This window comes from Zonotrichia leucophrys, chromosome 3 (assembly GCF_028769735.1).
Source record: "Zonotrichia leucophrys gambelii isolate GWCS_2022_RI chromosome 3, RI_Zleu_2.0, whole genome shotgun sequence".
Lineage (NCBI taxonomy): Eukaryota > Metazoa > Chordata > Aves > Passeriformes > Passerellidae > Zonotrichia > Zonotrichia leucophrys.
The window spans coordinates 64281639-64352899 of record NC_088172.1 but is presented as its reverse complement, the minus strand read 5'-3'; the positions used below and the strand labels follow the sequence as shown (position 1 = coordinate 64352899).

General features: G+C 44.0%; 2 protein-coding genes across 3 annotated transcripts; one reads left to right on the top strand and one right to left on the bottom strand.

Annotated features, from left to right (window-relative positions):
* Positions 1–29845: 29845 nt before the first annotated feature.
* URB2 (URB2 ribosome biogenesis homolog) lies at positions 29846–47090 on the bottom strand. Its single transcript, XM_064708543.1, has 10 exons — positions 46976–47090; positions 46628–46793; positions 45206–45382; positions 40595–43967; positions 39045–39205; positions 37727–37837; positions 36578–36820; positions 36106–36196; positions 34364–34503; positions 29846–30780 (listed from the first exon to the last, which is right to left on the bottom strand). The coding sequence occupies exons 2-10, from the start codon at positions 46751–46753 to the stop codon at positions 30583–30585; spliced, it is 4620 nt and encodes a 1539-aa protein (XP_064564613.1). The 5' UTR covers positions 46754–46793; positions 46976–47090; the 3' UTR covers positions 29846–30582.
* Positions 47091–47191: 101 nt separating this feature from the next.
* TAF5L (TATA-box binding protein associated factor 5 like) lies at positions 47192–66644 on the top strand. 2 transcript variants are annotated; one of them, XM_064708541.1, is made up of 5 exons: positions 47192–47387; positions 51437–51581; positions 56091–56195; positions 58933–59657; positions 64703–66644. In XM_064708541.1, the coding sequence occupies exons 2-5, from the start codon at positions 51440–51442 to the stop codon at positions 65498–65500; spliced, it is 1770 nt and encodes a 589-aa protein (XP_064564611.1). In that variant the 5' UTR covers positions 47192–47387; positions 51437–51439; the 3' UTR covers positions 65501–66644. The 2 variants fall into 2 exon arrangements, with proteins under 2 accessions (XP_064564611.1, XP_064564612.1); XM_064708542.1 differs by lacking the exon at positions 47192–47387 and adding an exon at positions 47546–47666.
* The last annotated feature ends 4617 nt before the right edge of the window (positions 66645–71261 follow it).

The following is a 71261-nucleotide window of genomic DNA, read 5'->3' as shown; positions in this document are numbered from 1 at the left end:
AGCTTCATATACCATGCTCTAATAAAACAGGACAAACCAGTCAGGTGGTTCACACACAGGTATATGCATCGATGTCTCTGGTTTGCTTTATGGTAGCTTTATGTTTATGAGCTCTGACAGGTATTTAACACTTTATTAGGAAGACAAAAATGCAATTAAATATTGTAATGTGAGTCTCCTCTCCTTAGGTTCAATTAAAAACAATGGCCTACCCCTTCTTTTGCATGAGGAAGGAAGAGAGAAAGGGAGAGATAAAGGGAGGAAGAGAAAGATGAAAGGAAGGAAAGGAAGGGAGGGAAGGGAAGAGAGGGAGGGAGGGGAAGGGGAAGGAGGAAGGGCGAAGGAGGCGAAGGGCGGGAGGAGGAAGGGCGGAGGAAGGGAGAAGGCGACGGAAGGGCGAAGGAAGGGAGGGAGGGGGAGAAGGGAGGGAAGGAGAGGAAGGGGAGGAGGGAAGGAGGAAGGGAAGGAAGGAAGGAAGGAAGGAAGGAAGGGAAGGGAAGGGAGGGAGAAGGAAGGAAGAGGAAAAGGAAGGAAGGAAGGAAGGAAGGAAGGAAGGAAGGAAGGGAAGGAAGGAAAGGAAGAAGGAAGGAAGGAAGGAGGGGAGAAGGGAAAGGGAAGGAAGGAAGGAAGGGCGGAAGGAAGGAAGGAAGGAAGGAAGGAAGGAAGGAAGTTAATCACCTCCTATCCTTTGCAATTTTTATGGGTATGCACTTAAACAAACAAGCAGCATTTTTCTGTAGAAAAATTTTCCTCTCTAGACCTGGATGACTGTGACAGATAGTCAGGAACCAGCCTCAATTATAAATAACTTTTGGATATTTAACATGATCCTGCCTGGAAAAGGGAAAGCTGGGAGGCAGAGAGCTCTGATGCTCTCCATGGGGACCTTCTGCCCAGCATAAGGGACAGAGCTACGAGCCAGACAGAGAGCTCAGAGCTGCCCAGCTGCTCAGCAGCAGGTCGGTGTGAAGAGTCAACCAGCCACACTAATATGTCCCTCGATTGCAGCCAACGTCACACCAGGCCAGTGGAAGGAGCCAGGAGAAAACTTTCCTTCTGTGAAAGTGAGTGGCAAGCTGCTGAATCACTCTGGCAGGCAGGAGTCAGCATGTCTAGGGGAAGTGAAAGTCAATGTCTCCTGGAGGGAATATTAATAATAAAAACCAAAGCAAGGACATTCAGAACTCAAAAAGATCTTTACATTTAGTAAAAAAAAAAAACATTCCAAGAGTGACTCCATGCACCAATTAATATTTCAGGAACAGTAAACCAATATTCATTTTATATTTATGATACAACATTATTCATCTACTAGAGTTTCAAAGTATTTTACAGCCGTGCGCTAATAAAGCATCTCGGTTGCTGTGAAATGCAGCCATCCTGTCACTGGAGCACAGCAGCTGACAGGACTGTCTAGGGCACGAGGGAGAAAAAGCTGCCCTCAGGGGAATTTGAGAGAGCTCAGCACTGCTGATCTTCCTTTTAAAGTCAGGATGGGTCAAAGTATTTACAGGAGCTGGGCTTAGGGAGACAAGTGGAAAAATAACATGGTTTGAATAGAGAAGTTTTAGACAAGTCCCTGTTGAAATGGGGCTGGTCCAGCGCAGATATATATATACATTTTCAATCATGCAAAGCAGATTTTATTGTCCTTTCTCTCATTCACGTCAAAGCAGGAACTAGCAACTGTCAGGAGCACATCACCTGGGATCCCCTCCTTGCTGGGTCTCATTCCTTCCTCAAAAGCGCAGAAGGACCCTCCATTTCTCCTTTCCATCCCTGGCAGCTTTTCCCCAGCAGAGGAAAAGAGATGCAAAGTTAACCCCTTTGTTCACTGGGGACTGTCATTTTTCTGCAGTCCATACACATATCCACCCATTCCATAGAATGGAATTGATGTGAACAGTCAATTCAAACAGTAAACACTGGTAATACTCTTTAGAAAAAAGTGCAGAATGCAACACCTCTGCCACCAAACTAAATAATCCTGTATGCATAAATATTCTTGAAATACAGAATTTGTATCAGAGGTAGCAGAAGTTGTGATAAGTGATGTGCTTTGTTACAGTCTGATGTAGATTAAAAGTCGAATAATGAACCCTCAGAGATATATGGGCCCAAATCCAATTTTCCTCTCAAATAGAAGTACAATAAATAAAATAGGCATCCAAAACCATCCACATAACTCCAAGCAATGCCATGCTCTTGGTTTTTTATGTGTTTAGGAATATATATGTACATAGGGATGTACATACATATGAATATGAATTTGTTTATTCAGGAATGAAGTTTGCTTTTGGTCTCATATAAAGATTGAGTATTTCTAAAGTAACCATTATAAATTAAGTGAGAAGGGAAAAGGGAAAAAACTCTTTAATTTTCATTATGAAAAAGTTCCTCCTTATTGATAGGGCTTCTGTTTGCTAGAAAACTTCCTATGAAAGAAATTGGAAGACAACGTTAGCTGCAGCTTACTAATGCAAATGCAAGCATGATTTGGTGGAAATATTTAAGTCAGCAGGTGTCAAGGATTGTTGATTCAGAGCATGACAACAGCCAACCTGGCCCACTTGAGGGTTTTCAGCTGAGATGTTTTACACAAGTCTTTCCAGCTGTGTGTGGTATCTCAGTATTTCTATCTTCTTGAGGAAGTCCTCAGAGGTGCCTAGGACAGCAGCTCAGGCACCAGGTGTTAGCGCTGTTTCACTAGACAGGGAAAGCAGACACTTGTTTGGCCACTGCAATATAAGAAAGGCACTAAGCCATTGGGGAGTGTCCAAAGAAAGGCAGCAAAGATGAGCAAGGGCCTTGAGGGGAAGGTGTGTGAGGAGCAGCAGAGGTCGCTTTGTCTGGTCAGCCTGGAGAAGAGGAGACTGAGGGGACACCTCACTGCAGTTACAGCTTCCATGTGAGGAGAAGAGCAGGGGCAGGCACTGATCTCTTCTCTGTGGTGACCAGTGACAGAACCTGAGGGAATGGCCTGAAGTTGTGTCAGGGAAGGTTTAAGTTGGATATTAAGAAAAGGCTCTAAAGCTTTCACCCCAAAGGGTGGCTGGGCATTGGAACAGGCTCACCAGGGAAGTGGTCACAGCCCCAAGCCTGACAGAGTTCCAGAGGCATTTGGGCAACACTCCATGTGGTGTGATTCTTGGGGTATCCTGGTGGATCAGGAGTTAAACCTGGTGATCTCTGGGAGTCCCTTCCAACAGGATATTCTGTGATTCTGCCTTGCCTTGAGAAAACCTCTCAGTCAGACCCTGTAAGCGCTGGGGTCAGCAGCCTGCTCTTCCAAAACCCTCCTCCTCCAGTCTAAGCATTGCCATGGGCTTACTGCCCTTCTCAAACCCGAAACTGCTCCCAATTTTATGGTATTTATGCTATTTCTTCTATCTTTAAACATATACTCAACACACACTTTTGAAAACCTATCCCCCTACAGCTTGTGTACACTGGAGCATCAGCCATGCAGGTGCTGTGTAAATGCTTGCTCAGTACAGTGGAGTATTTGGTGTAAAAATATTTGAGTCCAAAGGTGAGTTAGAAATATCGCAGATGAGCAATCCAGGGGAAGATGCTAATTCAACAGAGCTTATCTGGGACTGTGCAAGCAGCAGAGGGGAATGCCAACTGTATCTGAGCTTCCAGCAAGGTTATCTGTTCAGTTGTGCCATATTGCCTTAGCAAATTTCAATTGGCTACTCAGGCCTCAAAACTTCACATAGCTTCCAAAGCACTCAGGAAAAATAGTAACTCTGGTCACAATTAACATCTACAGTAAAACTTGTATGGATGCAAAAAAAGCAGTAACTGGTCTATCACATATTTTAGTCCCAGTTCCAAAACCTCTGGTTATTTATTCACTGAGTGTTTTCCAGCTCTGTGCTCAGAAGATGGTAACCTCTGTTCTTGTGTTTGTCATGACACACACATAGTCAGGTTTTTCTTTTCTTTCAGTTCAAACATGAAAATCTTTTAAAAGCAACCCACTGCCAATCTATTATAAAAATGGTCTCTGCAAGTGAATCTAAGCCAAGGACTCTGGGGACAGTGAGCACCTCAATGTTCTAGGAAAGTCATTTAACATCTGTCTCTTTCTATTTAAACCATGCTGATCACCCCATGGACCTAATTTTCCCAGAGATAAAATAAGCCAACAATATCTACTTGCCTGGTTTGTGCATAGAGATGTCTGCAGTACAGGGCTTCACAAGACTGAAGTAATTAATGAGGAAGACCTTTTTGCCTGCCACAGACTTTGCCATCTGTGTGAGGACCTAGTGTGAAGATCAAGTTGAGCAGCTGAGGTACCTGATAGAGTGATTTATACAGAAAACTGAGTCAGCTGCAGACAGAAGGCTGATGCTGAAAGGGACTGTGGGTCAGTGCGACATCTGCTGTGTGGGACAAAAAGGTGAGGTGGGTGAGACATGGTGGTGGAAACAAACCCTCCCTCTGCAGCACCAGCACTGGGGTTTGGGAGAAGACCTGACACAGGGTAGGGCATGCAATGGGGAGGCAGAAGTTTGTGTTGAAGGATGTCACTCTCCTGTTTCAATACTATTAAAGCATAGATTAACATTAAAATGTCTCCATGACAGACTCTCTGGCAAAGCTGCAATGCAAGCACCACAATCCAACCCCTAAAGATCTCTCTACCCATGGCTGCTCTCAGCTGATCCCCTTGCAGGACAGGGAAATCTCTCTCCTGTGTCTCCCAGGGTGAGGGAAGGAAGCAGATTAGTGCTGTTCCCCTGGCAATCAAAGAGACAATTAAGGACTCTCTCAGACAAAATCAAGAGGCCACACTTCACTGTCTAATTGCCTTTCCCATCCATGGTGCTTTACCATCAGGAAACACAGGAATACAGACTAGAAAGGACAGCTCTAACACATCCAAATAGAACACCAATCCCTTTGTTTTACCCTCCCACCTTGTTCAAGGTGTCACCCTCTATTTTAGAGCACAGAACCTTACTCACACCATCCTCCACTGGCTAGAGCTGCTCCTGCTCTGAGCCTGGTCTGCACAGCCACTGGCACAGGTGACAGCCCACATCTCTGCTGGGCTCCCTGAAATCTGCCCCCAAGTGCATGATGAGGCAGCTTGGCCAACTCACACCCCTTCAGAGGCACCTGGTGCCACCCACCAAGCTTTATGAACCCTTGGAGGAGGAAGAAGGCTCTGTAGGATGGGCTGGGATCACCAGTGGGTTTGGCATGGGACTGGTCACAGGCAGAAGCAGATGGCACCGTGGGGCTCCTCACAAACACATCCCTGCACGGACTTTCTGGTTATCCTACAAATAATCACCATGTCCCTTTAGGATGTGCAGAGCATGTGCCAGCCCAATTACAACACATGGAGTAGGAGAGGATGGTGCCATAAAACAGCAGCTAATAATGAGAATTAGCCCTGAGGGAGGCAGGAAGGGGGAGACAACTTCATTTTCTTTCTTTTCCTTTTCCTATGTTTAGCTTCTTTTACTTTTTCTCCCTCTGCTTCTTTTCTTGCTTTTGCAATCACTGCATAATTTTTTCAGAGGTTTTTGTTCTTGATGAAAGCAGGCTTCCCCTTCTGCCAGGCAGGGGCAGAAATGCTCAAGGGCAGAAGCACTGCCCCTTTCAAGCCAGTCACCCATGAAGGCAGCTCCAGATGACCCACAAGCAGTGACACAGCCACATCTTGGAGCATAATGCTCTTGTAAGGCTGCTTATGGTAATAGAAACTTAGCATTCGCTATGAATAATCACAGATTTTATTTATAGTGACAAAATGAGAGGGCCTTTTATGCAATATTGACTCAGGTTACCCAGGTCAATAGCAGCCAAGTCATAGTGACTCATACTGTGGAATTAAATATTTTAAACATAGCACAGTTATAGTCTGAGCCTGACTTGCCTTCAGTAACTGCCTTGATCTCATTTTCCTCCTTCCTGCCCCAAAATAGACTAGAGAATTCAAAGTATCCCATACAATACAGCACCTGATGATCAAAGACAAGCAAAGGAGTGCTCATGCTGTCTTTTGGAAGTCTTGCCTAGTGATCTATAGCAAACAGGGGACACATGTAGGATGCAGCTGTGATGCCAAGACACAATTCTTGCAGGGTCATGTTGTTGCTGCTTTTACAGTAAGGTTACTTGAGGACCCAGGTAGCTGAATGATTCATGCAAGGTTGCTGGGAAAGCCAAACAGAGGAGTGGGGGATGGAGTTTTAAAGCTCTGGAGTTCGAGGCCCCACCAGGGACTTGCCTGCAAGTTTTACAGTTCAGATGACTGAAGGGAAAGTAATGCTTGCTGAAGCCTTCCAACCTCTCTTTACAAGGTAATAAAGGACTTGTGCACTTGGTCCTGGCATGGGTCCTGCTGTGCCAGTGTAGCTTTAATGATGATGCAGTAAAGAATCCCCCACTGGAGGCGCAAGTTGGTACCAGCACTACCCTAAAGTAAAGGCTGGAACAAAAGCATCAGAGAAACAGCACCACTGGGGCTGGAGGACTTTCCTCACAGGGACCTGAGACTTATGCTGTGAAAAGCTCAGACCAGACATCAGAAAGGATTTGAGTTCTGTATGGTCAAAACCTGTGTGCCAGTGTGTCCCCAGTCCCAGGAGGCTCCATCTGGCCTTGCCCATTGCTAGGAACAGAGGAGAACCCCTGCATGGATCTACCAGAAATAAGGAATTTAATGGGGACATAGGTTTTTTGTGATTATAAATTACCTTCTCTACAAGCTTTCATGCAATGACAGATAATACATTCTTTACCTTATGGGGTTAACTTTGGCTGTCCCTGAATACACAGACCCAAACTAGAGGCCTGAAACAACTTACAAGTCAGGGCAAATTAGGAATGACCCCGCTGGATGCTGCAGTGCCTCGACTGCTGGGAGGCAATTCAGACTTCGCTCGCCTCGCACAGCTTTGGGGCAATGATCGATGCCAGCGTGCCAAGCTTGCTCTGGCACAGCAGGCGCTGGGGCAGAAAGTTCAGGGGCTGTGTCAGCCCCAGGAGGAGATGTGTGCTCTGCAAATGGTTTTTAAATATGCCATTCAACATGGCTTCACGAGACCACGGAGCCGGCAAGCTGCAGCCATTTTTCACACTAACATGTTTTCAGTGTGCCTTTTATTTTTCCTCCCAGTAAAACTGACCAGGAGAGAAACTACAGTGAGACAAGGACTAAATTGCTCTGATTCAAGTCTTTCCCATTTGGAAGGGACATTATTGGAACAATGGATGTAATAAAGTGATTCTTGTTTACATGACTTTTCCATTAGCAGAGGAGGATTTGTGGGAGATGTAAGCTTCTCCAGACATTCAATTAGAGCTGTTTAATGAAACATTATAACCAAAGCATCAGGGTATAAGAGGGTGATTTACCACAGCTTATTGCTTAGTTAGAGGAGAACACTTTAAGTGAGTGAGAGTAGGAGATGGAGCCCACAGTCTCTCTCCACACATCACAGTAGTTAACAGCACACCCAATCTTCTCTGACCAGAGAAGACCAGAGTCATTATTTCCCAGACCACAGTCATTATTTCCATGAGGCCCACGGCAGCCCCACTAAGTCTGCTCAGAGAAGGAAAGGCTTCACTCAGCAGTCTCTGGTTACATGGCTAGGTCCTTCAAGGGCAGCAGTGTCTGTGTTGGTGAAGGCATCATTGCTATGCAGCAATGTCACGTAGCATCCTTGGCCTGAGCAGTGGAACCTCTCTTACTAAAAAAAATAACAAATGTTCAGCTAAAAACTGAAGTAATTTGTTCCCTCTCCAGCAGAGCCACTTCTGCAGCAGGGAGGTGCAAAAGGACTGTCCATTTATTCTGCTACCAAAACACTGTTTACCTCTGAAGGAGCAATAACTCCCTACAGCTGCCCTAACACAGTCAAAGTGGTGTGAAAACAAAACTTTGTCATAGGGCTTGAACAGCAACATGACACCCACCACTTGGGATCTCATTGAAGGGATTTATTGTGCTCTGTTCTGTCCGGCCAAGCCTGTTTGGCTGCTGACTAAAGACAGCCCTCAGCATTTCTTGGGTCAGTGGGATACCAGGAGAAAGCTCTCTCCTATAGCAATAACAGTCATCTTACAGGGTGTGTCAGTGCTCATTGCAGGGGAGGATGCCTAAAGCAGGAGGAATTTGTAGTTCACCATATTGATAAACCCATTGACAAGGCAGCATGCTGTGGAAGAGCCCAGTGCACGTGGAAATGGAGTCAGAGTGGGTCAGGATGCTCCCCTAATGGTTTGAGTATCAGAAAGCACAGATAGCCACTGTGCTACCATGTGGAAGCATCATTTGCTGCAAGTCAGTTATTGATCCTTCCTATAGCTTCTTCTTGTTTAATTAAGTCTCTGGAGATGATAAGGGAGAAAAATAACTTCAGAAATGAAAAGTATCAATAGCTGCAGCTGAGGTTCTGAAGAGTCTTATGAAGTCAGGGTGATGGAATAATAAACACCCTGAGCTTCCCTTGTAGAAAAATTTTGTTCATACATAAAAAGTCACCTGGAAGTCAGATTAGGGCAACTGCTACTTCAAATAGAGTTATGCAAGGGAGAAATTTTACCTTTGGGAGAAATTTAGTTTTGCGTTTGGACATATCTTTATACAAGTTCTGCTGAGAATCTACGGAATACAGCAGCCCATGATTGGTCCTGCTCTCCCTAGAAGGGCAAAGGTGTTCTGCTCTAGCATTAATACATGTTTCAGACCCTCCAAGCAAAACTTCTGGGGCCTCTCTTTCAAGCAGCTTCCCACTAGAGTAACTCAATTCTAATAACGAAGTTGCACTGCAGCATCACCAGACTGAAAAAGTGAGCACTTCTATTCTAAAAGCCCTGGCTTTTCCACACCAGCAAGCCAGCAGCACTAATAGCTGCCATTAGCTAATAGCTCTTGGAACATCTTTGTGGGTCAGCTGTGAGTCTGTGCATGACATCCATATGTGACATGAGGAAAGAAGTTCCCTGTATATGAAATTAAGAGGGGAAAAATAGTGAAGAAAGCAATATTGGAAGTAGAACACATACAGGAAATACAAGTGGTAAGGTGACAACAACGTGGCCAATGTAGTTCTCACACATTTTGAAGGACTTGATGACCCCACAGTTCTTACATTTGGCATTACAAAACTGGGAAATGCTGCCACAGGAAAAAATGTTAAATGCACTAAGATGCTCTCAGAGTAAATGTATGAATAGCTTGATTTGTGTTGATGGATGGATAGACATTGTCACAGTTCACTTCATCTGACAGAACTAAGACTCATATATGGTCCAAATTGATTCAGAAAAGAGAAGACTGTCACATGCTATTACTGCTACATTTGATCTTAATAACTACGTACTATAAACAGATTTTGGTGCACGGCTGCTTCCAAGGGAAAAAATGAGGAGTAGCCCAGCAAGAATCAAAAGCTCTCCTGAGTATGTTCCCCTTTGCACACCCTGAGCACTTTGAAGGGTGGGAAGAATCCAGTTAAATCTTGTTCTGCTTTCCCCCTTTCATCCACCTCATCATCACTGAATTAGGATACTCCTAAAGGATTTGTTAAGGAACTCAATCTGTGCTGCATGTGTCTTCCTGATGTTAAAACCAAACACTCTACAGCTGTTCATTCTTCTTCTCATGCCCTGTTTAGAGAAGAAATTCTGAGTTTTGTTCATCTTCTCATGCAAGACAAGAAGGATTTTAGGGCTTTTCCTGTATACTCCAGCTGCTTGTCACAGTTTCATATCCTGTACATATAGAATGGCTGCATCTTTAAGGAAGAGGAATTTAAACAAGGAGTATCATTGAAGAGTAAATGTAAAGCTCTCAAACACAAAATCTAACAAAAGAGAAAGGAAAATAGGCAGTGACAACACAGAAGCCCAGGTAACAACCTCCACCCCCTCACTCACTGCATGTCACAGCAAAGGCTGGGCAGAGGAGCAAATTCTGCAGCTGGTGACATGGTTCACTGCTGGGAGGTTTTCCAGCAGCTCAGGAGAAGTGTCCAGCCTGGCACAGAAAGCTCTCCCCTGTGTTCAAAGAGGTGACACTCTGTCCTTGGCCCTGCCCGGCACTTGCAAGGTGACTCTGGATGCATCATTGCTTGTCTCTTTGCCAGCAGTGGAGCAGCCTCCCATGAGGAATGGAGGGAAAAAAGACGTATTTGTTTTTATGGGATCAGTCACTGAATAGATTCGCTGCCTTTTTTTTCCTCATAAATAGCTCTTATTTCTTCTTGGGTACTTCCTGCCTATAAGAGCAGAGGAGGAGAGAAACAAGGTATAATCTGAGTGCTAGCAAATGTCACCCTTTGTAATCAGAAAAGCTCCAAACATCTTCCTTTTCCTTTTTTCTTCCTTTTCTCTTCTGAAGCAAACAATCAAATGCTATCCACCGGGGAATGAGATTCATAATAAAATCTCTCTGTCTAATCAGCATGTCCAAAAAGACTTTTGTCTTCTTATAATTACATAGAGCACAGAGGATTTAGCAGTGGTCTTTCCCAGTGTACATGAGACAACCCTTGAAGTCCCACAGCCCCTTATCTGATGGGCAGCCTCATTCCTGGTCACAAAGCAGAAGTTAAAATTGGTTTCATTACTGTCAAGGGCAACTGGTCTGATGCCAGAACATCACACTTCTTCCCTCTTCCTACTCCTCTCGCCATCCCAACACTTGTGGGCACAGGCACAGGTCCACTTGGACACACTTAGTCCCCCTATGTGGATCTTGACACAGATAGAGGCAGAGGCAGTGAGCTGGGCATCTTTACCAAGAAAAGCACTTAGCTGCAGCATGGCAAGCTAGAAGGTGAGGGAATTGGAAGGACATAATGAAGAAAGCATCAGCAAATGAAAAGATGGAGAGGATAAGTGGAGAAGAAAGAGCCTTTAACAAAAATGCACAGCAAACAGAGGAATGCGGAAGATTGTTTCTATGGCAATGTAAGTAAGACGGCGAAACTGCCGCCTGCAAGCAAATGTATTTAACATGAAACATGAGGTAACTGAGGTAACACAGTCTGTGTCATTAATGGCAAAGCAATTTAACATCACCAAGTCTTCAGCATCCCCCACACCATTGCCACAAGGTGCAAAGTGACCACCCAGGTTTTAGCACAGGGGACATTGTCCGGGCAGCCATGGCCAGGGAGCAGCACTCGGGTCACAGGTCTGCAAGGGCAGGCAAGAGAAATGAGTCTACTCCCACATGGATCAGGCTTGTGTCTTGATCCAGTCATGCTGACTTGAATAATCCCTTCCTGCAGTTTTTGGCAATCTTAAAAATTGAGCATTTTAGACTCCTGTTGAATCCCTGGTTGAATGAACTCTCTAATGGGATTTACTCCTCTCTCTCTCTGGCTGCTGCATTCTCAGCCAAACCCCTGCTTGTACCTGGCCTCTGGGGCCAGGGAGCCCTTCTGGAAAGGGGTGACAGGACAGGGCAGACAGGGGCAGGTAGCCCCATTAAAACAGGAGCTGCCTCCTCTCTCGTGACCCCAGTGCCATCAGCTCACCAGCTCCCTGTTGAGCCCTCCCCTTAGCTTGCCTTAGACAAGTGACAAGAGATTGTGAAGATCTTGAAGCTGTGTGCACATAACATACTCTAAAATAAAACATGTTACTCTGTATGTGGTAGATTAGGATAATTTTTAGGTCAAATAGACTGAAGTAAAAGCTTAGAGGGGAAATGAACTCCAGTACAACTACCTGGCTGTATGAGCCTATTCCTAACCTGCTGCAAGGAAGGCAAGATTATTAAAAATTAAATCAGCATTTCTTCAATATTACCTTTTTTTGAGACCCTTGCCATTCTTTCCTGGAGACATACAAGACCTTCCTTTCCAAACCAGGGCTCAAGTGAGAAGCCATGCATGCACTGGGAGGCAGCTGCCAGCAGCCCCAGCCCTTTCAGACTCTCCCACTCACCCCCAGCAAGCTGTCTGTGCTACACCAGCATCAGAAGCAACAGGCCAAAGATGACAGGTACACTTGTCTAAATTAAATGTTACTGAGTGGTTCTGAAGGAAAGGGCTCACAGCAAAGTGTAAGATGTAAATTGAAGTGCAGAGAGTGCCTCAACAGACGTTCTTATCAGTTGTGCTGCTAGACGCCCTTTCCCAGCTACGTGACATTTCAGTTCCCTAAACTCTATTATGCCCCATTTATTTCCATTTTCTGAATAGTAAAAGCTGTAACATAGCACCTCAGGCACTGGTCTGAGGCTTTGGAGAGTTGGATCTGGCTTGCTGCTCCACATGCAGCATGGCAATGTCTTTACTGAAAGAACAAGGATAACACATCCATGCTGCAACTAAATCCAGGTTATAGGAGCTCCACATGAGGGCCCATTGAGTGCTGAGGGCTTATGGTGCTACACATATTGGTTTGGAATAAAACTCAGCCTTTTTGCTTTTTTTCTTTTTAATGTAAGATAGCTTATTTACTCTCAGTGCTTTTATTTGTGCCATGCCAATGCCATTTATCAAAATGCAGTTGGTGTCAGCTATATTTCTCTGCTGTCAACCTGAACAAAACAGCAGTGAATGAGGCCCTTTCCTTTAATTATCTGCCTTTCCCCCCCCCCCCCAAAAAAAATCTGTATCTGGATAAGGTTTCCACTATACTAATCAAGGGGTACAGAGCCTTCCCACTCTCTCCAAGACTTTGCACAGACACCACTCAGCTCCTCTGTCTGTTTTCTGCTCAGTATAGGAGAGTTCCCATGACTATAAATCAATTATGCATGCAAGGAAGGAAGTGGTTTCAGAAGTGTTTCAGGCTGGTGCCTGGAACATCCTCAGGTGAGGTGATACCTGCTTTTGCTTCTCGGTGATCTGGAGTTCACCCATACTCTTCCCTCCTGCCTTAGAAGCCAAAGCTACCCTCACCTGCTGGTAGTTTAGGCTGGAAAACACCTCTCCTGGTAACATCAGATACCCCTAGCCCTCTCTTTTCATCTCCCCTTCAAGTTCAGGGTTTGTTTGGTAGCTGGGATTTTCTGTTTAAAAACAGTCCTTGTGGAAGCAGCCTGCTTGACAGGCCTGCTGGCTAAAATCTGCTGTTTACCCACAGAATGGAACCTTGTGTGCCACAGAAGCTTTCTTATTCTCATCACCTACAAGCCGCAGGTCTGCTCTGCCGAAGCACCTCTAGGGGTGAGCGCACGCTTCTGTCTCCAAGCTAAATTCAATCCCTGATCTCTTTGCAGAAACGAACAACAAGGGAGAGAGTTGGCATGACTGATGGGAACCAAATGAATAATTCATGGCTGATCATTTATTTTGATGAATTTTATCCTCTTTTTCTGTTTGCAAATTGTCTGCAAGTAGCTTATGAACGTCTCAAATGTATATGGGATTTGAAATTAACTGCTGGATACTTTCCGCAAATAACTCCTAGCTTGTAGATTGCTCATGAACCATTCAACAGAACCACCTGAAATTTCAAATTCTAGCCACATCGATTAGCTTTGATTGCTTTCGTGAGCCAGAAGCTCATCTACAGCGCTGGTGTAAATGCAAAGGAATTCTGTGGACTGCACAGAGGCATGACTCCCGTTTGACATTGGTGTTCCTAGCCCCAGGGTCTGGCCCCAAAACCTTTCTGTTCTCTGAGCAAGAAGACAGCATTTGAAATCAAGTGTCCTCAGTGACTGGCAGAGGAGAAAGTAAAACAAAATAGTTTTATGTTTGCATTTATTTTACATGAAACATAAAATACTTTGTTCTAGTAACATTCTCTGCCAAGTAAATATCCACATCTTTAACATGCCTGGCTATCAGTCATGAAACCTGTCATTTCTTACCTGTTTACCTGATGCATTTCCCATCAGTTACTATGACATTTCCACTTCTAGAAATCCATTCAATTTGTTTGCCAAAGCAAATGCAGAGCTAGATTCAGCATCAAAATGTCACAGTTCCATGACAGTGGTGCTGCACTGAAGTCAGGGGTGTAAAACTGGCAGGTTTCAACAGAAGATTCCACTGAGGGAAATAACTTTTATTTTAATATTTATCAATAGTCTTGTAGCAAAGCAGAATGAGAGAGCTTTGGTTGATGGGATGCTATTTTGCGAATACTCAAACCTCTCATTCAGCTGGATAAATCTTGATCTATGCCCATTTAGTGAATGTTTATGCGATATTCATCTGAGCCTGGTGGTAGTTGTGCCAAATTCCTGCTGGCTTTCTAGGGAGCACCCTGTCTATTTCACACAATGCCATAAATGCCCAAGCAGCTGGTGGAGCCTGTCAGCCCCCGTCACGCTATTTGTGTGGAGTACATCTGAGCAAACACCCCAACACTGAAAGGCCAAGCCACCAGCTCCCAGACTCACGGTTGTCAGCCAAGAGAACAGAAACGAGTTTGTCTTAACTTACAGCTGAAAATCAGACTGCAAATCCTCTCTGATCAGGTTCTCTCTCTTCAGCAAGACCCCGGCTGCTCGAAAGGCAAGACACGCTATCACGCACATCAAGACACAGCCCATCCGACCTCTGAGCGACAGCTGGATATTGGTTTTCTCCAAATTACTCTGGCTGCAAGCACCATGCAGCACAGTGAGGGGAACATGGAACTCTTCATCAATGGGAATTAGCAGCTGATGCTGCTCTCCCTTTACCTTTCTACATCTCTGCACCCTTGAAATCCCTGATATCAGACCTGCTGCCTGCCCCCGAGTACTTTTTGCTTTTGCCACAGCTGTGATTTGCCAGGCCTGCTGCATCATACTTGTTTTCTCACTCTGGTCCTATTGCATCAGAAACCCTGGGATGGAGGAGGAGGCAGGATGACAAACACAAGTACCCTTTGCAGCAACACCAACAGAGGCGGAGGAAGGTGCCGTGCCAGGGTGGGGGAGAGGCATTTCCTAAGGGCAGAGTGTAAGTTGTGTGGCACTCCCAGCCCACCCCACATTTGTGTCAGCCTTTTGCTGACATACTTGTAAGCTTGTCATTGCTGAAGTCTTTTTGGCAGCCAAGTCTTAAATATAGTCTCTAATCACAACTGCACATGCTGTACAATCAGCCTAAAAACTGATTAACTTTTGTATAAGCTTATGTTCAAGGGGCAATTCAAGATTTGGAAGCTGGCACCAGCTCAGGGTCTGAGACTGTATCTCCTTGTCATGCATACCATAAAAACAGAGTATGGCAGACTTAAAAGAGAACCAAATAATATATAATGGAAAATTAAGAGGGAGAACCATGAAACAGCCTTCATAAATTAGGCAGACCATTGGCCTACACTACATATATGTAATATATAATCTGATGGAACAAACTGCTGTGAAAATGCTTATTTCACCTAGGAGTCTTCACATGCTTTATTATTCAGTAGGGTTTTTTTCCACAAACAGGAAGGTTTTTATTTAATTTTGAGAAAAAGGCAGGAGAGAGAAAAAAAGCTCTCTGGTTCGTATCATTTCTGTAGAAGGAAAAGGATGGTGTAGGAGGAGGCATTTGTACTTAGCCAAGCCCATCACCAAGGCACCCTGTGAGTTCAATTCAGACACATCAGGGGAGATGTCAGTAACACAGCTAGTTAGGACAGCAGTCATACTTCATGACATAAGCTGATCTACAGCAAGGTCTACAGGAGAGGCCCAGAAAAATAATTCCCTTCTGGAACTGGACTCCAGAAAAATCTTCACCTTTGCTTGAAAGATTTAGCTCTCACCATGCTGGGAGGCACAGAGTTTGACTTGATGGCCCTTTGATCTCTCCTGGTTCTCAGAAACACCATGTGTTTCTGAGCAACTGGACATTATTTTCCATGCAATCCTCCCTACAAAAACACCCCCTTTATGGGTCCATATTTCCCACTGGTCATATTTCATATCCCAAGTCCTCAGTGCTCAGTGCCACTTGGTGCACTGAAAGTGAACTGTAAAGCAGCTAGTGTTTGAACAGCTGCCAGGAAGAGCTCCTACTCGAAGGGCTTGCTTTCCCAGGCAGTGGGTGCTTCATCTTTAAAATCAATCTGATGCACTGGCACAAGCCCAGAGAGTGTTAGTCCATCTGCTGCCTAACTCTCCCGGTTTGTTTGCAGAGGCTTGTTGTCAGCTGTTCAGATCCCTCTTTTTCCCCTCCAAGGAATTTCCTTTTTTTCCCCCCCCAAGCCTCCTCCAGGATCCCATTAATCCCCACTTTACTTTCACTCTTTTAATCAGCTTCCTGAAAGCCAAGGAAAGAAGCTTAGAAGCACACAGAGCAATTAACACCACGTCTTATTCAGCTGGCATGGTGAGCACTGCAGGATGGGGTAGGTGAGGCAGGAGAAACTCAGGTTTCTGAGTTTTGCACGGTCAATCCCCAGGCCAAACACTATTTCCTTGTGGAGCTAGAGAACAGGATCCTACATCCCACACTTTCCTCCCACCTACTGCAGAAAACAGTAGACTTCAAATCACTGCTGGTAAGAAACCAGAAGCCTCTCACCTGCTGCCTGGTGGTGGTCCCAGACAAACTCCCACCACTTGGGCACTTGTCTCAGACAGTCAGCTCCTGCAGTGAGTGAGGACTTCTGGGGCTGTGGGGGAGAGAGCACTGCTGATAGATACAGCAATGTGTTCTGTGGCTGCTAGCCACCAGTCTGAGGGCATATGCTTTTCACAATCCAGGGGTGCCTGGAGTCCCTGGGGAGAGGCTTTCCAAGCTGCATGACAGGTTAGCTGCCTGCCAAAGCACAGCCAAGCCTGCTCCAACACAGTTTGGGGCAGCATCCACCACTTAACACCTGGCTGAACTCAGGTATCTGCTAAAGGAACAAGTCTCTGCACTATACTCGGCATTCTGTCTCCACCCCTACCATCCTTCACCACCTTCTGAAGGCTTCATCTAGGGAGGAGACCATCTCCCAGGCAGGTTAGATTTAGGACTCTTCAATCCCTTGAGTGGAGCCCAAGTAGCTGCAGGAGCAGAATGCAGCTTGTGCATGCCCTGGCTTACTCCTGAAAGATCCCTGGCCATAGTTCTCTGGGAAGAGCCGTACCCAACCCCTCCTCCCTGTTGTCGTCTTATTGCAGGGGTTCCATACTGTTGTCTCCTTATCACAAGTGTTTCATACTTTTTTGGTGTTTCCTCATGGGCATCTCCTCCACGCACTGACTCTTTCTTCTTCACAAAGCAGCCCACTGACTCCAGTTCCCTTCTCACCCAGCCACCCACTCTTTTATAGCACTCTTCTTCTCACTGGTTACAGCTGTGGCCTGTTAAAGTCAGGCCTGTTCCCAATCTCTGATAATTGGCCCAGCTGCAACTCCTTAGGGGTAAGATTACTTTCTACACTATCTTTATTTTCTTATATTGTATCCCCCTACATCTCCCCTTGTCAGTGCAGAGCAGAAGTGAACACCAGCATGGACAGGCCCCGGCCTCAACCCCACAGAGCAGCCACTGGAGGATGGTGCTGTTTTCCCTTTAGGACACCCCAAGGCTGCCAAACACCTCCCCTGGCCAGGAGGAGGGATGGAGCAGGCTATACCAGCACCCAGTTTCTCTCTCTCCACACCTCCCTTCAGTGGCCACGCTGTGTGACACAGAGCCGCAGTCCAGGCTGCAGAGCTCCTGCTGCCCCAGCCCTGAACAAAGGCGGCCATTCAGGCCTGGCCGTGCAGGCCTTAATGCTACACATGAACATCCACCATTGTTGCCAGCACTGCAGCCCAGAGAAATTAAATGCAAATTGTCTTTGTTCCCAAGCACAGATCGCCATTTCTTCAGCCCTGGGAGCCAAACAAGCACCCTCTATACTCCCCATTTTTTCCCTGCACATCACCTGCTTGTCAGCTAATACAGGACTTAGCCTTGGTCACAGCCTGTCCACATGCAGCATATACAGATAATCTTCCAGGGCTGTAGCTGCACATGTATCTGATACACTGGGATGTGTCTCAAAATAAAAACATCAAACATCAGTCAGGAGGTCAACAAACAACACATCTAAAAGGCAGCAGATTTCCTGCTTGTAAGGGCAAGGGTCACTGCTTCAAAGACTGTCCATCCACAACTCCTCCACAGCAGGGGCAACAGTGGTACCATGCCTCCAAACCTTGATGCAAGAAATACTACTTCTCCTGCCATTGTTCCTTTTTGTCCAGAAATAAGAGGATAAAATTGAACCGATGAACTCAGGCTTGAGATCAAACAAAATTTCCCATGACAATAATGTTTAAAGGTAGGAAATAACTTCCTGAGGATACTGAGAAAGCCCTGGTTTTGGAGTACTTAATCCTGTGACAGAAAACAAACAGCATGCAAAAACTCCCAACTTTTGACAGAACAGGTGACACGCCACGTAATTTAAAGAGTTTGGTCTGCCAAGACACTTCTGATGTAACAGAGACATCCATCTGTCCATCTGTGAGACCCCTAGATACACAAATGCATGGATTCCCATTCAACTGGACTTCTGACAAATATTCTGAACCTTTGCCTACTGCAGCTCTGTCTCCTTGTGACTGGATGTCAATTACCACCGTGACTGTTCAGTGGCACGGTAACCACAATGTGCCCTCCACTCACAGTTCAGATATTTGATTAGCTGCTGCAGCTCAGGAAGACACTGCTTATCAGCCAAGCTGCAGCAGCACACTGCACGCACACTTAGCCTATCACAAAAGTGAGATACTAATAGTATTTGCTTAAATCTTTTTCATTGTGGCTTATGCAAACATGCTTCACCTCAGGTTTGGTCACAGTGCACTCGCCTGCCTGAGCCTCCAGCTCATTGCAGGTTGTGCTTTTAGATCCACAAATCTCAAATTCAAGCCTAGATGATGATGATGCCTAAGGCCATGATGTACTAACAGAGGGCACAGAGCTGACAGCAAGACTAAGGTTTGGATTTTATATCAGGCTTATCTCCATGGTATCTGATCAGCTCTATCCACTCCCTGCTATCACTTACCTCTGTAAAGCAACAACACTCAGCTTTACAGTTCGCAAGCAATGAGGGAGACAAATCTCTAGTTTAGAATACATGGATCTCCAAATGGCTGATGCATAAAACAAGAAGCTAAGTTTAAAACAGCCAAATATGGAGTTTTCCCCCACACTTAGAAATCTTCATCACCTGCACACTACCTCTCTAGCTTCTTCAAAGACATAGATATTCGCTCTCACAATGCAACGAGGAAAAACTCCATTTCCATGAGTCAGTTTCTGGTGGAGAGCTCCTGGAGGGAGCTGAATAGTTCTCTGCCAAGAGGAAATGATTAAAGCCAGAAATCAGCCAAAACCATATGGTTACAAAATGTTGGGGTTCCCCACCCTCCCAGGGCAGGGCAGAGTTCTTGCAGATGTTGAGAATCTTTCCTTGGCTCACAAAATGAGATTAGTGCATCTGATCAACTCTTAGCTGTGAAAATACCCAACCCAAGACAGGAGGAGCTAAAGGATGAACACAGTGGCATCTGGCTTGATGCAGATGGCCCATCATCAGACGGGCAAATGGCAGGGCTTATAATTTTCATACCACTGCAGAAGACCCCCAGAAGTTGTTGTCAGCAGAATCAGGGAAGGAGAAAGCATTTTGGAAGGTGCACATTGAAAATGAGTTTAAAAATTTGAAACATTCAGAGCAGGTGAAGCTGCTCAGAAGTTTGCTATAGAGACTGGCTTCACCTCAAGTTGTCTTACACAGCACATTCATTTCTCAGACCAATTTAAGCTCTCAGAAGACTGAGAGTTATGGACATAGTTACCACATCTGGCTGGGGGAATATTTCACCCTCAGTACTGAGCTGCAGCTTCACTTTTATTTAACAATCACAACAACAGCCCGCATTTCTGGAACCTAAGGAATGCTGTAGTGCAGGCAAAAATTATTTCTGTAAGCACTGTGCAAACAGAGGAAGTGCACGAAGGGGTGAAACACAGCAGATGCTGGGACGTGGCACTTGGGCAGAAGGACAAGCTGCCTGACAGGGGTGACCCTGCCCAGGACTGACGAGTAGCACCTGGGCAGGATGAAGGCTCAGGAGCAGAGGTATCCACAGGAGCTGAGCACAGAGCCACCTCAACCTTTGCTCAGCCAGAGAGCAGTGGAAGGCATTACCTTTAATAAAGGCTACAGGAGCACACACCACGTCCCAGCGTGTGTGGCTGCAGTTGGGTAGGGTCCCCTCGAGTGCTCAACACCTTGAGAGGGAAAAGTGCCTCTTTGGGAAGTGGGAATCCAAGGCAAGGAGAATGCAACCACCCACACTGTAACATATGCCACACAGCCTTCAAGAGCTGCTCTTCAAAGCTCTGGAAGGCCACCACACCAGCTATCATCTGTCAGCTGCAAGAAATTAGTTTCACTGTGGCCTTGCTCACCTGCAGCCTACATTGGCTCCAAAAGAAAGGGAAGACAGGGCTACCATGGCAGGGCTTTTTTCTTTTAGCTTTTTAGCCTAAACTTTTCCCATTCCATACTGAAATTCTCATCCCAGCTGTCTTTGAAAGAACAAAATAAACACATTCTTGAAGTACTATGAATAGAAACAGCAGGGCAGACCTTGATCTGAACTGAGTTGCACTGGTGATTTCTTCCAGGGAACTTTTGACTTTAACATTTCCTACTAGCTTGAAACAAAATCCTGAAGCAGACCTGCATCTGAACTTGTGAATGTTTCCTTTTAAAGTTGTCCCAAAAGGATGGACTCCCAAGCTGTGTGGTTCCTAAACAACGGGGGTATTATCACTGAACCTTGAAGTAATGAAGCCTCAGTGGTTTATCTCATTCTCTGAACAAGGCTTAAAGCTCAGTTCTAGCTACAGAGGGAAACTGCATTATAAGCCCTTCAACTATAAACTTCATTTTGTTCTGGTCTAGTTTCACTCCCTTATTTCTCTTTTGCTGCAGAACAACTCCCATGTTGCTCTAAGAAAGAGAATCCATTCCTGTGTGGAGTCCAAGGCAAGTCTTTAAAGCCAAGGCATGTCTGTTTTGCCACCAAAGGTGTAAATAACTGCAGTACATCTGGCTATCCTTTGGCCAGCTTTAAACAAAGTGTTTGTGATGGCAACCACTGAGGTGCCAGGGTAATGACAGCTAAAGGGCACCCCCATAACCCCCAAGGCAAGTAGTGGCCAGGATTGAAGCTTCACTTTTGGGCTTTGGCATCTGTGGGGAAACAGCCCAGGGCTAGTTTGCCTGCTGGTGCTGTGAGTGCCTCCATCTGCAGCACACACATAGTGTGGGGCAGAGTGGGAGGTGTGACAGGGCTGAGCTCCACCCGGAGCGTGCAGGACCAGCAGTGCCCTGGCATTCCAGAGGCAACTCCTGTTGTTTGCATTGACCTAGCTGCATCTCCTTCAGGTGCTACCTTGAGTTTCACCAGCCGTGTTTGTCCTGCCTGTGTGCCAAAGACTACCGTCCCACAGCAGGGACAGAGAGAGCAGAAGTGTGTTACCTTCTCTGCAACTCAGCATTTTATTTTTAACCATCCTCTCCAGGGCTTTGGGGTAATAGATATGGCTTGGAGTTGTAGGGTCTGAGACAGGACCACAGCTTTGCTCCACTGATGCTGCCATGGGGAAAGTAACCTCCAAGTGGGTGCAGAGAGATTGATACAGCCCTGCACTGCTTTGGTTAAGCCAGCTGAAGCTTCTCCATCCCAGGGAAGGGGTGTAGGAATTGCTGTAGGAAGCGATTGCAGTGGTGGAGGGAGGCACAATTCCTGTCACAACAAATAAACTCTGGTCACTTCTCAGTGCACATGTTCATCTCACCCAGTCCCTTCGCAGCCTGCCTGCAGTCCATGGCAAATTCTAGACAGCCAAAGGCAGCAAGGGGAAAAAATGAGCTCCTCTGACAGCCAGGCAGGTGGTTAGGAAGGTTTCTTCCATTCCCATCACCCTGTCCTGTCACAAACACTTCTATTTTAAGTCAAGGTTTTATTCCTTCAAGATTTCAGGCTAGGTTAGCTCTTCCAGTCAAAGAGGATGCTGACAAACATCTCCCTGGTCTGACAGAGTCTGAGCAAACCTGTGGGCGTGTCAAATCCACATTAGCTGAAAGAATTCTTGCAAAAAACCCCAACCTGCTCCACTTGGCCAGCTACTTTTCATCAAAATGGCACAGGCAGACTCCTTGATCCTTAAATTGGGAATTAAGAGATAGAAGAATAGGACTGATTCCCCATGTTTATTAAAATCTACATTTGAGACTCAGAGCATTTACCCTGCATGCCATTAGCAGTAACATTTTGCTCCCTTACTGCTCTATGGAGGTCAACTTACTCACAATCTGCATTGCTGGAGAGCAGCTCCTGGCTATGCTGGTTTTGGGGTTTTTTTTTACAACCTCCTCCACTGCATTAAAAACCCCTTCCAATAACTGGTCTGCTGCTCTGCAAAAGTATTTGCATACCAGAATTGAAAAGCCACCTCTTAGTCTCCTTTCTGAAAGCTACGGTTCATATACAGTGGCTGGATTCACAGTTAAAAAGAAAACTCAAAACAACACAATCAACCTAACAAGCTTAACCAATAAAATATTAATAGATCTTATTATAATTAACATTATTGGTATTACCCTTGGTGTTATTTTTCTTGGTGTTGATCCTGGTTTAATAGCACTGCTGAGAATCTCTAATTAAAGCACGGATAAAACACAACTCCTGCCCTGAAGAGCTTAATGTCAAAAATTTGGCTTCATGGAAGATATGCTGCAACCACCCACAGGTTATTGGGTTCACTACAGCAGTAACTACATCAAGCTCAATCGACTGTGATGTGATACACAAGAGGTCTGGCAAGATGATCTAGTAGTCCCTCCTGGTCTTAAGCTTGTGAATCTAAATAAACAAGACAGGAAGAAGACAGAGGTGAAATCACTTGGCAAATGGCAGAGCACTGCAAAAAAATCACTAAATCTACAGTGCAGCATCCCAGCCACTAAGACACCAAGTCTCTGAACTTTTTCAGGAGCATGTACTTTTGCAGAGAAAACCTTTTACATCCTTCCACCAACATTTACTGTGAGAGTATGAGCAAACTGCATGTGTATGATAGCAACCACACATCACCCATTTGTGTGTGCTTTAAGGGCATGAGCAACAATGCTTGAAGGACAAAGATGGAGAAAGATTTCATTTGCTTTAGATGACAGCTTTCAACACCCTAAACTCCCTGACACAGTCTTTCATGACCTTCCTCCACCCCTGCAGCTCACCTGCTGTGAAACACCGCTAGATTATATCAGTTCTCATAAAAACACCTAAGATACAAGCATTCACATAGGCTTTCTTCACCTTGCAATTGCAAGCTATTTTCATGTTCTCCTTTTCTGCAGATCCCAGTCATCCATGACCTCCTTTTTCTTTTTTTGCATTTGCAGGTGCTAGCATAAATGTTACATAGATGTGCAATTCCATGTAGGTTAGGGAAGACAGTAGCAAGAAAAGCCTGCACAGCTGTCAGCTGGGAATTGCAGGGGAGGTGGAGTTACACCTAGAATCAAATTGTTCTTCTCCTTTCACAGCACAGCTTAATTTGCCTTGGTCTCCTGTTCTCATCTCCCTGTTCTTTTTATGTCTTTGCTCTTAAAGTTATTAGGAAAATTATTCATTCAATTGCTGGTAGAAGCTGCCCAAAGATAAATACATTCAGCTTAATAAACCTAGTTAGCAGGATGGAAGGGGAGAATGTCTAATTAATGTATTAATGATTATAATGCCCTTTGAAGATGAAAAGTGCTGGGAGCTCTAAGGGCAAATTTCTGCCCTCTCAAGTCCCTAGGAATCATGTGCAGAAGCTCACTCTAAACATTACCACTGCTAGAGTGCGGCAGCGAAAAAGATGCATGTACCACAAGTCTCCTTATCATCCCAACCTGGATGCAGAGGTGAGCCCATCTTCCAGATACTGCCTGCATTAAGACAACACAGCTACACAATCTCCTCCAAAAAACAGGATCAGAGTGGTGCTGCTATTGCAGGGAGAGGGCATGTGGGTCAAAGGAGGCTTACAGCTGGTGAAGTTTCCATGGCTCAGAAACAAAACTATTTCTACTCCATAGGTTTATCCTCATCCAGACAATACAGCACAGGCTGACATCTGAAGAACAGATTTGCCTTTTGCTGCAGTAAGAAATCTTCCTTTACAGCAAGGGAAAATAAGTTGCTTAGAAAGCCCCTTAGATGTCACTGCACAAACAAAATACAAGCTGCTAATAACAGGTTTCTTAGTCACACTTCCTTTGCATGCAGTACCAGGAGGCACATACTCCAGGCTCTCAGTATTATGGGCTTAGGTTATGAAAACTTTCATGAGCATATTTTAAATTTCAGTCCAAAGGAATCAGGTACTAGCAGCTGACATTTGCATAGCTGTCTCCTGAAAACAGTGAATAATCTCAACAAAGCCTAGAAAAGCGAGTAAAATGCACACTAAAACAAAGATTCACTTACATCTTGTGAGAAGACAAAAGGGGCAGAAATTATGCAGTCAATCAACATATTTTCTGGTCATCACTGGGGATACTGTGGATCAGCTAAATAATGCTGTATCACTCATCTCTGTAGCAGTGAAAAAAAAAAAATCTCAGCTCCCTTAGATACCCACAGAGCATTAAAAATTCTGCAAACTTCACAAATCCCTTATGGGGAAGACTCCTGTTTGTGTCAAAGGCCAAAGAAGGCAAGGCTCAGCAAGCAAAGCACACAGGTGACCTACAGCAGGTGCCACACCAAAGCCATCAAAAAGCCCCAAACTTTACTCCAGCCATGGGTGCCCAAAATCAGGTGCACTCCTGAGCCTCAGGAGCAGGAACAAGCAGCAGCCACTTGCATTTGGGTAGACCAGCTGTGCTCAAGGGGCAGTGGTTTTTTGCCAGGCTAAGATCAGCATCTGTTTGTTCTGGTGTCTCTCCTCAAGTGATAACCACGGATGGCTACTTTCCCTTCAGGGGATTATGCGCTGACAATTACTGGATGAAGAGTGATAAATCAGCCTTCCCTCCATGAGTTAATACACTCTCTGATAAAGCTGAGGCTTTGTTTGCAAAGACCACATAATTTACCGATGGCACTATTGATCAAATTGTCTTTTATGGATTTGTCTCTTATGCTCCAACATGATTTTTTTATTTTAATTTTTTTTTTTTTGGGTAACACAGTCCTTTACTCTTCCTTTCTTTTCCTGGAATATTAACAATCCCCAAACCCAAGAATACTCTTCGCTGGGGTTACTGGAGGGAACTCCCACGTGTTGCTCTAAAACTGGCATAAAAACTAAACACAAATCAATCACTTCTTCCTACAATGTTGTTTCTTCTCCCACCCACTGTCTCTCACACCTGGCAGTGTGTTGGGACAGCGAGTGCCCGCTCACAGTTCACACTACTGCACACGTGGTGGCCTGCTGCCCAGAAAGATTTCTAGGTGCTTGGAGCAGACCAAATAAAGCAATAGATGTTTAAGATGTACTGAAAATCAGGAACAGCCTGGTTTTCAAATCTGCTCTGCTTTCAGCTACCAGAAACCTTTTTCTGCCTTGTAAGCTGCTGATTCCTAATCAAGTCATCTCAGCTGAGTCTTGATAATGGACTGGATGCATCCTGAGTCTTGATAATGGACTGGATGCATCCTAGACCTCCATTCTTGATCTTTCCCTTCTCTCCCCTCCTACAGCAGAAGCAGCCCATGGTTGTCATGCTTAGGACAGCAATGTGTCAGCTTTGTGCACATTCCTGAGCAGCCCCAGCACAGCTCTGTGAAAGCCTGGAGAACCAGTCCCTCAAGCAGAGGCTGTAAAAACAAAAGCAGGGACACCTGAACCTAACAGAAAACTTGAATGGATGAATTAACAGGGGACCTGTCCCCAGTTTTCCTCTCCTTTTATTCTTTGTTTCCTTTCCAAATCCTCTCTGCCAGCTATCAGCAAAAACACCCTGTCCTCTGGTTTTAGGGAAGAATTTGAAAAGGCATTAGAGTGACCTCCCAGCTGCAAAGAGGGCAGCCTCCACAAGAAGACATTTAATTCAGAGCAGAGCATCTATGGAACTTTTTCCAAGAAGCAATTCTGAATCCAACTTCTACAAAATTTAAATAATGACAACTGTTTTGGGGCAGGAACTGTTCTCCACCAGTCTTAAAAGAGAGGCCACAGAAGCACATGTCAGAATGAAGCTGTCCTGAAATAAACAAGTCTATGCCTAGAAAGGACCAAGCAGTCACCACTTGAAAGCTATGGCAGGCCTGTACCTCTTGCCACTCTACTCTTGCATTAGAAGATTCCTACAAAAGACAAAACTGTTTTGGTCATTTTTGTTTGCTATCATCTTCAGATATAGGTACAAAATGTGAGTATCCTTCTTTAGAAGTAAAGGGATGGCAACACAGCTCAGACACTTGGAGGGCATTTATTTATTCTTCCCAAATTCTCTTGAAGAACTGCCAACGGGTTTGTTGGAGGGCTCTCCTAGACTAAAACTTCTGAAAAGGTCACAGGGACACACTTTCTTTCCCAATTTTTCCAGATTTTAAAGTCAATTTAAAAAACAAAAAAACTTTCATATTTTAAAAAAAAAATATATATGGATACAAATCAGTACTGCTCCATAGCAAGTCAGGTTTCACTTCCCCTTGTCTGTAACATAAATATTACTGGGTAGATACAATAGGAGGAGCCTTCCTTTCTGGAAATTTTGACTGCTTGCAGAATACATCACTGATCATTCAGCAGCAAATGTCAGTACTGCCTACAATGGCACTTTTGCATGTTTCTCATTGAAAAAAAATCAAGCATTCATCTAGCTGAAAAAAAAATGTTCTAAGTTGAGGAATCCACCATTTCCCCAGGGAGATTACTCCAATGGCCAATTGTTCTCTCTGAAAAATTTTCCTCTTGCGTCCAATTGGAATGTCCCCGGTTTTACCATTACCCTTTGTGTTCTCCATGTGATTCCTTGCAAAAAGAGAGTTTTCATCTCCTTTGTAGAAACCCTTTAAATACAGGAACACAGTGATAAGGTCTCCCTCTAAACCTTATTTTTAACCTCAAGGCTAAACAAACCCAGTTGTCTCAGCCTTTCCTCCCATGGAAAGCTTCCCTGACCTTTGATCATTATTGTAGCCCTTCCCTGGATCTTCTCCAGCCTGTCTCCATCTCTTTTGCATAGTGGGGAATGAAATTGATCACATTATTTCTGATGTGGCCCAACAAGCACTGAATAGAGTGGGATAACCACTTCTTTCCTCTGCTGGTGATGCCCTTGTTGATGGGATTGCTGACTTCTTCCCTCTGCTGCTCCCCACAAGGGCAGATTCCAGCCTGTGCTGGACTCTTGGATTATGTTTTCCCAGGTGAAAGACCCTATGTTTTTCTTTGTTGAACTTCACAAGGTTTTGTTAGCCCACCCTTCCAGCCAATCCAGGTCTTCTTGCAGCTTGGCTCTCCTGTCCCAAGTGTTCACTTCCCCACTCAGTTCAGTATCATCAGCAAACTGTGTCACTGGAGACATTTAATGGTTCAGTAATAATGGTGTAGAAATCTCTCAAAGCACTCCTTTATTCATATTATTATGCTTTAACCCACAAAGGTGGCTTTGGAAGGAGCCTTCTGTTATCCAGAAGCTCCGTAACTGCATCAAGTAAACAAATAGGAAGCTACTGATTCATTTCAAGCTTAAAGAAAAGTACTCAGTACATAGTCTCTTCTAAAAAGATATGATCAGGAAAAACAATTTTTGAATAAGTAAAACAATTTCTAACATCTTAAACCATCATCTTTTTTTACATTTCTATCCACAATTTCAAGGTAAATCAAGTATTAAGCCCCACCACCAGGCAAGTAGAAAAATCAGGCGATTTTCACAGCAGCTACACAAAAATAAGGGGTAAATAAACCCAGCATGATTTTTGTTGGTTGTGACTGTTCTTGCCTTTCCTGTTTCTTGTTATTTGAGCCAGTTTTGGCACAGCAGACTTGGGCACTGCCCATGCACCAGGAAAAACACTGCACACAGTCACAGGCTGAGCCAGAGGCACAGCCAGCAGGACCCTGAGATCCCAGCCTCCGAGTTCTGCCTACAGGAGGAATTTCTGTCCATGCTGCAGCAAGAAAAGATGTGCTACATCAACAATTGGAAACCTGGCCAAGAATATGTGTTGCAGAAGCCTGTAAGGCCTGGAGATTCACATGCACAAAGCAAATTGTGATTCCTGGCCTTTACCCGAGACGGTGTTTCTTCCACACCCTTTACCTTCCCGATGCTCAGAGCCCGTAAACTAACCCAGCCTGGGAGGAAGGGCTCCAAAAGTGATTTCAGACGGTGCTTTGTACCCTTGCAGGATGGCCCCATCGTGTGACAGCAGAGGAAACTGCACCCACGTGGGAATGCACTCGGGAGCACAAAGCCTGCTTTCTCAGCAGGTGGTCCTCTGCCAGTGATTTAATTTATTCTAGCTAAAAAAAAAAAATCCGGAGCAGTTCTTGGACAAAGACCTGAGATTAGCAAGTGAAAGACAGCCTTCCTTTTAACCCCTTTGCCACTTCTACACAGAAACGCTGCTTTGTGCTTCAGAACTCCACTGCTTCGCATGGAAAAGGAGGGGGGCTGTGGGATAAGTGGCAGTTGCACGGGGTGTGTGAAATAAAGGTTTAATTGTGGCAGGATTTCAAATTTTCATTCATTCAAGCACTGTGCCCTTTTGATAGTGGGGGTTTGTAAATTCCATCACCCCCGTACATCTAAGTTACATATTTTCACTTCCACACCAAGAGGTTAAAATTGTTAACAATTTAAAAGTTAGTATTAATGAAACAAAACTAATCTCAACTCAACTAGTTTACCCCCTCTGGCTAGCGTTATTTGCTGTGGTCTGCACTCAGAAGCGTTTGAGCTGTGTGTGTGGCTTGCACCATATGGCTGCACCGGGGGAGCCCTGACACTCACACGCCAGAGATGCTACCTCACTTCCTTCCTCCCTTCCCCGCTCCAAACCCTGCTCTCTTCTTTTCTGCTGTTCTTTCCACATCCTCTCCCAGTGCTCAAAACCTTCCTTCGATTTCCAGTGTATTAAGGTCTTCACCCTGGAGACCCCCCCCTCTTTGGATGCCCCCAGCTCCTAGATGTCTCCCTTCTGTCACCTATGCCCCACTTCCTGGTGGGGCAGAAGTAATTCCCGTTCCCATTGCTGGCCCACACGAAATAAAATACAGAAGTGGCCTAGTGGTGCACAGGATCCAGCTTGCACAGAGTTAACTTGCTGCATGGCAGCTTATATGCCACTGTGGTTTGCATTGGGGACTGGAAAAGTGTTAATAACATAGTACAATTACTTCTGAACATCACTTCCACAGTACCAAAGCCCTTCAAGATGCTTTTCCAGGATGAGAGGAGGGTCATCCCCAATACAAAGTTTAGCAAGCCCTGGTCACCTCCCTCATCTGAGCCACATGGAGTCTTTTGGCTCAGACAAACTTCATCCTTTGGACCTTGCTATGAGGCAGATGGACCCAGAAAAGTGCTAAGCCACATTCCAGTTTCCCTCTGTCCACATCCTATTTATAGATGAAAGTAAATAATCGTATGAGTATTGAGTTCGTTCTACTACCTACATGTACATGTGAAGACTGTTTTACCATGCACATAAAAATTAGATCTCAGTATGTATCATTAAAAAAAAATTAACTTCTGTCATTTAGCCAATGAAAGAGAGTTATGTGATAAAACTTGATAAAGATTCCTGTCAGAAGCTGAGCTGAGCTGCAAGAAGTCGAGGGCTTACTCTCAACCTGGAATGAATAGAAAGCAACAAGGCTCAGCTTAGACCAAGAAGAGTCTCAGATAGTAACAGTGGTAATTAACATTTGTCACAAGCTAAGCAGAGAGTGACCACAGCTCAGATGACTAAGTGTAACTGCTTAATGACAGTAAATCGAACAGAGCTCCAGGTAGTCAGTCTTTTTGATTATCACGAGATCAGAGGATAATACAGTTGGGAAGGAAATTCAATAGGTCAGACCAGGCTGCCCAGGGATGGCTGGACAACAAAAGCAATCAAGCAAAGAGATACAATCTTCCAAATTTTTTACTTTTACTTCTGCAGGTTTGCACAGTAACCTACTCTACGGCTGTGTAACATTGACAAAGTTCTTCAGTTACAAAATGTAAAATAACAGGGTACAAAATTAAGCACTTTAACTGCTTTAATTGTGCTTACCATGTAAGCAAAAGCAGGGGTTTTATCCCTCACTGGCTTTTAGACCAGACTATTGCTTCCACAGGAAAGCACCATGACGTGCCAAAGCCTGAAGCCTGACATCTGCTGCCAAATTGCAGTGAGCTCCCCAAGGCTCCCACAGAGTTCACCATGGGCCAGCAGAGGCACAGCAGTTCTGCCATTTGTGGCTCAACGCACGACCAGAACCAACACCACAGGACATCCTCTCTCCCTCCCTCCCCAGTTCCCTTTTTCCCCATTATGAAGGCTGGCTGTATAGGGATAAATGCAATCCATGCTTAGGACCCTCCTCAAGTTCAATCTTAGTCTTTATCCCAAGCCAAACAGCAATCCAGCATCTTCTGAGCACTGCAGGATCAATTCATAACTGATCACGCAGCGCCAGGCAGGACTCATCACGCAGTGTACTTTTCCTCCCCCTGCTTCTTTGCTTTGTGGTAGTGGTTGTAATCATTATACAGATCCTTGAAGACCTGCCTCACACCTGCTGGGAGAGATGCATTTAAGAACTTGATGTCCCGTTCAATGCAAAGGTCAAGGATGTGATATATTCCCTCTGTGAGATGTGTCTTCACAGCTGGATGCAAAGTTACCTGCAAGAAGAACAAAATTGACTTAAACTTGAAGACAGAAAGGCAAGACAACACCAGTTCCACAGTCAGTATACATTAAATGCTGACAACATTATCCTTTGCATGACACCATCTGGAACAGCCCATTAGATAAAATCCAAGATTTTGACTTGTGCAGTATTTTCCTGAATTTTGCAAACATGTTGTGCAAAACAAGCACTCTTGCAGTAAAATCCACAGAAGTACTATACACATTGCTGAGGTGGCAAAGACACTAATCATCCTGGAATCACATGGATACTCCTCAGCACAACAACTCTAATTAAAAATCCCTAAAATACTTGCCTTGGATTACACATTTCAGTAGATTCTGTATGTCTTGTATAGCTGTATGCTATTATGTCAGTTTCAAATGAGCACTTCATTTACATTGTGTAGAAACAATTTTAACTTATCACTTAACAATTTCATATTTATCTAACAATTTTTTTCTGAGTACTTCAATGTGCACACTTTAATAGAAGAAGCCTTCAAAAATCTCAGAAATGTACATTTCCTTAATCTGTTTTAACACCAAGAATCAGGTACCTTGCCTGAAGTCATGCAGAAAGTTGGAGGAATACAAGAAATGAGTCAGGACTCAGCACCCTGCTCCTGACATCACCTTTGCTCAACCTCACAACCAGTAGAACTGCCACTAACAACCAGAAACATTAGCACTGACTCTGGAGCCCTCTGCTGCTCTAGGCTAATTGAAATTTGTCCTGTGCCCACAAATCACTTCCTAAATACTTCACTGCCCAAGACAGTACTGGCCTCTGGCATCATTGCGTTATTTTTGCTGCAGCACCATGTCTTATCTTTGCTGAATCCCAAAATTAGCTTTATGCCTCCAGATGTAAGCCTCTGCACTCCAGGCATAATGAAAATCACATAAAAAGCCGTCATTAAAATTCAGGCCTCTTTCTTCCTTAGGCAACTAATAAACTTTCTGCTAATGAAGTGCACTCCTCATCACTGTGACAGGCTCCCACTCTCTTTCTGCCCTAAATGTGGAACAACTAATATCTTTTGTTAGATCCACTAACATAGCAGGGAAAAACATATAGCAGGCATTAAGGCACATAAAACTTCTTTTAGATCTGTGACCCTAAAGAGTTTGCATGTGCAAGAGGTTGTAATTTTTCCCTTCTCTGTCAGTTGATCAATTGGTTTGTTTACAACAGATGCTATTTCTCCCTACACTGCACAATACAGTTGGAGAAGAGCTGAGCATCACAGCTCCCAGTGAATGCACTGGGCTGGGTTCTCCCTTCCTAGGGCAGAGGAATGACTGCAGAGAACAAGGACAGGAAAACCCACAGCTATTGACAATATGGACCAGATGGCCCACTTGGGATAAGCAGCTATCTCAGAGCTGCAGTTAATGGAACTGCATCCCTCACATCACAAATTCATCTGGACCCAAGCCTTACTTGGGCCATTCTTGCTTTGCAGTTCCCTTTAAACACCAATAACACCATGGGAAGCAGAGCCAAAGATTTAAACAGCTGCCACTACTGGCTGGCAGTTAATTATACTTGTAAGTGGTTTATGGTCTATACAGTTAGCACAACCAATTTGTCAAGCATTACAGAGTTCTTGATGTGAGACATTAAATGTGTGAAGAGGTATTCCACTATTGCTGAATTAAGCAACAGCTCATAGGCAACAAGCAGAGAGCACTGCCAACAGTATGAAAGAGATGCCACCCACTCCAGTAAGGAATCTTTCTAGATTAATACAAAATAATTCATGGTATAAAGAGGGAGGACTGAGGGAGCTGTTACACAACTACTTTAGGGGTAAGTGACTGCTTAGGCCAGTAGCTTTCATCAGCTCTAGTTCACAGACCCTTAAAAGGGTTCCAGTAAGTGTGCAGATGCCTACAGGAAGATTTACATCTACTAACATGTTTTTCTCAGTTATCTTTGCTGGACCCACAGGGTCTTCATATCACAGGGAGAAAGCCACTGATCCTGACTCGGAAGAGATGAATGGTTAAAAGAGCTTTTCTCTCCCTCTGCAGAGCAACAGGAAAGATGTGTACATGCCCCATTTAAGACAGGCATCTGAGGGCCCTCTTTCCTCTGATATCCATCAATTCTCAGCAGTCTAACGAGCAAATAAATCATCACCTGCATGTGATCTATCTATTCTGTCAGACAGAAAACACTCCTTTGCCACAGTGTCTAGAGGCTCACTACACCAATTTCCCCTTCCACACCCAAAGGTTCCATGCATACATTACTGATCTGTGGTTTCAGCTATTATCCATCACCTTCCATTTCCCAGTGAACATCTTGCACAAAACTTTCCTAGCTGTCTCATGAGACTGTGTACTCCTGCTAATACTGAGGCAAGTGTCCTTTCAACTTAAAAAGGTCGTTTGACAATTCAAGTCAGGCTTTTATTCAGTGATGACCAGATTATAGATTCACAGATGGCTAAAGGGAACAGAAGCTGTCTTAACAGCAATTTTCCCTTTGCTGAACTACTACATTCACCATGTAAACAATGACCAACTAACCTCTGCAATAATCTTCACGGTTAGTTACACTGGTTACACCAAAATCCTTCAGAAACACAGCACCAGTTAGAATTTTCTTTTTGTAAGAAGGCCTAAAAACAAAGACTACATTTCCTTTCTGTATTTCAGCCCATTCCCCGGGCCAGAACCACAAATAATCAGTTTGCAGGTACTTGCACCACAAGCAGCATTCAAACCCTGGTGAAATCTACATCTATTAGGCTGAAGAAACTGACAAGATAAAGTTACCTCTGGGTGAGAGAAAATACCGATCTGGCTCTGGCATCCATAAGAGTAGAAGTAGTTGCTTTCAGTAAGGATCAGAATGCTATCTTTGGTACAGAAGAAGAATTCCTGAAAAGTCAGCAATTCTTGCCTTGGCAACATTTTTTTAAATAATTTAATCATTTACACCATATTAAAAGATTCTTTCCAGGAAAATCTTCCACCATTACTTTGCCAAATTTAACTGCTATCAGTCCTGGACAACTGAGACTATTTGGGAGATAAACTTTACTACCAGATGTATAAGGAAGACATTTTTAACAGTGATAGTGCCAAAACATGTTGCCCAGAGAGGTGGTGGGTATCTCACCCCTGGAAACATTCAAGGCCAGGTTGGACGTGGCTATGATCCATTTCAAGATGTCCCTGCTCACTGTAGAGAAGCTGGACTAGATGACCTTTCAAGGTTATCTTTCAACCTTTTAACCCAAACCATTCTATGATTTTATGAAGAAATGCAACACCCAACATGGCACTAAAGCAAAACAGCTTTGTACCGGGGCACTGTATGGTTTTACCTTAACCGAAAAAAAACACAGCCCATACCTTCAGAAAATTTTCCAGGAGTTTGGTAAGAAAGATTCTGAAGAACTCTTGCATAATACAAAAGCCTGGATCAAGCCTGCATCTCTGTGAGGTATAACAACTGTAACTTCACAAATTTTACACAATTTAACAGAGTTGCCTTTGGAACAGAAACTCCAGAGCTAGCACAACACCATGGCACTTTCAAGATGGATGAGAACATACCTTCTGCAATTCAGTCACATAGTGAGCCACAATGAAGGCAGAAAACACAGTGAAGTCCTCCATTTCTGCAGCAATGTAAGTATACATCCGTTCCACCAAGTGTGCACATTTCAGTATCATTTCAAACTCATCCATGTTGCCTAAAACACAAATTGAGATGCAGCTTGGCATTTGAGGCTTAAAAACATTAGGAAAAAAACCTCAAAGAATCATTCCATTTTCCATGATCCTTGAACAACATGAGGCCAAGGACAGCTTGCCCATTTTATCATCTTTTCCTATCAAACCACAGCTAGAGGCCCCCCACAACACACAAAATACATCTCCTAGAGTGGCTACTTTGTAAGAGCATACTGATTCAAATTTCATGTGCACTGCAAGACAAAAATTACTTCTTATAGATGTTGAAGTGCTCACAACAGCAGCTGCAGTCCCTTCCACAATTCAGTCCCAACCAGCAATGTGGAGGAGAATGAGGAGACAAGAAAATTGTATTCCCTGCCTAGAGAAAATCAGAAGATGTTTCTTAGAAACAGCATAGTAAGAAAGCTCTTTGATGATTTCTATTATGTGGAATATAGCAGCAAAAGCTGCATCATTGAAGGTATCTAAAGTGAGACTGGTGAGATCAGCTGAGAATTAATTCAGTAGGCAAAGAATGAAGAGAGCTAGTACAAACAAGGGAGAAGGGAAATCCAGAAATTACTTCCATGTTATCTGTTACAAAACCAGAACAATCCTGAAAAGATAAACAGCATCATTTTCAGCATGAGGATGCCATGTACCTGTAAGCTTCATGTGATGATTGCCTCATGCAAATACATTGCAAAAGCAAGAAAATTCTCCAAATCTGGCAGCAGTTTAACATACCTTTTCCTCTATCACTAAGCCTCAGCTAATACATTCCTCTACAATGAATACATACATTTATATTTGCCCACAGTTGTGGGCAACACGTTAGCTGAGGTAAATCTGAATATGGCACAGGCTGTAGGACATCAGCAGAAAGCTGGGATACAATCAGTTTCAGGCCATGAAGTCAACTTGTCTCAAAACTCCACTATTAATGACAGAGTATCTGTGTCCTGACCATCTTAATCATTGTGGACATTTCTGACTTGTCTACTTGGACTATGTAAACTCTTTAATAACTTCCAGTAATAAGTCTGTTTTTCCCCCTTCCTTTTAGGATATTTAATTACCCTTATTTCAAATCCTTGGCCATACAGATATATAATCTAATCCAAATTAATGCTTCAGATACACATAAGAGTTCTTATACTTAGCACAGAATGGTGACAGCTCAGTTCTGTAGTAAACAATAGTTCCAATCTCAAAAAATTTCATTTAGTAGCATCCATTTGGGATTATCACTCACACACATTAGCATGAATCACTGGAGCTCACAGCCACCATGCTTGCAGACACAGGGGTTGATAGGAAGAGCAGAAATTGAGCACAGTAAGCCTTACTGCTTCCTGTCTACTTGCCAGCCAGTCAGTGAAGAATAACTTATTCACCAAAAGCAATGCTGTCTGCATGCAGCACTCCAGGAGCCCCAGTTATCCTCTAAACCCACAACCACAAAGATCAGTTTTTCATAAAACCCCAGTTTTTCATAAAGGACAGGTAGGGATGACAGTTTCAATGCCACAGCTAGGTTTTGAGGACTTTGTCCTGCTCAGCATCTCCCCTTCTAAAGTGTATGTATATATAAAGCGAAGGTGGAGAAGATATGGTACCTCTGTCTCCTTTCTGACGCCCCTCATGCATGACAGAAACAACCAGACGATGGAAACTGCTCAGAAAGGATGGTGCTGCTTTCAACAGCACCTGAAAAACACATGAAACAAAAACATGTGAGAATACACAGTAGAGGGAGTGGAGAGGGTACAAACTGTCTTCTCATTCTGCATCCTGAGCCATTTGTGCTTCTAGAATCAATCATAGAAAAAGGAAATGCTTTCTCCTAATGTAGCATCAGTTGCTCATAAGCAATCCACTGCCAAAGAACAACAGTGCAGGCACAAGCAAAGCAGGAGAGCAACTGAAATTATGTGATTTTGAGATCCCCAGCCTTTTAAATGACAAGCAGTACAATGTACTTTCCTACTGTCAAGACAAAATATTTCAAAATAATATTAAAAGAAGTCTATCACAAATACGTTTTCTCTTTCAAATCTTTCCTCTTCTTCCACCCTATCACAGACATACCTTTGGATGACACTGCACAACAGAGAAGAGCACTTCATGGACCCCCAGGAAGACACCATGATAGTCTTCTGTCTTCAGATGATCCAGAGGAACTGTTAGAAGAATGCTGAATGCCAATGAAACGTGATGTGGATTCACAAGAATCCCTTCTCCCCGCCTTAGCAGAGCTGCTACAGTCTCTAGAATAGGTATAACTATGATGGAAATCAGTGCCTGGTCCTGACAGGCCTCTTTGATTTGCAGCTACAAGACAGGAAACAGACAATGAGAAATGCATTAGCCACTTATCATTAGTTGAAACACCAGAGAACCCTAACCCTGACTGGAGTCAATGGAACTAGACCTGCGCTAGCTGGACTGGCAGGGAGACTCCTGCACCTGAGCCATTTTCATGGACTTGTGTGAGGATGCATATGATGCATTTCAAACAAACACTGCTGTGAGCATAACTGGAATGACAACTATTCCCCAGCCTCCTGAAAGGCAGCACCTCTTTGCATCTCTTCACATGAATCCAATGATGCAGTTCACTCCTTTACATGCATGCAGACCTATCAGAAGGGGCAGAAACTGCAAGCTTATGATTCCCACGCACTGCAGAACCAGCTGCTGATAAACTCTTGCCTAGAGATATCATCCCAAGAGAAGAAAAACCTACATCACTAGCTTTATATGCTGTACAAACGAAGGGCAGGTTTGATTTGGCTTGATTAGTTTCATTTAAGCTTCCTTTTCATAATTCAGTGAATTTATATAATTACTTTTTTCTATAAGCATTTGTTTTGTTTTGCTGCTGTTGGCTTCTGCTGCAACACATGGCTGATGGTTATCTTTTCCTTTGGACAGCAGGAAGGATAGGAGACAGACTCTCTACTCTGCAGTCTGACAAGTTTCTCCCATGCACCATATTACAGTGTAGTTCCATAAAATTACTGTGCATAAGAGATGGATGACCTGCACACTGCACTCACAGGAGATTTACTTGAGGAAGGAGGAGAAAAAGGGTCTACACAAAAACGTTCAGATGAATCTGGCATGGATGTGTTTAGTTTTTGTTCCTGTGTGCCTCTGGGCACGTTTGCTGCATCCACTAGAGAGTCTAAGAGACAGGAGGGGTAGGTAATGAAGTTACAATAAAGAGATACTTACAGCTAAAGCTGTGATTATCTGTGGGCTGGCAAACCAGAAAGCTTTCCCTTTGTCTCCACTTAATGGGCAGCTGAGCAACAATTTGGTGAGCGTAACAGCTGACAATACTTCCTGCAGAAAGCAGACGGATCATCAGTCAGGGGTACAAGGCACACTGGCTCCTTTCAAGTACAGAAAAGCTCTTTCAAGGTCAGTGGCACTTCTGAGCATTACCAGAGCCCTGACATATGAAAGGCCTCCCACCAACACCTCTCTTTGGAAATTGTGAAGAAAGCAGCAGCTCAACAGAATTGAATGCACTCAGCAGCGTTGACCCAAATGTACTTTATGCCACATTTGCTTCACAATCAACTTACTGTACAAAAAAGCTTACATGACTTTGAAAAAAGGAAAGTCCCCTCATACAACTGCCACTAGGTAACAGAGGGAAGCAGAGGCAATATAAGGATACCGGTACACTACAAATTAAGAATGCTGCTTTTGGCAGCAGGGTTTTTTTAATTGCTAGTTGTTTATACAGACTGATACAAGAAGCATATTGCAAGCTACATTCAGGTGGCAGGAATTCTCTGTGCAGTTCAGGAATTCCAGATACACTTTCAAAAAGATGTATCAAGAATTGATGCAGCATATCTGCCTCTCTTCTGACAAACAAGACAGGGCCAGATAAACCCACAAGTTTGATTCAATTGTTATTCTCCAATCACTGGGTTTTCTATGGAGCATACAGCAGACTTTTTTTTGCCAAGTGTTCCACACATCAGCAATGGTGCTTAAGCTGCTCTGAAGAAGGGCACATAATTTAAAAAGATACTGAGTGCTACCTGGGTATTGCTGAGTAGTCTTTAGAGCAACAAGTACCAAAAGCACAGGTGCAGTTTTGGTTTTACTTAAAAATGCCAGCACTTCTAAAAGTGCCTTTAACCTTGTACAAAAGAGCCACAGACAAACACTGACTGCTGGCATCTGCTGCGCAAGAGCTCTGAGCAGCAAGCAGGAAAGAGCTTTCAGCATGGCCTGTAAGACCACAGCTGTGTGATTTCTATTGACAATACATGGACTCGAGACTGCTGAGTCCTTACGATGGACAAAAAGTTTTTTCAGTAGGTTTCCATGATCTTTCCATCTCTCAATTTATATAAGAACATAGCACAGCCAGAAAGCCCTTATCCATGTAAATTAATTTGACCTGATTACTGAACATAAAGCAGGAAGAACAAAAAAAAATATTTACAAATCTCATTCAGCCAACAACCTTTTTTTCAAGATACAGCAGACTGCAGAAGGAAATTGACAACACATTAAGCTCATGCCTTACTTTAGCCTTCTGCTGCCAAATATTCCTCACTTCCAGTCCCTGCAGCACCAGCTTCATTATAGCGTAGAACTCCTCGTCAGAGCAGTTTCCCAGCACCTGGACCAGCACCTCTGTCAGCTCCATCTCCATACTTCGGATCACCTGGGTTGTAATTGCAGGACCTGCATATTCAAGAGACAAAAGCAATCAATTCCCAAGAGAAGGACTTCCACAGGTAAGAATAGGGCAAACTGAAAATAAAACCGTTCTGGGGGTACCTTTTTAACACTCAAATACATAGAAGGCTTGATACTTTACCTTTCTCCCCATAAGTGCAATAAGTTGATGATCTCAAGTATATCCTACCCTCAGGTTCAGAGCAGTCATCATACCAACAGAAACTCTTCAGTAATACAGAAAGACTACACCAAAGCAGCTGCACAAGCCAAGGGAGCAGGCTAAACAAGCCACAGGTCTTTTCTACAAATTGTGGCCACAGATCCATCACAAATCATAAAAGTATAAAGCTTTTTCTATGACTAATGCAAACACTGAGATCACAACTGTACTTCACTGGAACAGTAGTCTCTAAAGCAGGGTGTGCACACGACAATTTATTGGGGTGTGGGAATTATAAGTAAAATACCTTTAATACAAAAAGATATTTTAAATAGATTTTACTTCATCTTTATCTCATGCTTTTTAAACATTTTCTGTATGTGCGCTTTATAGTATACATACTGGTGCAGTACATGTATCATTTATAAGTAACTTATATTCAGGCTGAGTGTTCAATTTCTTAGGTTTATTTAATGATGGGTGTGTGCAATCAAAAATGTTTGGAGATCACTGCACCAGAGCATGCCAGCAATAAGTCTGACAAATTCCAGCAGTTTGAGGAAGTCAAAGAGAACAGTTATTCCAGCTCTGTGCTCATCTCTCTTTCTGAATGAGACAATGTAAAGGAGCCATTAGGTCACACAGCTGGCAGCAGAGGGTTTTCATGTAATTTCCAGCCTTGGCTCTTTATTTGGTGAGGATAAAGGAACCAACCTGCCAATATCCCACAGAATTTATCAGAATTACCACATGATGTTCATCATCCGTAACAGTTAGGTAACTTCCACTGCTCTATAAATTCACCTACCAGATACAAAAGCAGATGAGTATTTTACTCCAAGATCTGGCCTGGTGCAGATCAGCTGCTTCAGTGGTGCCTACTACAACAATTACACAAGCAGGATACTGCACTTCAGCCCTACCTCCAGAAGTATTACCATGTTCCAGGTACTTTCAAAATGTTCTACCAAGGATGAGTAACTCAGGATCTCAACTTTATTTAAAGATGTTAACATCTATCAGAAGTTCATTTCCACACTAGATGGTGGCTGTGGTCCCGGTACTACAATATTGCCTCCTTGAAAATTCTCCTGTTAAGCATTTAAAAAAGGATAGCCTGCTGTTTTAACACAAGTAAACAAATGCAGACTTTTACAGAAGCTGTACGCTTTGATAAATGGCTTTTAACTCACAAAATTAGCAAAGGAGGTGGAGAAAGAGAGTTTTCATACCAGCAAGAAGTTTTTTTATAGCAAAAACAACCATGAGTGCAGTTTCTTTTTCAGGACACAACTCTGGCACAGAGCAGAAGACAGTCAGGAACTGCAATGAAAGCTGAAGGAACTGCAGATTGCTCCCTGCACAGGGCAGCTCTTTCAGTATCTGAGAGTAAAACTCTTGGTACAGTTTAACACGGGGCCGCTTCAAAAACCCACTGGGCTCCTTCTGCCAGTCCTTCCTGACAGGATGGCTCAGATCTGCTTTGAGGAGAGTAGTGACAGATGGTATGAATGCCACAGGCAAAGGCTGGTTTGGGGTGCTACTCTGAAGCCCGTGTTCAACAGTTCTGACCATCTGCAGAACCACTGGTTCCAACAGAGCACAAAACACATCCACAGAATGCAGCTTCTTTTCTGGCAGCTGCTGGAGGTGCAGTGTGACAACATGACAGAGTGTGGTGAATGCTGTGAGCAGCAACTGCTCAGCTGCAGGATTCCAGTTTTTCCAATCTATGCTTTTGGCTGCACCTGTGTCTGGTCTGCAGCTCACCAGGAAAGACATGAACTTTTCCAAGTTGAGCTTCACACTTTGTCTTCTTTCAATAATCATCTGAAGAAAGTTTTCCAAAAACTCTTGGACTTCCTGGACATATTGTGCCCAATCAGGACCAGTCAGGACATCAGTGAAGAATTTGCAAGCTGTAAGCTGGGAGGTCATGACAGCCTCAAGAACATCACTGGCATGTAACACCTTAAGAACAGAGTTGGAGTTCCTGCCAGCTTGCAGGCACCTCAGGAGGTGGAGGCAAGTACTTAAAACCTTCAGCAATAACAATTTGCTGCAAGAGACACTAGCCCTGGTATTAACTAGCAGGGACAGCAGCACCAGAAAACATCGAGTACAGTCAGAGGGAAGAAAACTGTCTAATTTCAGGAGAGAAACAATTTCTAGTAAATCCAGGCATCTTTGTAGCTGACGTTCTTTCAGGATGACAGGGCAGCCATTTTTTGCTAACAATACTATACATTGGGCAACTTTCTCCAGTGTTTTCCAAGACAAGCTCAGCTCATCCTTCTGCACTTTGTTTTCTGATGGTTCTTCCAATGGGTCAACAGTTTTGCAAGAAGCCATAATTTCTTCATGCCAAGGAATATTAGTCACAGACAGCTGCTGCAGTGGCAGATCTACTGAATCCCTGGTAGCAGTGGGCAGCACCATAGCAAACTGATGAATAAGATGGGTCAGAAAAGCACAGTGCAGGACCCTCATTTCTGGTAGAAGAGAGCTGTGGATGAAACCAAGGGATATCTTTGCAATGCTGATGGAAGACTCCTGGTCCGTGGCAGCTTCCTGAGCTTCAGCCAACATCAACGTTTCTAGAAACACCTTTGCAATGTACTCAACATCTTTTAAGGAAATATATGGCAACAGGATGGTCAGGTTGGACATGACGAGGTGCCAGTGTGCTGTGGGGTAGCTAAGCTCAGTTATTGCACTGATATCTCCATCCCAAGGTTCAGATTCTCCTCTGCTCATGGTAGATCTCCCAGACTCCAGGATGAAAGCTGCAGCATGTTGCAAGGCCTGTAGGTGAGCTTCAGTCTGCATTAACATCATCTTCATTTTCTGAAGTGTGAGCAGTTCTAAGCAGTATTTACTAGTGGAGGCAAAACTACTTGCAAGTTCCATAACTCTCCTCCAACTCTGGTCCTTCACACCAGGCAGAAAAGCTGGAATGCCCCAGTGCTTTGCAGCAGGTTCAGTAGCAGCAGTTTCAGCTGATGGAGACACATATTTACTGCAGCTAACATCAAACAGAGCATCTACCTCAACCCAAGTGTAAACAAGGAGGAGAGCAGCATCACTGGCCTTTCTTAGCCAAAGCTCTGACTTTTCTCCCTCTCTCCTAGGAGCCTGCAGCAGCTCCATCAGTGGCTGAATTATTCCCTTCTGTGTGTTTGCCATCAAACGCTGAGTGCGAAGCACCACAGGGGAAGGAGTGACATCATCCAGGCTCCTCATGTTGAACAGAAAGGCATGCAGCACCGAGCACACTGACATCAGCTTCAAGGCCATGTCAACTGACCCTTCAACAGCTGGAATGATAAGGGTCTGGCATTTCTCCACGAAGAGACACAGAATGTCCAGAATCTGGTTGGGTGGCAGTTCAAGAAGGCACTCACGAAGCTTTGCTGTCAGGCCAGCAGAGAAGACAGGCGGCCTCAGTTCATCAACAGCTGGCCGGCAAATGACTGTCAGCACCTCTTCAAAGAGCCGTGGGAACTGCCTCAGCTTGGAGTAGATCTGGAATATGGTGCTGATGAGAACCTCCTGAGGCTTCTTTGTACGTGGCTCAGAGGCCTCTGCATCAATCCAAGCTGACGACACCAAGTCATCCAGGTCTGGCTCTACTATAAGGTGGTTTAATGACATCAGGAGTTTGAGACACCTGAACCAAGCAGGGATGGAAGCTTGGGAGTGTGTCAGCAGCATCTGTGCTAGCTTCCTGTAAAACCCAAACTGCACCTCCTTGTGCCGGATACGGTCACTGGCGACATTATAGATGTCATTGCTGAGCACCAAGCTCAGAAGCTGCTCCAAAGCAAGCAGTTCCACGCTCCAGTCCACAGGGAAAAGCAAATCACTCTTCCCCTCCTCTTGCAGGTCAGAGAGCCTGAGACAGCCAAAAAGCCTGCTGAGCATGTGGAAACACACAAGGTGGTTTTCTGCCTTACAGTACGAGTCCAGAAAGAGCTTATACAGCAGGGACACTGAACCAGCCACAACCGCTCCATGGAGGGCAGGTTCACACAAGTCACTGCCCAGCTTGGTCTGCACTGTGTTGACTGGTAGCAAAAGAGTTTTCCAAGTTCCTTTCTTCTTCTCCTGGGATTCCTGCTCTGACAGCAGCTCTTCTCTGTAGGATGAGAAAAGCTCAGGCTGAAATAACCCAGCCTGCAGCAAAGTCTCTATTTGGCTGCGTATTTCTCTGCTCAGGTGCTGACACACATGATTATCATCTGCTTGTGTCCAGCTCCTCACAGTCAGCAAGTGCCTCAAGAGCAAGCATGGCTGGAGCAAGTGACTTGTCACTCGCCCAAACACACGGTTTGGGTTGGCTTGCTGCCTCTGGATCAGCAGGTACTGAGCAAAAGTAAGATGGAGGACGTTAAACAACTGCGAGCCCACAGCATCATCAGAAGCCAGCTGCTGACATGCCAGCTTGGACAGCTTGCTGAGGAGATCAACCAAAAGCTCACACTTTGCTGTGTAAATTATGGAGAGTGAAGGAGTAGAAAGGATGCCACTGGAGCAGCTCAGCACAGTGCCAATGTTTTGCTGTGTCTTCTCAGAATAGGCCTCTGATAACCTTTTGTTTATGATCTGAAAAAAGAAACAAAAACAAACCCCCAAAACCAGTCAATTTAGCATACAAAGATAAAGCCCATCATAATGAACCAACACCACCTGTGAGCTGTGGCTGCAAGGAAGGGGGCTGTGCCAACAGCTGCTGCTGAGCCTCTCACATCACAGGTTTCAAACTAGAAGCTCCACTGTCCCTGCATTTGTTTGCAGATCAGTAAGGAAGCCCTCATGCACACTACTGGCAACAGCATAAGACTATCCATACCTGACCCTAATAGTTCATCCTGCAGAAATGGAGTAGGGGAAAATTTCTTCCCTTCTTGAACGGTCCCCAAAATTACACTCCCATCAACAACAAACCTATACACGATACACATCCCTGCTCCGATACAGGGAGGTTATTTAGTAAGAATGTCCATGCCTAAATATCATCTTTATATTTGAAAATGAGACAATTTCTGGTCCTGGTATCTGGAATGTGAAGCACTATTCTCTTTTCTCTTTGAGGGGTACACATTTCTAGAGAAATTATGTTGCATTTCTCTTCCTTTTCTCAAACTTTATGTGTATTTCCCTGCTGTTCTCTTCTTCAATTCACTTTTCACTCGCTCCCTTTTCTCACCTTCAAATAATGTCTGCAAACAAACTCAGTAACAATTTTAAAATCTATGTCTATTTTGTTAAAAACCTTACCTGTCTCCTTACACCTTATTGTGGATGGTTCATCTCCTCAGCTGCAACAGTGATGGACTAAAACAGACCCTTAAATTCTTCCCACTGGACCCTCTATACCTCTGTCCTTGGTGTTCAGGGTACCCTATCCTGTACCTCTGACCTGATCTTAATCCAGACATGTTTTCACACACAGACCACCTTTAAATTTGGCACACTTTCTGCATAACATCTCTGAAGCCCAGATTTCATCCAATTCTCCATACTTCACAGTTCAATTTCTACATGTAAAGACAATCTTTTCTTGCTTCCCTTCAATCTGATCAAAACTAAAAGGATCATTTCTCCAGTCATTTTCACCACCTTTGCAGCCACTCACTAATTCCACCATTTTTAACCTTAGCGCTGCACAAACACAAAATGTATTGCAGGACAGAAATAGAGAAACTTTCAGTACTGGTCCTGCAAACTATCAGATTAAGACATATTTCATGCAACATCTGACACTGTGAGGGAGAGTCAAGTACTGTAAGAGATACATATTGCTATCCAGAATTTTTCCAGATATCCACAGTCATAGTTACCTCTGCAATTGAAAAACTGAGACCAACTGTCTTCCCACTCTTTAAGAGATCCTGTAGTCTTTTACTATGGATAACATTGTCAAGATATGCCCAGAGTTTTTCAACAACTTCATCCTCCAGTTCATGTTTCTTGTTGTAGTTGGAAACCAACGCTTGGCTTACCCAATCGAGTAAAACCTGTTAACAGAAGAAAAAACAAGAAATCTTTAACAACTCCCAAGCAAAAACAGGACAAAAGCAGTACCTCCTCACAGTTACAGCATTTGTACCTTGAAAACTGTGCTACATCCAAGCAGAACAGCCTCTGAGTGAGCAGAGAAGTCTGCTCCCAAAGGTTTCAATTCCTAAGAGCTTAGGCTCTATACCAAATGTTGGACCTGTGCTTGCATGTACCATCCCAAAACAGCTTTCAGGAGTCAACATCTTTACTCTCACAACATTCTAATTCTAACAGTTGATACTGGTTGCAAATGCAGTCTTTCAAATCAGTGCTCAGAAAATCAGCTGGTTTTCACTTTCTGTCAGGTGCTATTCCACTCACATCCTTCTCTTCATATGTTTAAATTCACTACCTAGAAATTCAGGCCTAGGAATTTAGATGTGTGCAAACTGGAAAAGATTGAAATATACTAATTACTGTTTTAAAACTGAAGTTGTAGTGTATGGCTAAGTTTAATATTTTAAGTAATTTGTTACTTCAAAACTTCTTGCTTTGAAATAACAAGAACCTGAAACACAGATCTCAGATGTGCAAACCCTAGGCCTGAAAGTACTACCAGGGCTAGAGGAACAGGACAAGGCACACCTAACCCAGGGAAACACTGCACAGACCTTCAGCAAACAGGGTCAATACAAAAGACTTAGGGGGTGGGTGTGTTCCATGTTCCTCAGTGTGGGTTCCATGAAGAGAAAACCAAATCACCCTCCAAGCAGCGGTCCATGAATGCACTGTGTGCTCTTTGCTCATGCACAGCAAGTTCTGAGCACCAGAGAACATACACACAGCCTCAGTCAGTCCCCCATCCTCAAGTTCTTGTTTTTAACTATGCCCTAAACCGTCTGACTTCGGAGCATCCTGTACTGGACATAAAACCAATGGCAATGACAGCTCTAAAGACAATGATTTCTCGTCTCTCTGGGAAACAGAACACAGGCACTGCCCTCTCTAAAAGAAAGATTCTTCCATCCTGCACGAATGCAGGGCTTTGTGCTGAAGTTACCTGCAACATGTTGTTATAAAAATATTTCCTGTAACGACAAAGAAATCAAGAGCTGATCACAATCCTAAACCAGTGCTATATTTACAGCGCTAACCACTAGCTAGAAGTTAGATCTGCATTTTAACAACTGATTCATTCATAGCAGCAATCCACCAAAGGTATTTTCCTCTTTCATCACTGTTCGCCACTGAAAAGTACTCACTTGCTCCTTATTAGGCAGGACGCACTGGTGAGAAATCCACGCGAACCGGGCTAGTTTGAGTTTGTCCTCCCAAGAAGTCTTGGCGCTTTTGAGCTTCAGGTAAATCCCGGAGTAGATGGCTGCCATGGGGGCGGCACGTGGGCACAGCGAGGAGGCAGACCCGCGTCTGGAAGAAACGCCGAGCAAGGAGAAGGCGCTCGGACGGACGGACGGGCGGGCAGCGGCCCCGCACCGGGCACTCCCGCACGTGGCTCCGCTCGGGGCCCGAGCGCCCCTCCGCCCGCCAGCCGCCCACGGCCCCGCTCCCCAGCGCCCACGCCTCCCCCGCCAGCACCCGGCCCCGCTCACCTTCCCCTGCGCTCGCAGGGCCGTCACTGCCCGCTCCCCGCTGACCGCTCCCGGTACGGCTGGGCCCTGCCCGCCGGCCTCCGTCCCCGCCAAGCCGCGCCAGCCGAGCACCGAGCCCGGGAGGCGGCGCGCTGGGGCGAGCCCGCGCCCATTGGCGGCCAGAGGGCGCTTGCGCGGCCCCGGCCCCGCTCCCGCCCGCCCCGGCGTGTGTCAGCCGGGCCATGGAGCGGCCGCCGCCGCCCGCCGGGCCCCGGGCAGCACCGGCCGCGCCACTGGCACCGGCCCACAGGGGAGGCGGCAGCGGCGGCGCGCCCGCCGGCAGCGCCCGGCTCCGCTGGGTGCAGTGACAGCGCCCCCCGGCCGCGCCGGCCCCCGCCTGCCTCCCGCCGCCTCCCGCCGCCTGCGATGCTCAGTGAGTGGGGACCGGCCCGGGGCCGCGGCCCGGGGCCCGCACGGGGGGGCGCGGGGGCGGGGCCGGCGGCGGGAGCAGGGCCCGGGCGTCCCGCGGGCCGCCTCGTGGCGGAGGCCCGCAGGCCCGGCGCGGCCGGCGGCTCCCGGCAGGCCGGCGGGGGCACCTCGGGCACGGGCGCGGCCCTGGGGCAGCCCTGGCTGCGGACGGGCCGGGCGCGTGCCCTGCGCCCGGAGGTCGCGGGGCGGCCTCTGGTCGTGATATCCTTCTTTCCCTTGGAAAGTGCGTGGGTTTAACAAGCCTCTTCTTATCGCGCCATCTCTCTTCCCTTTTCTTTTTTTTTTTCCTCCTTTTTTTTTTTTCTTTTTTTTTTATACTGACAGGAGAAGGCTTTAAGTTTGGCGTCCCTTCAGCGAGCGCCCTTCGGGCCGCGGAGCAGCCCCAGGACGACTCGGGCCCCGCAGGGCTCCCGGCCCCGGTGACCCGGCAGGGCCCGCAGGCCGGCAGTGCCGGGTGGGTCCCGCGGCTCCGCTCGGCCCGGGAAGGGCCCGGCGCTGGCGGAGCCCGAGCCGAGGTGGTGTCAGGGGCGTTGGAGGAAAGCGTGTCCCGCAGGTCCCGCCGAGGACAGCGGTGAAGCGCTGCCTGGCACCGGCTTGGGGCCGCGGGGGGGTCGGAGGGAAACAATGTGGAATTGGCAAAGCGTCATTCGTGGATGGTGAGCCAGATCTCGGTCCAAATGCAAATGGATTCATGCTCTTTTAAAATCACAGCTGTTCCCTCTCTGCCTCTTCACATGAATGCCACTGCTCAGCCGAAAGCCTTCTCCGTAGTTCCTGCTATCCTATTTTCCTGTTTTGCACCACTACCGTGCTCTCCAAGTCAACTTGTCATGTTTATTTGCCTGTTTTTGTGAATTGCAGCTGCTGCATGTGCGACATCCCTTGGCTCTTAGGTCATGGTTATCTCCATATAAGTTTATCCTTACGTCGTTTATTCTGAAATTTTGTAAATTTCAGATTATCCTAATGTCACAAAATTAAAAATTGGGACCTATTATTGTTGGTAGGCCCCACATTTCACCTGCGATGATAAAGGATAAAAGATTATTTTTTGCTGTCCAAAACTGAGGCCTGAGACAGAGTTCTTATTAGAGAATATTCAAAAGATGCTTTTTTTTTATGCTTTGATTAGTTTGGGGGTTGGGTGGTTTTTAATCTAGCTCTCTGATGCTCACAGGTCTTTCCTCAGTCTGTTGGAAGAAAGAGACTGCTGTCCCAGTGTTGGGACAGGAATCCAGAGTCTTTAAAAGCAGTGTTTTCAGTGCTAGTTTTTAAGTTTTTTTTAGTATGTCTGTACTGGGATTATTTCAAGGCCGTGGAATCTGCCTAAACCTGTACCTGAAATGTAGCATAGGCGGGAAAATAATTTCCTTGGCCCAATGCTTAGTTCACAACTAACTTCCAGATTTTCCAGGAAGGAGGAATTTGCAATGTGTTTTGTGTTATTAGCCTCTGCTCTGTTCTTTTTTTTAGTAGTTCTGGTTCCTCAAAAAAAATTACCTTAACCTTTTTTCAGTGCTCCAGTTTGGAACACTGCAGAAAATGCTGCATTGTAGCTCTGCATTCTCACAATGTGATCTTTCTTCTCTCTTTTCTTATTTATTTTGCTTATCAGTAAAATTAGTTAGCAGCATTCGTATTTATTATTCTCTTTGGCTGTTCGAGGAGAGTGAGACAACTGGGACTTCTGAACAATTGTTTCAAGCTTTATGCATTTTGTGAACAGGGAACTCTATATGCTTTCAGTTTATTACATATTTTGGAGATTATCCTCAGTTATGAGAGCTAGAATCTTAAAATTGATTGGAAGTTAAAAATTGGAGGCTTGTCCTGTAATGCCTTTAAATTCTGCATCATTGACCTGTTGTGAATTGGTGTAGCTTGCACCTTGAACCAGGCTGACAGCATTTTGGGAGGCCATTCTTATGTTTATTTTATGATACACTCTAATTTTGATAAAAGGCTCAATAAAAATATTTGTAGGAGCGTTGCTTTTGCTCTTGCACTTTTCCTGAATGCTTTTCCTGCCTTGGTGACATTGTTCTTTGTAATGCTGAGTGTGAAGTATAAAGGCAAAGTGAAGGAAGAAGCAAAGACCTGAAATTAGAGTATGGGTGACTGCTGTTTCTGATGTTAATGGGTATTTCTTGATGAAGACACGTAGCTCCCGTTGTGTCACCTGGGAGTAGGGAAAAAAATCTCCTTGAGATCCTGCTAACATCCCCTACTGTGACTGCAGAGGGGAGTACACAGAGGAGCAAGGAACTGTACAGATTGCATAAATGCCTCGGTGTGGGCCTGGGCAAATCACCTGCACATGAGTCCCTGCAGCTGGCTGAAATGCAGAATGGTAACAGTACCTTGTGAAGCTTAGTTAAGGGTGTTTTTTAGGAGGGTGCTACATTGCTAATCAATCCTTGGATCCACTCTACTTGGTGGTCTTGATAAGAGTTCTGTCTTTCCTACAGTTTTGTGCAGCAGAAGTGTTACACTTGAGACAGTGTCTGAGATATAACTTCTTTAACTGCAGGGAAGATGAAAAGGAAGTTTGCTTTTGGAATGAAAGAAGGTGTTGAAAACTTTGTATTTTAATGGGTCTGTCTGAAAATGCTTTGAAAACTCCCACCTGTTGATGCCCCTTCCCCACACTCAACAGCTACTTAACTTGTAGGAACAAATTGGAATCTTTTTACGGTTTTCACCCAAACATGTGGATTTGCAATTCCACATATCTGTTGAAAGTGAACTATTGCTGAAACCTTGCATCCTCATCCACTTGTACCTAACTTCACAGAAGGGTTATTTTTCTGACAATAAGCACTAAAGTGTGCATGGGTATTAGAAAAAAACTCATTTGTATTTTTAAAGCTGTCCTTTTGGTAGAAATAATGGTTCTTACAAAAGGAGGAAGGGCATCCTTGTCTCTCTCAGAGAAGTTGAGTTTCATCAGATTTAGCTGCTCAAACCAGGAAGCACTAGCACTCAGGAAACATTCATGTCATTGGTAGTGGGGCTGTAAGGTGTTGAACTGTCTCCAGGCAGGCTTTACCTGGTGTTGTGATAGGAAGAAACCCCTGTGGCTTAACTGTGCTTTATTTCAAGCCTTTCAGGTTATCTAAATTTTTGTGTAAAGTCGGTGGCTGTTGTGAAGGATTGGTGCAGTCAGCGATTACCCAAATAGCAAGGGAGCTGTAGCATTCATCTTACTGAGGTTCCTTTATTACAGGCCAGGGACTAAAAGTAATCTTGGGCTCATTTTGATTTTGAGGTACTTCCAAGCGGTGTTTGTGAGGATGGGTTCCTAAATGTATATTTAAAAAAAAAAACTTCAAAAGATTATTTCTGTTTCAAACTTCTGTAAGAGGGAAGCCTGCATAGGTCAAGGCAGATGATAAAGAAGGCTCTGCTTTTAATTTCCTTCTTTTTTTTCCTGGGGACCATCTGAGTGAAGTGCCAGAAATCTAGCTCTAACCTTTAAGTTCAGCCAATATGCTTTTGCTTCTTGGACTCTCCAAATAGGTTTGCTATATAAAGCATTATGTTTCCAAAATTTCCATCTTTGTATGTTCTCGTTCCACTGAATCTGCTGGAGTTTTTTTTTTTTGTTGTTGTTGGTTGGTCAGGCAGAGAAACCAGAAAGTGAAGATTACTCAAACTGCTGCTGTCAAAACTCAAGAAGGAGAGATATTCCCTTTTTGTGAGCTGTTTTTAACAAAAAATGCTTCAGTTCACCATTGCGGTTTTAGTTCAGAATCCTTAAAACTGTTTTTGATTCCTCTGTGAAATCAGTAAAATTAGGCAGCAAAATATCTTCAGGAACCTACAAAATGTCTGGGCCATAGTACTGAGAGCTAAATCCCTGAAGGTTCTGTTTCATACCTCAGCAACCAAACTACAGAGATGTTTGTTTTCTATCAGTATCGATGCAGCTGCAGGCTAAGTGGATCTCAGGCTGCCCTGCAAGAGTCTCATCACCTGTCTCTTTCTTTCGAGGTCATGAAACGCGTACGCACAGAGCAGATTCAGATGGCAGTGTCCTGCTACCTCAAGCGCCGTCAGTATGTGGACTCGGAAGGTCCACTGAAACAAGGGCTGAGGCTGTGTCAGACTGCTGAAGAGATGGCAGCTAATCTCACAGGTAATCCTGTCGTATTTTCCATGACTACTTCTTGGCAGACTTGTGAGCACGTGTGCTGGCAGCTATATGAATTTGTCTGCACATGTGGACATTTTGCCTTTGAAATTAAGGAATTTCTCACTGTTAAGTTGACATGAATAATGAACTTTGGAAGAATGAAAATGTGGGTGGAAGTGTAACAAGGTGATGTTCATAGTCAGTGAAACATCAGACTTAAATGCCATGTGAGGGTAATGGAAATTACATATGTTTTATCCCAAACAACATGAAGTCTGATGAGTAGTGGTGCTTTGGAATGGAAGGGAGAAGAACCTAGATGAAAAAGGAAGTAGAAGCAGGAAATTCTGCTGTACCTTTGTACTCCAGCAGAGTTATATCATGTGAAATTAAAGTGATAAGACTGGGTCTTTTTCTGGCATAGTCAGCTTTGTAGTTGTGAGAAGTCTGCTCTTGTCATTTGGGGAAAAAACCCAAAACCTTCAGTGGATGAGAAAAGGCATGGAGGGAGATAAACTTCCTTCTCTTTCTTAAAGACTTCAGAATCCTACCACACTGCTTGCTTTCCAAATTATGTCTATGACAATTGTCATTGTAATTATTATTTTTGTTTCAACAAACTCTGCTGCTGCTTGAGCACATAGAAGTATTGAAAGGATGAAAGCTATGTGGATGTTATAGAGATTAAATTTACTTGTAAAAGTAATAGAAAATACTGGGCTGACATTTTGGGTAAAAAAGCAAGGAGAAACTTTTTTCTCTCAATGAAACTGCCTAGATTATGACAGTATCTCAGACAAAGGGGAGTGGTGGAGTTACTTGTAATATGACTTAATTTGACAAAATATTAGTAGCTATTTAACTGTGTTTGTGGTTAGATAAGGCTGGATGCAGGAACAGATAAAATACTGTGGTAAAATACTCTAAAGGTATTCCTTACCTTTACATCCTAGTACTTTTCATTTCCTTGCTTTTTTCAGCCTAACTATCAGAAGTTTATTGCAGTCTCTGAAAAAGTACTGGGAAAGATGGGGAAAGAATGAAACCAAAGTAAACTGCTGAATTGTTTTTCAGTGGGAGATTTTTTTGTGAGAAGTGTGTAGAAAGGTCAGTGTCAAAACATGCTCAGAATGTGATACCAACCATATGAGGAGGACACAGAAGTGTCTGAAGTAGTGGAGATGAACTGAATTACAAGCCCCTTGGAAAAAAAAAATCAATGAAGAGTGTGAATGAGTGTGTGTTTACATTTTGTCTTTTTTACTGAAAAAATAAAAATTCCACAAAATATTATTACAAAATTTCATGTTAGTCTGTATCCTTTTGCCAGTGCATGGTTTTTGTAGATGGCCATTGAGAATTTAGTCATCAGTTTTCGTTAGAACTTAAAATGGGCTGCTCTCATGCGTTCAGCTGCTTACTGCTTCTTGTCAGATGTGCTTGCAGTGAGCTGTCAGTGAGCATTCTGCAGTTCCAGCAGTGATTGTTAGAAAAATGTCTGTAAAAGTAAACCCAAGCCTGTTACTTAATCTGACAACAGATGCTGGAAATACTTTCTGCTGCAGTCATCTTAGTTTTGCAAACTGAGTAAAAACTGAGCAGATTGCAAAGCCTGCAGTGCTTTATTTTGGGGAAAGTGATCAAATGTGTTTTTCTGAAGATGTTTTTGCTTTTTCCTTAGCAAAGCTCACCTTGTTTTTTATGTTCAGCTCTATTGTTTGACTTTTAAATTTAACTAGCTTGTGTGAATGGGAGACTTGGAGGGGACCTCGGAAGGTGATCTGGTGCAACCTTTTCTGTGGGAGAGGGAGCCCAGATGAGATTATATAGAATTTTGTCTGATTATATCTGCAGTAAAATGTAGCACAGAGCTTCCTTGTGATTATGCCATATTTCTCTAGAAAACAAGAACAATGTCTGAGGACAGTGTGAGTGACCAAGGAACACTGCCCATAGCACTGTGTATGAATATCTGAAATCATTTACAATTGTACATCATCATACTCACCTAAAATAGGAATCAGTTGCTGTTACACAACATTTACAGTAGTCCCACATTTGTTAGCTGGAAGCAATTCTGCTGGTAGCCAGCACACAAGACCAGGAGGGTACTGTCCATATCCCTGAGTTAGGAGTGAGGTCCTTTGAATTTCCTATCAGGTTGCATAGCTGGCTGCACTTACTGGATGTGGAGGAGCAAATATTTCCCATAGATGTTCTTATGACCACTGGGGAAGGTGGAAAAGAAACTGTGGTAGGTTTATTAACATATGAGAAAGATACAGCCAGTGTTTTATTTCTACCAGGTGGAAAATGTGCATGAAATTTTACTCTTGTTTTGGAATCAGTTGACTTCTTGATCCTTTTTGCAGTTCTCATTGGTTTAAAGTTTTGTGAAGGCAAAGAATTAGAATTTGTTAGAACTGTCTGGTATGTAGGGTTTATTTAGCATTTGCTGGATGGGAATGAGCTCTAGCATCATTTACTGAAAGAATAGGCCATAATGGTTACCCAGTCAGAGTGTTTCAGGACAGGTAGACAAAGATGATACTTCACTTTCTGAAGCATGAAGTACACCTTAATTTTGGAATTAAGTTGCTTATGCAGAGAAAGTTGTGTCCTGTAGAAAATACCTTATAAAGTCTAGGCCAATGAGTTGTGCTTGCCTGGCATGAACAAGGTGGCAGGCCATTGCCATTCCTGCAGAAATGAGGCCTCACAGATCTCTGTGAAGAGTTGATTGTAGCATGTCATCCTGTGATAGACAGCGTAAGAGACAGGCCCTCATGTTCTGTATTTCTTGGCTTTTACAAAGAGTTGCATGGGTGACATTGGAAACTGTCAGTAAGTATTCTAGAGTTACTATGTGTGCATATGTGCAGTTTACTTTCTCGTGCTGAATATTGATTATATTCAATTTTACATACAAATAGCAGAGCTTTTTACTTTAGGTATTGAGTAGTACCAGTTTGTGAACGTGGAGTTCTTACCATCTTTGAGTTTCTGAAGCAGCCAGGCTGTAGAAAGCTCAGTGTAGCTGTGCCTTTCAGCAAGTTCTATTCATTTATATCTGAACTGATTTAAGAGATGATATCATATTGGTGCTGGAATCTGGTTTTGTTTTGATTTTTTTTTTTCCCAAGAGAGAATGATGAGCTCAGCCCATTTCTCTGTTTCAAGAGCTGAATTCAGCTTGCCAAACATACCTCCTGTATTTACATGAACTGAAGGAAGGTAAACCTGTGTCTTAGCAGAGGGAAAGAGAGAGGAGTGGGGGAAGAATAGCAGCAGGCTGCCTGTGTACCATGTGCTGATCTCTTTCTAATTAGAGGCATTGAGATGAGCTGGAGGCTGGCCTATCTCTCTGCAGCGTGTGAACGTTTGATAATGTTGTTTATAGACTTCCAGTGCTGTCAGACTTGTGCCTCTGTGCATGAGCCAAGTGCTGGAACAAAAAGCCCCCCAGTCAATCAGGAGTAGAAAGGCAGAGGACGGAAAGTGGTGCAGGGCAAGGAAGACCAAAATAAGTTGAAGTGAAAGTAATAAAAATAGGGGGTTTGGAGGGGACCAGAGTTACGATTTGAAGAAAAAAAAATGAAAGGGAAATAGTGAAACTCCTTGCCCTCTTGTGCTCTGTTTAGAACAGCAAAACTTGGGTTTCTAATCATTGGCATTTGCATGTGCCTGGGGTTCCTTGATGCATGTCTGTAAACTTGTGTGAAGTCTCCTGTGGATTCCAGGCCATTAGCAGAACAGCCAGAGAAGGAGAAGCCAATTCCCTTCCTAAACAGTTCAGAACCGCTTTTTCCAGAATCTGGTTCTGAAAAAGAGTTTAACATGGTCTGAGCAGACCGTAACAACTGGGCTTGTGGTCAGTTGTCAGCTCCCCCTTAACCTAAAATCCTCAGGGAGGAGGGAAGATTTTGGTTAAAAATTACAGTGTTTGCTTAGACATTCAGTGTTTTCTCCACCACCTCTGTAAGACTTAATAAATGATAATAATTTGTTGTAAATTATAATGACTGGGACAAGAAATTTGAGAATCTGAAGTAGTGTCACTTTAGGCCTTTTCATGATGGTTGGTGCAACTCACTGAAAAAGAAACTTTAATTTGGAGAAAGTTGTATGTTGCTTTCTTCATTTTTTCTGAGTGTAAACTTGTAAAACCACAGTTGTAAAACTTCTAAGGGGTCTCTGATGGTTGTTACACTGCACTTCTTGGGAATTTAAGGTTGTATTTGAAAACTTGAAAATGTGTTCTGGGTGGAGCAGGTGAGTTGCTGAGATTTTTAGGGTGGGTTTTAGCTTTTGGTGTATTTTCTCCTTCAGGATCTGTCTAGGTGGTTAATGCCATGTTTAGGTGCTTTGGACTATGTCATACCTGAATGGTTTTAAAGATGAAATGTCATCTGAGTGGCTGCATACCTTGGATTTTATGAGAAGCTTTGTTTTCAGACACCTATGTAAAAAACCTTAAATCCTCATATAAGTTTTGCTTTTTTTATTTCACAGTCCAATCTGAGTCTGGTTGTGCCAACGTCGTGTCTGCAGCTCCCTGCCTGGCAGAGCCCCAGCAATATGAAGTACAGTTTGGACGATTACGCAATTTTCTGACAGGTAAATCAAAAAACACAGACTGACTTTTTTTGTCATTGAAATGAGTAAAGGGTAATATAGTAAAATTTGAAATCATGTCTCTAACAATGTTTTGATTTCTAGTTTTGAGATTTCAGTTAAAATAGAAATATTTCATTTTTCTTTTTTTGGTTGTTTTCTATGTGCTGAATAGCTTTGCGTTTTATAGATGGCTGGCTCTTTGCCCTTTCTTGTTCAAGCATTTGCACTTTGTAGGTCTTCTAGACAACACCATATTTACATAGGACAGGAAGGAAAATCAGTGTTTTATGTGAAAGGCAAGTAACTGAGAAAAGACTGTAGTTCTCTGTTGTATTCTAGTTTAAGGTTTTTAACTTTATCCATAATTGGCTAAATTGGATCTGGATTTCTAAGGGAGAATTTGTTCCTGTAAATTTAGCTGTACTAGCTTTGAGACTGGAGCAATACAGCAAAGTAAAAAATATCTTACTCCATAATGATGCAGAAGTCAAATAGTTATTTAATTTTTTTTTATAATTATTCTATATTTTTTAACAAGTACTCTTGGGAATGTCCTTATTTCTTCTATAAGTCTCCAGCATGGGAAGAAGAAAGCAGACAGAATTTTTAAAGAACAGTACCAAGGAAAGTGATGCTGTCGCACACAACATTTGTCCAGTGTAAGGATTTGATCCCACTGTGCATAACATTGGGTTTATTATTTCTGATAGTTTTGGAAGGGAAGGGAGCAGGAAGGCAAAGGCAGAAAATTGTGAATTCTTGGAGCCTTGTCATCTACAGCAGTTCAATACCTTTGCACTTTAGTAGTTGAAGTAAATCCTTATGATTTAATAGATTTTTAGAAGTATGATAGCTCTGTTCAGTGCTTGGTGAAGTGCTTGCTTAATGCTTGATGAAGTGCTAGGTTTTGGTATTCAGGTTGACTGCTTTCATCTTTTTTGTCCCTGTTGCTCTAGTTTGATATCTTACACAGATGAACTACCTCTGTTTGTTCAAGGGAGTAGCTTGCCAACCAGCCACAAGGCACAGCAGGGCACTTCCCATTTCTGTGATGCCTGCCCCACTGAGGAGTGGGCAGGGGATTAGTGACACAAGAGTAACTTCACTAAGCAGTCTCTAGTCCAACCACCTGTTCAAAGCAGGGCAAGATGGGTGTTTGATCAGGTTGCTCAGAGCCTTTTCCAGTCAGATTTAAAAAATCAAACACTCTGGAGATTGCTGTGCATCTCTGGGGCCCTGCTGCAATTCAGTGAGAATTTCCCTTGCAGCAGCTTGCCTGTTGTCCTTCCATTGAGCACCTCTGAGAAGAACTGGCTCCTTTGCCTCTATAATGTCCTACTGGGTAGTGAAGGCAAGCAGTTGAATGCCCCCTTATTCTTCAGGCTAGGCAGACCCAGCTCCTGTAACCTCTTCATATGTTCCTAGGGAACATTTTCTTTGTTCCTGTTTCTGCTAACTTCCCATCTCTTCCCTTTTTCCCCTACTGCAAAGTGAGGTCCTTCCTCTAGTTTCATTTTTGGGCTAGTGCCCCTGGAGAAAAAAAGAGACCTGCTGACTGCTCAGAACTTTTACTACATGCAGACCACTGTTTTCACTGGCGTTGGCCCAGTTTCAGTGGGACGGGAAGAAGAGTGATGCTCAAGTATGCAAATATGTATGCATACACTGCGCTCCATGCATAATCTGTAGTTACTCCTGTAGAAATGAGACAGAGACACAGTATGGACTAGAGAAAGTCTGGCAGAGTGCTCAACACGAAGGAAAAATAACCTAATGGAAAGGGAGAAAAGAGATCATGAGTTGGTGAGTGGCAGGAGGGAAGAGCATGTTGAAAAGCAGCAATGCTTTCTGCATTTTGAGGATCAGCAAATGTTTGAGGATCAGCAGTGCCTATTTGTTTTCCAGTAATTGGGACCATTTGGTCCTGTGGTAGTAACTCATTGTGGCCCTGTTTGTTGCTATGGTGTTGGGCAGGCTCCGCTCCTCGCAGCTCCCTGCAGCTGGCAAACAGCCCCAGAGAAGCTGGGGAAGGAGGGGTGGAGCTGTTGCACAGAGCAGCCTCTGCAAGGTACTGCACAGCCTAATCGGGGTTTGTTACACTGTGTACTAGGAATTACTGCTGGGATTTGCCTTGGCAGAGAGAGAAAAGCATGTACATGGGCAGGCACAGAAATAAAACAGGAGCACAGCATATTGCAGTACATTTTGGAAACTGTAGCTTCCTTTCCCCTGAAGACAAATCAGTTCCATCCAAAGGCACCACACTCACGTTTTACTGAAGCTGAGAGGAAAAAAAGCTCAGGCCAGATAAGCTAGATAAATAATTTTGGCTTAAACACTTAAAATACTCTTTTAAATATAATTAATACATTTTAAAGTTCATTTATCACAATAAACAAAGGATACAAAGAGCATGCTTTTTCTTTTGAAATAAATGGGGAAAATTCAACTGTCATGTATTTTATGAGGTGGTATATTATTAGTTATCCCACACCTGAAAAGACTTTTTGAAATATCTGCATTTCGTTCTGACAAGGTACCTCACGGATGTGGCAATCTCTATTGTACCTCTTTTAGATGACAGAAGTTTGCTTAGATGTGACAGCAAATGTCTCTTTTTTGCTTGCTTTCCAATGTCACTGTCAGGGCTTTCTCAGTAGTCGTCCTTGCTCTATTTTATTCCCAATAGGAAGTGGTTTGAGAAGTCATTCAAAGTTTTTTGTTTTTTTTAATATAGATTCAGACTCTCAGCACAGCCATGAAGTGATGCCTCTTCTATATCCCCTCTTCGTCTACCTCCATCTGAACATGGTCCAGAATGGCCTAAAAAGCACAGTGGACAGTTTTTACAGCCGCTTCCATGGCATGTTCCTGCAGAATGCCAGCCAGAAGGATATCATTGAACAGTTGCAGACTACCATGACTATTCAAGATATCCTGTCCAACTTGAAGCTCCGGGCTTTTCTGGACAACAAATACGTCATCCGCCTTCAAGAGGACAGCTACAACTACCTTCTTCGCTACCTCCAAAGTGACAACAACAACGCCCTGTGCAAAGTCCTGACCTTGCACATTCACCTGGATGTGCAGCCTGCCAAGAGGACTGACTACCAGCTCTATGCCGGTGGGAGCTCCTCACGCAACGAGAGCAACGGCCTGGAGCCCAGCGACGTGCCGGCTTCCATTCTGCAGAATGAGGCAGCGCTGGATTTACTGCAGGACAGCATTAAACGCGTCAAGGACGGGCCCCCTTCCTTAACCACCATCTGTTTCTATGCCTTCTATAACACGGAGCAGTTGCTGAACACTGCAGAGATTTCACCAAATAGCAAGCTGCTCGCTGCTGGGTTCGATAATTCATGTGTGAAGCTGTGGAGCCTGCGCTCCAGGAAATTGAAATCTGAGCCCCACCTTGTTGATGTGTCCCGCATCCGTTTGGCTTGTGACATCCTGGATGAGGAGGTTTGGATACCCTTTTTCCCCCTTCTTCCCCTTCTACTAGCCTGCTTTGAACATGGAGTGTTGAGTATGTAGTCATGTGCTAGGGAACTCTGAGGCTGTTGCACAACTTGCCTGCCTTGATGAACAGATTTGATAACCTACTGTCATCCTTGTTCTTCCCTGCAGTGGTTGAAGTGGTAAACTGAGGTGCAATCAGTCTGTGCTTAGGTCATAGATTGTTAGTCCTGGGTGCTGATCCCCTTCCTCCAGCTGTTCTGGAAGAGATGACAGTAGACAGGCAGCCCAGAAAGGACAGATGACTAGACAGATGACTAGAGTAGGCTCTCTTCCCTGAGGAGCCTTCTTTGGGATGAGAAGTAGCTCAAAACAGCCAGGCAGAAGGGTGGAGAGAAGGGCAGACGCACAGGAAGAGGAAAATATAGACACGGTAAGGAAAAGAGCTAAAGAAGTCTGATCAGATGCTTGTGTGCAAAACTGTATTTCAGGTGTCACCTTAATTTACCAGAGGTCAAGAGTTATGGAAAAATTATGCAAAATGTCTCTGTTAAGGAATCTGAAGTAGAAACTTCTGAGGTTTCCTACTCCAGAATGCTGGAGAGAAGAACAGGGATGTGTATACCATTACTTCACATGCAGTGCTAGGTGGCACCTTTTACTTGACCTTTTTTTTTTCTTTCTAGTCACAGCTTTTCTTCCCTCTCCACACAACTGCCCAAGTAGCAACTTCTATCCGGTTAGAGATCAAAATTTTGACTCCTCTCTTATTTAATCACTCTTCTCCTAAACAAAAAAAAAAAACAAACTAACTCATTTGTTCTTGTGTTGAGTGTTTAGCTGGAGAGACACCCTTTTTTCTACTTTTTTTTCTTCTTAAAAATATTTAATGGCAAGGTTCTATTTATTTTGGAAGAGTGCCGAGAGCTTGGTGTATTTAGGGATCTGTGATTAGGGATTGCTTTGTTAAACAGCTTGAGAAAAGAGGCAGACATCAAGGTGAGACAGCACAGCAGCATGTTCACTGTGTCCCAGGTTAGCCTTTTTGCAGAGTGAGCAGGTAAGTGGGTCAGACTAGCCCAAAGTAGAGTTATGGACTCGTTTTCATTGTAAACTGCAAGAGTTCATAGGGCGTGTGACTGTGTATTGCCCATCATAGAAGCCAAATATCAGCACCTGCAACAGAGAAAAGTTTGGTAAATCAGCAGGTCACCTTCTTTGGCTCTGGACTGTGGAAAAGTGAGATATTGCCAGGTTATCAGGAGTGTGTGTATTAACTTTTTTTGGCATGTAGTCATAGACTTGCTTATGGTACATGTATTAGGAGACAGCTATGGAATCCTGGAATTCATGGAATCCTGAATAGCTTTTGGTGGCTATTGGATGTTTTGTGCACAGGTCTGCAGCAAAAAACTGGTCAAAACCCAGCACAGATCAAAGTAATCATTGCCCTGAATAATTTCCACCACTGACAAAACAAATAGTCACCTGAGCAGGAGTTCAGAATTGAGGAGGATACCAATACCAGCCTCAACACAAATTTGGTTACCAAATGCGAATGAAATCTCCTTGACTACAAGGAAATAAAATCAGTTATCTGGGAGCCCTAAGTGGAAATACACGGGCACCTTACAGCATTGCAGGTGGGAACAGGCCAGCAATTGCATCAATTCCATGGGAGAGGAAGCCATAGATACCAAGACCAACCAGACTACCTTGACTGGGCTGCAGCTCAGTGTGAGCAGGGGCTGTATTTCAGCTTGTCACTGCAGTCTGATCAGCAGCAATTCAAAGGGATAAAGCTGATTCACACTTTGACAAAGAACAAAAATTCTGAATGCACTTTGACATTACTTCTATGAGTTCTATGGAATAACTTATGAGGATGTTAAAATTGGGTTTGGTTGATTTCTTTGTTGTATAATTAGCTTTGGATAATGTATTTAAATAGTAATGCATTAAATAAGTAGTCTTCAGCCTAGTTTTTTTATTTTTTGCAAAGAAACAGATCCTTCCTTTTGTGCAGTCACTAAGGCCTAAAATCATGCTAGTTTCAGTGGATGTTGTTCAGGGTGGCACTAAAGCTACTCTGTTGGGTTTATTAATTCTTCTTGTGAAGGAGTGTGTGTGTGTGTATATATATATATGTAAACCAAGGTGAGACTTAGCAAATGTGTTAGAACAAGATTTTTCCTAGTCTGTGTGAAGCCTTTGTGTCACAAAGGTCAAAATCATCTTCTAGGTGTAGTTTTACTAAATTTTGCTCAGTGTCATGCTGCAGTGTACTTCACTAGTGTAGTCTTGCTTCTTGCAAATAAGAGAGGCTTATTATTTTGGAATACAGTAATTCTGTTTTCTGTATAGTAGCATCTCACAAATGCCACTTTATAGTCTCTCTTACTTTGGGTCCACTATAAAAATGGAGTTTTGTAGCTGTACAAATGAAAGTATTGTTTGTCTCTTTGCAATTTTACCATGCTCATTGCTGGTACTCCATAAATCAACATCAGAAAATAATGCTCTGTTCCAAGCGACAACAGTGCCAGCCTTTAAATCCTGTGAAGACTAAGACTTGACCCCATTTAGCTCTGCTTCTAAGGTTCTGCTTTTAAGTGGCAGTGGTCCTTCAAGTGATAATGAGTGGGAATGATGCTGGCTTGATGGCAGATAGGAGGGAATTCTGGAAGTAGCAGTAAAAATTGTCCTGCAAAGTGTGCCATCCTTCTTCATTGTTCCCTACTAGGGCATCTCTGCTACAGGCAGATATGAGGTCTTCCTTTTGGCATCTTTAGAGCACTGCAGGATGAGAGAGATTATGACACCCAGGAAAACCTGTTACTGGTTAGAAAAAAAAAAGGGGAGGAATGTGAGCTTATGGTTTGTTTCTCTTTGAGGCTATCATTGTTGCTTTTTGAGGCTTGGTGGCTGCACTTGCAGCTGCCTTGCTAATCTGGTCAGCAGACTAACTTGGATAGGGAGGAAACTGAAAAATGTGGTGACTCAGAAGCATTATAGATGTGCTGTTTTCAGTGAGCTGTGACAGGAGTGTGCAGTTGTGCTAAGTGAGTGTCAAACAGAAAGATAAGATTTGCTACCTGTGACCATATAGGAGTAGGAGTTTCAATGCTGCAAAAGGTGTTGTCAAATCTCCTGGTACAGTAATACAAGGAGGGAAGAGGAGGTGCTTGCAGACAGCCCATGTAGCCTTGTATTTGAATGCACAAAATTAAGTACCTGGACTTGCAAAATTTGCAGAAACTGTAGTACAATACAGGCAGCTTGAATGGGCAGTGGTAACTTGTCAGAAATCTTATGGTCATAATTAAATAGTACAAAATGCTGCAGGTATCAGCCATTCTCCTTTAATGTGGCAACACATCCTCGAGATGCTGTAGATTCCAGCAAGCCATGCTCTACCTGAGGTAGAAAAGCAATTTGAATAAGAATGGTGCCTTGCATGCCAGAGCCTGCAGTTTGTCTCTGCCTCACCTCCATAGCAGAGAGGAAGTTGGCTCCCAGCCCCACCATAACGCTCCCATGGGCACTGAGGAGAAGCAGCATTGTTAAAGATGGCTTGCTGCCTACTACGTACTGTGCTGTTGAGATGGAGAAAGGCAAGGAGATGGCCAAGTCAGAGTTTGCTCATCTCCAGCATGAAATTTGAAACCACTGGAGGAGAAGCACTTCCTGGGCTATTGCTAAGTCTGAAGCCAAACTGTCTATGGGTCCTGAGGCCTGGGGTGGGGGTGTGGGAGATAAAGAGCTGCTTACAACACACTGACTTCTGCTGCTCTGACTTCTGCTGGTTGTCAACAGTCCAGCAGCCCTGGGGAATTGGGTTTCCTCTCAGGGCAGGAAGTGCTCCTTCTGCAGGAAATGGGCCAGTTCAAGATGATAAATGATAAAGGGGCTGCTCACAAACAAAGGGATGTTGTGTTGAATTTGATGTGCAGAGATTGTCTGTGAATGAGTGTTACTGATTCAGTACTAAGGAAAAGTGTCCTCCTGACAGCCCTGAGGAGGGCTGGTCTCAGGCTACTACGCAGTTGTACCCCAAGCAAGTGTCATCTTGTACTGTCAGTGAGACCCCTGCTTGTCAGGCAAGGACACTTCTGAGATCTCTTGAAACCTGTGTAGTCTGTAGCCTTAGAGTGTCAGGAGGTGCTCCCTGAGTAGGCTTTTAAAGACTCTTACCATCTATCAGGAGATACCTTTAGCTCAGCTCACTGAATAGTCTTTAAACACAAAAGTCTTTACTTGTTGACTATCTGCCCTGGTACTTGAATTAGAGAATAACAGGATAGAAAGGTTTCCAGTGCCATCATTTTTGTGATTGTTCATCTTCTCCTGCGTATCCAAAATAGATACATTGGCCTAAATAAGCTGCATACATTTGCTATTCTCAAAGGTGGTTCTTGGAGGGTGAGGGTGTGAAAGCATCCTGATGGAGCTTGGAGGTAGAAATAGGTGTTAGAGCCTTGCTGCATTTCTGTTCACTTGCGGGATTGAGAAAGAAGGTTAAGCAGACAGCTTGTCAAATATGCTTTGTCTTTCCATCTCCTGCCTTTTGTTTGAGATGTCTGTGATTGTTTCCCTCCTCTGGGAGATTCACTTCCAACAATGACCACACAAAAAGAGTAGATGCCAAGAACTGCTTTCAACATCTTAGCCAAGTGTTTCTGTAGTAGAGTGGATAGAGACTATGCATATGTTTTGCTAAAAGCATATTTTAGCAAAAGGAAAAATGTCATTAAATATTTTTTCCCCTCTGTGCCTGCAGTCTCAGGTTAGGATGCCTTCTGGACCGAGCATAAGGCTACCAAAATTAAAGTCTTATCTCACCATCTCTTTCAGTATTCACTTGTAGCAAATGTACCAGCAATGTTGGTGTCTCAGAGTTGCACAAACTGTGCCACATCTAAAGTAAATAAAGGAAATAATCTAACTCCTTCTGTATTAACACCCTCCTGGTTTCCTCGTGGAGGTTTTTATGTTTGTTGAACAGATAAACATGCTTTCCTTCCTTGTTTCTTTTTCTTCTTCATGACCAGGAGGAAGAGGATGACAACGCAGGCACAGAAATGAAGATCTTGAGAGGACACTGTGGACCTGTGTATAGCACAAGGTTCCTTTCAGACAGTTCAGGACTCTTATCTTGTTCTGAGGACATGTCCATCAGGTACTGGGACCTCGGAAGCTTTACAAACACTGTGTTGTACCAAGGACATGCCTATCCTGTCTGGGATTTGGATATTAGCCCCTGCAGCCTGTACTTTGCCAGCGGTTCCCACGATCGCACCGCGAGGCTCTGGTCGTTCGATCGGACGTACCCGCTGCGAATATACGCGGGCCATTTGGCCGACGTGGACTGCATCAAGTTCCACCCCAATTCCAACTACTTAGCCACGGGCTCCACGGACAAAACCGTGCGCCTGTGGAGCACCCAGCAGGGCAACTCGGTGCGGCTTTTCACAGGGCACCGGGGCCCCGTGCTGGCGCTCGCCTTTTCCCCCAACGGTAAGTACCTGGCATCGGCAGGTGAAGACCAGCGGCTGAAGCTGTGGGACTTGGCATCAGGAACTCTTTACAAAGAACTGAGGGGGCACACAGACAACATAACCAGCCTTACTTTTAGCCCTGACAGTAGTTTAATTGCTTCGGCGTCGATGGACAATTCGGTTCGGGTCTGGGACATTCGGAACACGTACTGCAACGCCCCTGCGGATGGGTCTTCCAGTGAACTGGTTGGTGTATATACTGGACAGATGAATAATGTACTGAGCGTACAGTTCATGGCCTGTAACCTTCTTCTAGTGACTGGAATTGCACAAGAAAATCAGGAACATTAATTTTGCTTTTTGTCTTAGGGAAGTGGGTGGGTGTCTTGTATGCCAGAGTCCATTGCAAACTGAGATTACTGACTGTGAAACACTTCTCTTCCTCTGCCCCCTTGAAAGGCATGTTCAGAGTGATGCAAATGCTTTAAGATGTCACAAAAACGCCTGTGCTGTTGAACAGAATAAGGAAAAAAAGGAGGATTGATGAAAATACATACACATTTTAACTTTGTACTTTTAGGAATGGGAAAAAGGGGAATAAATCCAGTAACTTGAGGAAACTGAAAGCCTGGCCCAGACAAGTGAAACTGCCAACCAGATAAGCTGGTGACCTGCACTTAAATATCCTTCATTGATTGATGGGCACATCTTATCTACTGTTAATTCGGCTTGAGTGTGTGGAGAACTACTGGCTCAGTGGTTTTTGTTTTATTTTGCTTTTGCTTTCCTGGTATTGCAGAGGACCAGCATTTTTAAGACCCTTCTATTAAAAGAACATTATGTATTTTCTACAGTGATAGTAGTCCTAACTATTTCAGCTCCCTATAGCACTTCCGGAATATTTTGGACTAAATAAGTAGAAAATACCCTTGTTCTTTTTCAGTAAGGGCAAGGAAATCTGACCTCAGTTGGGGCCCATCTCTGCATTGTTGTTTGGGTTTTGGTTCCTGGTACTAGCTGTGATTATGTGTATTTATGTTCCATTAATTAGGAAATTTTCTGACTCTGGTTGCACTGTGTTTTGACAATGGGAGGACAGTGAGGACAGAGTGGTGGCTTTAAGAATAACAAACAACTTGCCTTGTCTGGAGGGAGGGCACCATAGAATGGAAACAGCCACGTTTGGCCTCCTAATGGAAGCAGGGCATGGCAACCCACCACTGCACCTCACAGAAAGATTTCCATAAATGGAAGTTGGCAGTCTAGGGAGAGGGGGATGAGGAGAAACACACAAAGTGACATGGGAAAAATAGTATTAATAAATTATTGTGTGTACACAGAGGCAGCTCTGCCAGTGTTGGATTTTTCTCAAATGTTGCAATACCGGTTTCATGAACATTTTGTGAGATAAATCATCAGCATTTACAAGGATCTGCAGAAAAAGCACGTTCTAGTTTGTCATTTGGAGAGATTAAATATTTCTGCTTTCTGGAAAGAGTTATTTTGTATTTTGTTTTCTATTAAAAGCATTTAGTTTAAAAAGAAGAATAAAAATTGTTTGGTCCCTTTCTGGGAAGTTCACTCTGACATGTATGAGAAGAAGAGGGCAGCAGCTTCCCCTACACTGCATGAGACAGATGCCCTTGGAGGCTGAATCTGGTGGTCTCGCTCACTTGATGCTGTTTTGATATCACCCTGCTTGCTTTCCACAGAGCTGATGGGACACATCATGGAATGGGATATTGATACAGCTTTGTAGGCCAGCTGATATGTATGGGGAGGATCTAGGTACCCCCTGAGGTTAGCACTGCACCTGAAGGCCTCAGTCTGTAGTACTACATGACCTTTACTTTGTGGTTTGATGTGTCAAAATGCCTCTTTCAAGCAGCTGTCTTCTAGACAGACTGTGGGTATTAAATGATAATTCCCATCAGCTTCCCTCAGCCCTGCTGCATTTTCATGAGAAAATTCTCTTGGATGTCTAAACATTCTAAGAGTTTAGACAACAACTCACAGTTGCCATTTTATTTTATTGTGTATTTACAAAACAGTAAGCTACAAAAATTTTTTACCAGACAAGTGTTTGACCTTTCTGACATTAACCCCGGCATGTGCTGCAGCTCATGCTGGGAGTACCAGAAACCCCTCTGTACCCCTTGGAGTTGAATGGCACTGCTGATCTTCTGATGGTTGCATATCAGAAGTGTGAAGCAGCTTAATCCCAGACCAGGCTTGGGCATGTTGAGGAAAAATGTATGGAAGACAGTAGTGTTGCTGATTCTTTGTGCTATGCAAGTCTCTAGAGAGACCTCCTTCAGCTCTGTTGAGTCAATACTGACCAAACACATGGTATTTTTCAACCTGCAGTAATCTCTCTAATTGTTTTGAGTGGTCTGCTGGATTCTGTAGATTCTAGCCCAAAGATTTTATTGTGAAATGACTGTTTTGGCTGAATGCCTATGTGAATACCCAGGAAGGATATGGCCCACCAGTGCTCACTGGAACTCATTTTGCTGTTGGTTGCCATATGTTCTGAGCAGTGTTTAGATTTAGAGCAGCTGGAGTTTTGGTCCTGAAGGAGAGCAAACAACCAAAAGGGGAGGGGAGGGGAGGAGAGAGGGGGAAAGAGTAGGGGGCAGAAGTAAGAGTGAGATGGGCTGAGAACAAAGTTTCCCTTTAACATCTTACTTCTACAGCAGAATTGGGCTTATTACTACTTGGGTTGCTGTGAAGTATTGCATGTAGAAGTGACAAAGGTAACGAGACTTCAGAAGCAAATCCTGTTATATGCACATAGGCTAAAAGATGTAAAAGTGGTTCCTGAATTGTTGGAAAAACGATCATTACTTGCATGCTTCAAACATATAAGCAGCAATGTACTGTGTGGAGAGTTTTTGGTGCTCTATGAAGGAAGCTAGGAAATAATCTAAACTGTGAAAAGTGTCTGCAGTTGATTGACAGGCTGAATTTTAAGGCAGAATTGGGTGAAAAGTATGAGTGGAAGGAAGGAATACCATAAAGTCTAGCAAAATTTGGACTGTAGTCTCTATTAGCTATCTAGTTCAGAAATAAGTATACTTGCATGGACCACTTCCTATTCTAAATATATAGCAAAAACCACAAAAGCACTTAAGTTGACATAGTTAAGCACTCAAATGTTAAGAAACATCATAGCAGGATCTTGCAGTCTGTGTGTCCATGTGCAGCATAGTTCTCAGCTGGGTAACTGGGTCCTCCTTCCCCTGCAAAACTTTTACTTCATGTGCCTCCTGGATGATGCACAGGGCACGAGGTGCTGCATGCAGTGCCAGTGGCTGTCAGGAGATACTCAGAGGACAGACAGCGATCCTTTTCTGGTTTACAGAATCCCGTCTTCTCACAGTTACGTGTGCTGGGGTTTGGGGTTTGCTATAGTAGAACCCTGGCACTGCATGCTATGTAGCTGCTGATGCACTTAGCTCTTTTATTAATCACCTATATACTTGTAGCTTCTTCCACAGTTTGCTGCAGCAAGAAGTTCTACACCTTGATTTTATGAGGGGGTAAAAATATTTCCTTGATTTTGACATTTGCTATCTGATAATTTTGTTCTGTTCCCTAACCTCTTGAATTGGAAAAGACAATGAAGAGCAAAACCCCTTTCCAGGTGTAAGGTAGTCCAGGCCACAGCAGGTATAGACAAAGCTAAGGTAAAAGTCCATGCTTAGTCACTGAATACTGAGGAAAGGAAAGGTATGTGCTCTAATAAATTGCTACACCTATTCACAGGTCTAGACTAAAGTTTCCCTTCTCACTTTCAACACAGGCATCTCCCAAGCAGCATGCTGCCACCCTGTTCAGTCTAAATGTCTTAATTCCTGAAATGGTAAAGTTCATCTTATTCCTCCCCATTCTTGTCACTTTGTGAAAAGATTGTCACTTTGAAGTGTTTTTAGGTCTAAAAACATTTTACAGAAATGGTATTTCCATTAACACATCTTTTGGGTTTGCAAAAGATGTCAGACCATGTTGCTAACCTTATTTCAACACTTGCTGCCTTTTGTTAGACCTCTGGGCTCTGTGGGTTCTTCAAAAAAGTCCTGAAATGGCCTTTCTTCTGAGTGGTGTCTAGTTGCTCATGGTGAGCCAGGCTCTAAAACTGTACCACTGCAAGAGACCAATGTGACAGTAAAATTAAGTGCCTGGATGTCCCTTGCCAAAGACTATCCTGGCATGTTGCACATCAGCTATGGGTTGGTGGTTTTTTTTAAGTACTGGATAGGAGCCCAAACTGACTGAAATAACAACGTTCACCCTGCTCAGTGTACTTCAAGTTCAAAATACTAATAAAACCTTTCCTCTGGACTTGTAATTTTTGGCAACAATTTTAAACCTCTGTGTGGCTTTCTGTTTCATGGACACTGCTATACAACAGCACTGAGCAGCAGGTGAACAGAGAAGGTGCTACATTCCAAGTGCACGGTTTAAGGCAAAGTGTTATCTACTGTGTGTTATCCTGAAGAAGCAGTCTCTCGGGACAAGTAGCTGTAGAAGTTATTTCTATAACTTGCTATTACAAGCGTTACTCTTGCATTAAGCTGAGGGTTAGGGGAGGAAAGAGACAATTTCAGAAGCCTACTTTATCAGTAGCCCTGATTTCCTGCCTAGTCCAGTTCCTTTTAGGATAAAATTGTCTTCTCTGCACACACTTGTGATCTTCATTGCAGTTGTGGTCTTCTGTTTATGACATGCCTGGTAACAATATTTTAGCATATACAGATGGGAGGTCAGCTAACAGCTGGGCTTTATAGTGTTTAGTGCTGTACAAGCACATGGGCAGTGCTCCTCTGACACTTTGCCTGAGAACAGGAGGAAGTAACTCCATCCTAATCCCTCTACCGGGCTGCCAGAGGGAGGAGGTATGCTGGAATCGCTATCCCAGCTCTGGAGAGTGGCAAGGGAGGCAGCTCCAGGAGTCATGAGTGTTAGGGCACAAGACAAGGATCGTGATGGTATCCAGTTCTATTTCTTTGCTATCACTCCCCAACAGAGTAGCGATGCTCCTGTTCACTGCCACACATCATGCATCAACATTTACTCCAGCAGCCCTAGTAGGGCAGCAGTGGGGCTGGTCTGGTCAGGCAGCTAATTAAAATGATCACCCTGCATTCCTTGTAAATGGCCTGTAAATATCAAGCCTGGGATTTGGGTTGGGGTGTTTCTTGTTTGTTGTTATTTTGTTTGTTCGATTTTTATTTACTTTTTTTATTGTTTTGTTTGGTTTTCCTGTGGCTTAAAATTATTTAACAGAGGTAGGTTGTAGCAGACTGAATTGCCTGTTTCTATCTGAAAGAAACCTTTGATCTTGGGATATTCTTTGGGATATTCAGGGCTATCTTGAACCCCCTACCCATAATTTGGAAGCTGCCAAATCCGACTCCATTTTTACACTTAGGCAAGCGGGCTACCTACACAGCTGTGAGCGCCGTAGCTCTATTCATAGATACAGCAATGCCCCACTGAAATATCCAAAGGCTGGATTGCACACGAATCTTGGGAAGTTCCTGGAAGGAACTGAGGTAGGTGGACACTAAGGGGAGAAAGGCTGCTAGATAACAAACCACTCCTGCCAAAAGGTGTTTCTTGTTCCCTGGACAGCAGTGATACTACCTGTGCCTGGCTTTGCAACAGCCACTAGTGCTTTGTAGTTCATGGAGAGGGACAGGGCAAATAAGGGCAGAAGCTGCTGTGTGCCACTGTGGTGATAAACTGAGGTCATGCTGTAAGACAACTCCAGACAAACTAGTGCCAACTGCATGTGGAGAATGGCCAATTGTCTGGCATCCAGAAAAGCACAACAAAACTCATGTACTGACAAGCTGCCCTTTAGAACTAGCACAGATCCTTCCGGAGCTGCATGTACTTCAACAGCAGGAATCTGCCAAGCCCTAAACATTCGCTCCCAGGGACTGGAGTCGTGAGTGCACGTGTCACTTTGGAGTATTTTAGGGTAACACATCACAACTTCAGCCCATTACAGCAGTTGAAACAAGGCATGTTTGCACAGCTTTTTTTTTTTTTTTTTTTAATTGGTGACTAGCTTAGCTGGAGACATGTGCAGGACTGCTGCTGC

Coding starts and splice junctions, on each gene's coding strand:
- URB2 (XM_064708543.1), bottom strand. CDS start 46,753: ATGGCAGCCATCTACTCCGGGATTTACCTGAAGCTCAAAAGCGCCAAG. Junction 43,968..45,205: donor TCAGTTTTTCAATTGCAGAG/GTAACTATGACT, acceptor TTCTTTTTTCAG/ATCATAAACAAAAGGTTATC. Junction 39,206..40,594: donor TATAAAAAAACTTCTTGCTG/GTATGAAAACTC, acceptor TTGAATATGCAG/GTCCTGCAATTACAACCCAG.
- TAF5L (XM_064708541.1), top strand. CDS start 51,440: ATGAAACGCGTACGCACAGAGCAGATTCAGATGGCAGTGTCCTGCTAC. Junction 56,196..58,932: donor ATTACGCAATTTTCTGACAG/GTAAATCAAAAA, acceptor TTTTTAATATAG/ATTCAGACTCTCAGCACAGC. Junction 59,658..64,702: donor GTGACATCCTGGATGAGGAG/GTTTGGATACCC, acceptor CTTCATGACCAG/GAGGAAGAGGATGACAACGC.